We start from the raw sequence: 72,089 nt of genomic DNA, 5'->3' as shown, positions 1-72,089 counted from the left end.
TTAAAGACAAAATTAAGATTTAAACCCAATGCATTCACGTTTTAAATTAACTGACAAGTAGGGCTCTGCTTGTTAAAAGAACTGCTAAACAACTAATTCCCACAACATTGGTCAAACTATTTAGTAAGACTGTATTAATATTATTATTCTCATCTTTCCTATTACCTATCTCCTTTTCCAGTTATGACTATAACTTTGTTGCTTGTATCTTTATATTGTTTTATTTAGTTTCCTAGTACGATTTATGTTGATTCTATCACTAAGTGTTGTATCTTATGATTTACGATGAATGTATTTTTATGATGACTATGATCATGATTTATCATTTATAGCTTTTTTGTACAATGAGAGCTTATGCACCAAAGACAAATTCCGTGTGTGTCCAGTCACACTTGGCCAATAAAGAATTCCATTCCATTCCATTCCATTCCATTCCATTCCATTCCATTCCATTCCATTCTATTCTATAATGCTTAGACTAACAAACTTCAATTGCCAATTGCTTTCTGAAGGAAAACTTCTACAATTAAGGAACTTTGGCGGGGGAGAAAGAAAATCAAGCTGATATGATTGTACATGGAATGGAGTTTGCCTTAACAACCTCATTCCAATTGCTAAACACTTCAGATATCTACCCTGGCTTGCATTTACACTAGCCTAGGAATTTTCCATCCTGCTTTCTAAAAAAAGTTATGTCTCTTTGCAATTATGGAACCTGAAGCCAAAAGCACCAGGTTGAGAAGGTAACGATAGGATTGTGGAGCAGAACCAATAACTATCTTTCGATTGCAGAAGGCAAACATCTCTGTGAAGTCAAGTGCTCTCATAAACTAATTTCCAATTATGAGAGTTATTGTAGAATGACTCTCATAATTGAGTCTCTGCTTCAAGGTGAATCATTTCAGAGAGTTTGTTTCATCCATATTTATTTTGTAAAAGGGGTTCCTATTGATTCTCCCCCCTCCTGCTTCCAAGAGCTTGATTGCCAAATTAATATGTCATGTCCAGCTGCCTAGGCAACACAACAACACACAAGGAAAGCTCGATCTTCTTTTCATTTAAGAAAATACCTAGAAGATGATTGAGTGAGTGGCACTAATTATCTGGATGAAAGCAGTTTTCAAAAATAAGGGGCACTTCTAAACCCCTTCAGAGAGCACGGCCTGTATTAGGATGAGGCTGTATTGCAAAATAGTGTGCAAGTTTTTGAAGACATCAGGAGCTTGTTTAGAACATTTCATCAGGTAATGTAGGAATCAAAGAGGTGTTAAACAGGGAAGAGGAGGACTTCCATAGTTTTGTTTGGGATTCTGGATTGGGCAAAGCATATCTGCTTAGGTCTGGGAGCCCCCAAAAAGTTCACACAAAGGATAACACTCTATCACCTGGTGGACCAGCAGGTCCTCTGACACCTTGATTGCCCTTTGGTCCTTGAGGGCCAGGAGATCCATTTTGTCCAGGATGTCCTTGGGGACCTGTTCAAAGGAAAACAGAGGTGTAATTGTCTAACATTCTTGGGCACGTATTTCGAATTTTGGATATAGAGAACACTGGACTTTTGGTTGATCGGTTCATTATGTTGTAGGTTTCTACAAGATAAAGGTTTCTAAAGATAAATATATCTTTAATAACCCAAACTCTCAAAACCTGGGGTACACGATATCTATAAACCTTATTTTCTTTTATTTATTGATGTAAAACAGCTGTCGAGGCAGAGGTAAGCGTGGCTATGCAGTCCCTCAGGGAAGCGGGGATGGGAAGGGTGCTCATCTCCAAAGCCTCTCATTTCTCTCAGCTTCAATCCATTTCTCTCTGTCTCAATCAGTTTCTCTCCCTCAGCCTCCTACCGCTTCTCAAGGCTTGAGAAGCCTCTAGAACAGCCCTCCATGATGGAGCCCTTCCATGGGAGCAAAGCCTTGGATAATCTGATCTATCGTGAAGGCCTCGTGGAGCTTCAGACTATCCATGCGCCTCTGCCAGCCTGAGTGCCCTGCCCTTCAGATCCCAATGGTGCCAGTGCCCACTGGCGGCAGTGCTCCAGGAGGGTAGGCAGATGTCCCAGGGCTGCATGTGCACACTGCAGTGGAGCAGCAGTCTTGGCCCCAGGGTGGCATCTCCCCTGAGGGTCACCCGGCTTCAGCCTTATCTTCACAGGCAGCTACGTGCTGACCCTGTTGGGATCTGAAGGGCATGGTATTCAGGCCACCAGAGGCTCATGGAAGATCTAGAATGTAAGGCTGAGGCTGGTGGCAGGGGAGGGAGACCCACTGCACTCGGCCAAAGAGCCATCTCAGAGGAACACAGCGAGACTCACAAGGCTCGCTCACCTTTTTGGCTTGGCGCGTTCAGCTTACACGGGGCCTCTGGGTGACTATTGCCTGCTTGCCTTCCCCTCCGCCTCGGGTCCCGTATCCAGCCCATGACAGGGGATGCGCCGCTTCCGAGCCGACCAGCAGGAGGGCAGGCAGCCAGCCCTCAGGGGAGATGCTGCACTGGGGCTGAGACTGCTGTTCCACTGTAGTGCACATGTGCAATCCCAGGACATCCACATGCTGTCCTCAAGTGCTGCCGCTGCTTGCTTTCTGGAGCTTGCCTTCCACCACCACCTTCTGCTGCCTTCCACCACCACCTTCTGCTGCCACTCTGGAGCTTGCCTTCTGCCGTCCAACGTTGCTGCCACCCCTCTGGAGCTTGCCTTTTGCCGCCGCTGCTCTGGAGTTCGCTTTCTTCCTTCTGCCGCCACCGCCACCGCTCTGGAGCTCGCCTTCAGAATGGATCCATTTGTCCCATCCATGCTTTGCTCCCCGGGAAGGGCTCCATCGTGAAGGGCTGTATGCCAAGACCAGGTGTTTTCTCTTGGGCCTCCCACTTTGCATGGGGCGGTGGGAGGAGGAAGTGTGTGGTCGGGAAAGCTGCCTGCAGTTCTTGTAGCCAAAGCCGGGATGTCTGCGAACCCGCAAGTATATATGAGGTCTTCTGCCTTAAGCAGAAGGTTGAACTATAAGACCTCTAAGGTACCTTCTTCTAGCCTATGATTCTAAAGTGTCCAAGACACTTTTGCTTAAATTGAGTGTGAGAGAGGGGGGAAGGGAGGGAGGAGGGAGGGAGGGAGAGAGAGGGGGTGGCTTCTTGGGGGTGCATTTTGAAGAAGTATCAAGAGAAATGCCAAAAGGGCAATCATTTTGGGATTAGATTCCAAATGAAATTGGGTCTTCAGGGTAAGGAGACAAAGAACTTTCAACTGCAGGTTTCTAAAAATCTTATTAAAGTGAATGTCTAGAGGCAGCTCTTTAACTCATTAGTCCAGAGGGAGCAAAAGAGATAGGGTCCCAATGAGGTTCTTAACTATTTAGCTCAGGAATAACAGAATAACAGAGTTGAAAGGGACTTTGGAGGTCTTCTAGTCCAACCCCCTGCTCAGACAGAAAAACTGAGGATGTCAAAATCTAAATAGAGGGCCTGGGAAAGGGGTCAGAATAACAGAATAACACTTAGAAGGGACCTTGAGGGGGAACCCTATTATGAGGATTCCAAGTAACACCCCCAACGAAAGAAAACTCCAAGGCTAGGCATTCCTCAACGTTCCATTTTATTAGAGAAGTCATATTGGCACATCTGGGAAAACCCAAACCTGAAAGTTTCCAGGTTTTCCCCACCCAAAAAAAAATCCAAGTCCTTGCCCAACACCCACGTGTCCATCACATGGTCCAATCAATGCACCGTCCCAACTGGAGATGCTTCCCAGATACACCCCTCCAGGTGCAGGGCAGAGTGGCCTTGACTCCCGGAGAAAGGAATGTTACTATGACTATATATCTCCCCAGCTCCATACAATGCCCCCTCCCAGTTTCCCACATCACTAAATGTGGCAGGCCTAAGATGGCTTCCAAGCCTGACACATATACCATTTAAGAGAAATGGCTGTCCAGTCTTTTCTTAAAAACTTCCAGTGATTGAGCAACTGGAGACAAACAGTTCCACTGTCAGGAAGTTTCTCCTTAATTTTAGGTTGCTTCTCTCTTTGTTCAGTTTCCATCCATTGCTTCTTGTTTTTCCTTCTGCTTCTTTGAAAAATACATTGCCCCTCACTTCTTTGTGGCAGCCCCTTAAAAACCTGTTGCCTATCACACTCTTGGGCAAAGCATGTGAGCCTTTTTCTCCTTTCAATGGTTCATGAAAGTACATCTATAGTATGTAGATAATAAAGTTGGAAAAAGGTGAACAACATTTTTACAGAACTATAGATACGTTGAGGCTGGGAGTGACAAGGAACAGCTGGGAGAGAAGGGGCCAGGTGAGGCACCCCTTGACGTGAGTGATATTGAATTGACCATGCCCACCCAGTCACATGGCCACCCAGCCACACTCACCCAGTCACATGACCACCCGGCCATGCAACCACTTAGCCATGCCCACCCAGTCACTTGACCACCTAGCCATGGCAACCTAGCCATTCCCACCTAGCCACGCCCACAGAACCTGTTGTTAAATTATTTGAATCCCACCACTGGATGGAGGCCTTGATTACCAAATTAAAATGTCAGGGATTTGGCCTACCCCACTTACACTTACAGAAGGGACATGCTTCTGTACACATCCCATCCTATTGGCCAAGGGATTTTGGCTGGCAGGATCAAGGAGAAGAACCTTTTCTGCCATGGTGCTCACTCTCTGGAACATCATCACCCTCAAGAGGAGATCTGACCCACTCCTTGGGCCTTCCCTAAAGGCCTTAATGGCTCTGGCAATTGGCCTGGGAGTGGGGGCAGATACAGCTCTGTCATCTTGGAGATGATTACTGGATTGAAAGATTCCACCTCTATTGTGTACCCATCCCTCTATCTTAGCTATTTCTTTGTTAATGTTTATATATTCATTGTCTTACTATTTTAATCTTTTACAATATCATTTTATCAGATTGAAAGTCACCCAGACAGTGAGATGGGCAGCAAATGAATTGAATAATTGATAAATAAATGCCCAGTTGTCTAGGCAACAAAATACAAGGACAGCTTGGTCTCCTTTTCATTGAAGAAAATACCTAGAAGATGATTGTGTTAATGATGGCACTAATTATTGTCTGGAAGAAACCAGTTTACAAAAAATAGGGGCACTTCATCCCTTCAGAGGGCATGATCTTTATAAAGATGAAGCAGTCTTGCAAAATAGTGTGCAGGTGTTTGAAGGCCTCAGCAGGTTGTTCAGAACATTTCATCATGCAATATTGGAATCAAAGAGATTTTTAAAAAGGGAAGAGGAGGATTCTAATGTGTTTTGTTTGGAATTTTGAATTGGGCAAAGCTAGATGTTGGGATAAGCATATCTGCTCAGGTCTGGGAGCCCAAGGAAAGCCAAAAGGAAGATACTCCATCACCTGATGGACCAGCAGGTCCTCGGATGCCAGGAGTGCCCTTTGCTCCTTGAGGGCCAGGAAGTCCAGTTCTTCCAGGAGGTCCTTGGGGACCTGTTCAAAGGAAAATATATACTCTTTAACGTTCTTGGGCACCAATTTCAAATTTCAGATATAAAAGAGCATTGGAGTTTCATTGTTCTGTTGTAGAAACATAAATATACCCTGAACTTCAATAACTCAAACTCTCAAACTGGTGTATACAATATCTACGATGCTCCTTTCCTTTCCTTTCCTTTCCTTTCCTTTCTTTCCTTTCCTTTCCCTTTCCCTTTCCTTCCTTCCTTTCTTCTTTTCTTTCTTTCTTTTATTTCAAATGTTTAAATTATTTCTGTAATATTCAGTGGAAAAACCTATAAAAGTTTGTGCCAGTCTATTGTCTCCATTGCATTTTATTTTTTTAAAATTGCACTTCTGTTACTGAAGTTTAAAAATGGGAAGATCTTTCTGTCTGACTATCGTCTGTCCATCTGTCTGCCTATTTGCTGCCCATCTAGTAATGAAACAATTCTGGGCAGCAAATATTTGATAAATCAAGAAATAATCTTCCCATTTTTAAACTCAAATCTACGATTATAGATTTCCCCTGAAGAATTCATCAGTAAAATGCAGACATGAGAAACCACACAGAATGTCCTTCTGTTCATTAGCAACAGGATAATCACTAATTATTTACAATTGTATTTTTGATCACTTAATCATTACTGTTGAAGTTTTTGTTATTTCCAAGCTTACCTGGACAATTTATCTGCGCATGAGCTTCTACCAGCAAAGCAGCTGTTATAGCAAGGATCTGAACCAGCTGGGAGGACAGCATCTTTTTCAATCAACTAAATGAAGAAAAATGTTTTCAGCAGATTTCACCTCGCATCAAAATAATCTTTTATTTCCAAAATGGCTCATGACAAATTGGAAGAAAAAAAAAGGTTGAAGCGATTTACACATAAATATAATGAGCAGTTTATTTAAATTAGGGAATGACATGATTATCAATAATATCAGTATGGTGAGTGGTGAAAGGTAAAAGGTAAAACATAGGCTAAGGAGACAATTTTTAAAAATATCAGCCAGAGTTGCAGCATTCCACCCTCCATGCATCAAATAAGGTTTCCTTCATAATCCATACCTCAGTTTTTCACTTTTTTGATGAAACAGCTACTTGTACTTCTGGGAACAATTTGATGCTGCAAAGAGTATTTATGGAAAGTGTTAAGTGCATATTAACACCTATATAGTCTTGATTTTGGCTGGTGAAGATCCATAGCATTGCATTATGGAGCATCTCCATGTCTCAAAAAGTTATATTACTTCACTATGGGAAGATCAGATCTTCTTCAGGTTAAACTCAACTCCTAGTGACTTCAAAAACACATTAATGTAGTCTCTGGGCAAAATCATGGAAGTGGATTCTCTTTGCCTTTTAATTTTTTTTTTAATTAAACTTTTCTGGGCACCAAAGTAGTAGCCACATCTAGTCCATCTTAGGATATCAAAATTAGCCACCCAGCTTATTTCCATATCTTAAGTTCCACCAGTTCGAACTTGTGTCCCACCACAATTGGAACAGGTCAACGCTGTTAGTCCATTCTGCTGATTCAAGCAATATGTGAACATATCTTTAAAAAAAAAAATTATTAGAATTGGGAATACAGAATAAAAACTAATCAGAACTAGTCATTAGAATGGAAAATGAGGGAAAAAACCAGGGAAGAAGAAAAGAGCAAAACCAAAAATGGAGAAACTGAAGAACAGAAACAAAAGGATTATAAAGAAGTAATATCCAATTTTCTTTGATAGCAGCTATAAGTATAAATATAAGCTAATCTCTTACCCTATGTTTACAGCAAAGATTTTGCTTTTCCTATGGTCCATTACTTTTAGTCTAATCCTCAAGACTGTATATAATGACTTCATTTTTCTGTTTTCCACAAAAATCATTTATAAGGGGTGACAATCATCATTAAACTTAGATTATTTCTAATGAAAGCAGTCAATGTGGCCATCCTACCAAACATTAAAATTTCTTCTTGATAGAGAACTTGCATGTTGTGTTCTATTTTACTTAATAATAGACAAAAATTTAATAATTGCAGTCCGCAGCAGTGAAGGAGACCCTTGGAAATAATTTTATTATCTTTTGTTTAGAAAATATTTGATACTTCCTCCCTCTTTAAGCTAGGCATTTTATTTGCATCTCTTTATTCTACTGGTAGTTATGACATTCTCAACAGCATTTTCTTTAAACTGATAAATTAAAAAGATGAAAATATCTAAATGACAACTCAGTGCTACCCTTCTTTATTCCAAAATTATATAAATTACTTTAAAATTGCCCTTCTCCCCCTTTTCAATTTCTGTTCCAATTAAGTCAGCATGACAGACTAAAAATTATTATTATTACTACATTGCGTGATGTGTTAATTTTAAAATTGGCATGCATCTTTATGGAATTCTAAAACGTATCAAGGAATGTAACTACTCAAATAAATAGTTCTGCTAAACTATTAGGACCCTTTTACAATAAACTAGATAGTGGTTGTAGCTTTGAATGAAGGATTTCAACTTACCCTTTCACTTCAGGACAAAATAATGAGGAACAGTGAAAAATTTCAATATATAGTGTACGTGTATACAATTGTTGTCTTGTCTTCATTCTCTACCTGTCCCCTCTGTTTTATTTACATAGCTGTTCTGTTACGGAAAAAGATTTAGCAAAGCTAGAATAGTCGTCTGTCAATACCGATTGTCTTTCAGAAATAAGATATACACAGTATATTTTTAAAAAATCCATGTTCTTGGACAATACAATAGACCAATGGAGAGAGAAAAAATCTTTCTGTTGGAAACTGTTTGCACATATAAAGTTTCTTTACATATAAAGGATATATAAAGGATATATGCCTCATAATTTTTGATGCCTATCCAAACAGAGAGCTACAAACTCTTCTCTAGAAATTTGACAAAAAAAACGCACATTCTTTGTATACATTATCTGTCCACATAGTAACAGTATGTACACAGACAGAGGGAACAAAAACACGATTAGAAATCTGACGTGGTTGACTTGGAACATATACCATGAGGAGGATGTCCTGTTCCAAATTGAAGACATAAAAAAACAATCCACAGAAAGAAAGAATTACTACACAAAATTAGTTATGCAATCCTAGAATCCAACAGTTGGAAGGGTCCTATAAGGTGACAAATACCAACTTTTGCTCAGGGTGTCAAAACAAAGCACCCCAAACAGTTGCTTAGTTAGCCTCCACTCAAAAACTTCCACCAAAGGGGATTCTGCCCTGATAGAAGCCATAATGATATATTAAATTTCATGAATAATTATGGAAATAACACAGATTACTAACTTGCACAAATAGTACAGTCCCAGCGATTCATATAAAGACATTGTCACAACATGTGTAACATTACTCGTCTTTTTGTTCCTAGGTATCACTGTCAAACTATTTTTTTTCTGTTAGGATATTTTCCATAAGATTCCAACAGAATTTTCTTTCCAATGTTTTAAAATCATGATTCCATCTCTGGAAAGTAAGTAGGATACAGGTCTTTAGGCAAGTAATCAAAAATGCTATTATATCTCCTCTCAGTTATCTTTCTCAAGGCTAAACATAGATAACATCCTCAGCTTCTCTTTGCTGGGTTTAGGGTCTAGTCCCTTTGACCATACTTTTTAACATTCTCAGCATCTATTCCACCTTCTCTGGTTTTTACTGAAAATTGTGATGCCCACAACTGATATGGTCTTTAGTAGTAAGCTCTGATCAATCAATTTTTGGACCAGTAACATCTTTTGAAATCCACTTAAGAAATATCACGTAACATTCATAATGCAAGTTGTTCATAAATATCCATTTAGAAGAGATTACCTATTTCTTTCAGTGACAATTTTCATGTATAAATCCAGTGCCATTTGTATACTAAAATCATTTTTATTAAAGAAAAAGCTCCATATAATTACATTTGAATAGGTACTTCTCATCAGGTTTCCTTACCAAAACTGTTTTTTATCCAAAGGGTTCCTTTTTTCAAGTTATACATAGTTGTAAACCTCTTTTATCCTAGGAGATAAATTTATGACCTGAAAAATAACATTATTTTGCAAAGGTCAATAAAATCAGATCACTTTGATGAAATGAAGTGGAGTAAATTTTTAAGGTATCCATAGGGTATTGTTATCTGTCATGATAATGAGAATTACTTCCTTTGGGAATAAAACACACTTTAATATTAGGTGAACTCAAACACAATATCAAATATGTTCATGAGAATTTCTATCTATGGAAATTGAAGAATTATAAAGAGAGGATTACAAGTCTGCTGTCCCTGGTGGCGCAGCAGACTAAAGCAGCAGACTAAAGCACTGTTATTAACATCAGCTGCCTGTAATTACTGCAAGTTCAAATCTCACCAGGCTCAAGGTTGACTCAGCCTTCCATCCTTTCTAAGGTAGGTAAAATGAGGACCCGGATTGTGGGGGCAATAAGCTGACTTTGTATAAAATATACAAAAGTATGAAGGCTATTGCTTAACGCATTGTAAGCCGCCCTGAGTCTCCGGAAAAGGGCAGCATATAAATCAAATAATAAAAAAAAAAGAACCTCAGTCTCTTCTCTTCTCTTCTTCCCTCCCCTCCCCTCCCCCTTCCCCTCTGCTCCTCTCTGCTCCCCCCTCTCTGCTCCCCTTCCCTCCTCTCCTTGTTGAGACTTTGCACAAAGTGCAGAAAAGAGCAACTAAGATGATTAAAGGCCTGGAGACTAAAACATTTGAAGAACGGTTGCAGGATTTGGGTTTGACTAGTCTAGAGAAAAAAAGGACTAAGGGGGACTTGATAGCAGTGTTCTAACATTTGAGGGGCTGCCACAAAGAAGAGGGGAGTCAAATTATTCTCCATAGTACCAGAAGGCAATGCAAGAAGCAATGGATGGAAACTAACCAAGGAGAGAAGCAACCTGGAATTAAGGAGAAACTTCCTAACAGTGAAAACAATTAGTCAGTGCAACAGCTTGCCTCCAGAAGTTGTGGGTGCTCCATCACTGGAAATTTTTAAGACAAGCAGGGGGTTGGACTAGAGACCCCCAAGGTTCCTTCCAGCTCTATTATATTCTAATTCCAATCAGTAAGATGGACTTTATTGCCATTCCAGCTTCTACCATATCTGGGATGCAAAAAAATTGGATGACCACCAGATGTCAGCAAGGAGTCCTTAACCTTATTGCTGCCATCTATAGATCACTTGCATTTTGATAGTCCAGATACGGCAATCTTAACTTTGAGTCATAGGTAAACAAATGATTTCCAGATATAATTCAGCAAATGGGTGATAATGGAAGTCCGCATGGATATGATAAATGGACTGGGTATAGTTCTGTAGGAATCTCTTTATGTCACATCATCCTAATTTCTGAGATCCTATGCAGCAGCAGCCTCTTTGGCTGAAGCAAGACAGCTGTGAATGCCCAAGGGAGCCTCTTCGGCTGAAGCAAGACAGCTGTGAATGCCCAAGGGAGCCTTCACAGAAGCTAGGAGCATAGTGTGAAACATCCATCTGGGAGAGACAAAATTGGTCTCTGTATGTGAGCAGATGATGAAGAAGAAGAAGAAGAAAAAGCCTTCTGTGGCATGGTTGAGGGCAGCAGAAGAAATGGAAGCCTGTTGCAATTATAAGGTCAGAGAAATCATAGATATTCTTGAAATATTTCTGGATATATTTTTTTTCATTGTCACTTATTAAAAAAGAAGATATCACCCAAAGTGGCCCCAACTTGGCTTCTAACATAGTTGAGACAATAGTTGAAACATTGGAATCCTATTTGAAGTCCAATCATTTAAAGGACTTCAGTCAGTGGGAAACCATTTATTATAAGTGAATTCTCCACTCTTAGACCTTTTCACCTTCAAACAGCTTTGTAAACAAAAGCTTGGACTCCATGATGTGGAATTAAACCTTTTACAAATAACACTTTATAATTTCTTTCTTTCGTGCAAGGCAATAGCTGGACAGCTCCCCAAACTCTCTTTAAATGCTTTCACTTCCTTGATGCTCATTGCCCTGGAAATGATTTCTCTTAACAAATATTAGGTGATTGTTTAAATATTACAGGAACAACCAGTAATTAACTTTACACAGTGTTAGTTTTTCTGTAAGATGTTCAGACTGTGTATTTAAGAGTGTGCCCCTACCCTGTTTGTGTACTAATCAAGCTCTATTGAAGGGGTCATCAGAAAGTATCATTTTTAAAAAATATATTTATTCATATTCTTTTTATGAGATTCATTTTCAGTCATTCTTGATCCTGGTTTGAAAAGGACTTTTTGTTCTTTTACTCTGTTCTTGGTACCATTAATACAGTGGTGGGTTTAAAATATTTTTACTACCGGTTCTGTGGGTATGGCTTGGTGGGAATGGCATGGCATGGCTTGGTGGCCGTGGCTTAGTGGGCATGGCAAGGGAAGAATACGGTAAAATCTCCATTCCCACCTCACTCCAGGGGAAGGATACTGTAAAATCTCCATTCCCTCCCCAATCCAAGGGAAGGTTACTGCAAAATCCCCATTTCCTCCCAATCAGCTGGGACTTGGGAGGCAGAGAATAGATGGGGGCGGGGCCAGTCAGAATTTTTACTACCGGTTCTTGGAACTACTCAGAATTTCCACTACCAATTCTCCAGAACTGGTCAGAACCTGCTGAAACCCATCTCTGCATTAAGAGATAAGTCCGATAATGATTAAATTGCACTGAATCCATTCCTTACAAAGGGTTATCAGATTTTTTGGAATATTTAGCATACTGTATTTGGCTATATCTAATGTTTTCATCTCCTATAATCACCCTTGAAATGGTTTGGAATAAGAGGAATTCCAAACCATTGGAATGGCACAAAATCACCCAGATGACTTCATGGCTAAGGGAAAACTAGAACTCTGATTTCTACTCCAGTATCTTAACTACTGCCCCAAATTGTCTCTTTCTCTTGTCAGTGTAAACTGGATTTCCAGGTGATTTTTCCACTCAGATTCTAACCTGGATCAAACGAACTCATGTTTTTGAAGGCAATCAATGTTAACTGCTCTCCTTTCAAAATACTGAAATTATTAGAATTATGATGTGTCCTAAGGAATGAATGAATGAGAAAGAAACAGTCAGAAGTATGTGGGGGTGTGTATCCTTAGTGCTTTCTGGGCTTGCTTGTTTTCTTGCAGATCTTTCAGTACCCAACTAGGTAACATCATCAGTGCCAGTAAGGAATGCTGTTTGCTGTCAGTTTACATTCTAGTGTCTTGCCCTGTCAGTATTGGTGTGGGCAATCTTAAGAGATTCTTTGGTTGGGTTGTTTGCTGCTGTTCGCTCTTTGGCAAAACCCTTGCTTGTGTTTTGTTTACTTGATTGTTGGTCTGATAACCTTGGAGTTAATCTATGCTGATCTGAGTGCTGATTGCTGGTGGAGAGGTGCTTGGGGCCTTTTTGTTCCCTTTTGGGTTGCATGATAGTCTATTTTGCATAGTCTATAGATCAGAGGTGGGTTTCAGCAGGTTTTGACCAGTTCTGGAGAACTGGTAGCAGAAATTTTGAGTAGTTTAGAAAACCGGTAGTAAAAATTCTGACTGGCCCCGCTCACATTTATTTTCTGCCTCCTGAGTCCCAGCTGATTGGGAGAAAATGGGGATTTTGCAGTATCCTTCCCCGGAGTGGGGTGGGAATGGAGATTTTACAGTATCCTTCCCCTGCCACGCCTACCAAGCCACACCCACAGAACCAGTAGTAAAAAATTTTGAAACCCATCACTGCTATAGATGTTGATATCTACTTATCTCTTGATGGCTGATGTGTCTGAGTGCTTCTAGAAATTACCTGGTGTTTTTGGACTTGACTTAGTCTAGGATGGTCACATTTATCAGAATCAGAAGTGCTATACAAACACAGGGTACTGTCTGCTTATTTCCCTCCCCTCTGTCATTAGATTCATATTCAGTCTATTAATATTTGGTTTTGAGAGACTTCTAAACAAATCTCATTGCTAATGAGGAAGCCAATGTCCATAGGCCTCCCAAAGGGCTACTTATTAATTGAGTAATGGAAACATAACAGATGCCCAAGTGGGATGAGGCACACACTACTCTGAGCAAGCAAGCTGAATAACTGGAGGAAGGAGTCTTCGGGAAAATTAGTAGTCAGAAACCTTTGGAATGCTTTTATTGTAGCTCATTAACCAGTTTATTTTAAATGATAAAATAGTTTGTTCTTTCTAACATCACCCCTTGTAAAATTGATCAGAATTGATATTCTTTCCTCTTGGTTAACTTCTCCAATGGTCTCAGTATTGTTTTCAAATTGAATAGATAGATAGATAGATAGACAGACAGACAGACAGATAGCGTAGATAGATATGATAGATATAATTATGACATTCGTGTCCAGATTTACATTAGTTTTTGAAAGACACAAGAATATTCCTGGAGAATTCGGAAAGACACATATAATTTTGACAATATCTGAATATGCCCTTATAAAAACTGCTCTGCTGTTTAGATGGGCATGCTTGAGATAAATTAATTCTAACCCAAAAGAACAATCAAACTCTAATCATCTATAAATCAATATTTTAATTTCTTTTAATTATCCAGAAATTGGAAATGCTTGATTGTACCTACCACATCATCATCAAAACCCTATCCTCACATTTGTTACTGATTTAACTCTCATGCTTCAGAATATTGGGAACTGTAGAAGACTGAAGGCTGATGAAGACTTTACAACAAATATATTCAGAAGACTACAGTTCCCAGAAGCCATGACAATTTCTTTGGTTTAGATGTTAAAACAGGAAATTTTAAAATTCACAAATAATGAGACGATACTGGTTGCATTTTTTGTCATTCCAACTTCCATCAGTTTGCATCTCAACACAATTTTCTGACCCTTTTCCATTTGGCTCATATCGACGCCAGTTGGTATAATTCACAGGAGTTTCATTGAAATACTCGAAGGCTCCTGGAACTGAACTCTCCTTAATTCCCGAGTAGGTGTATTGATTTTGTTCTTTCACAATTTGCAAAATAGCTTCATTCTCCTTTTCATTCATGGGTTTTGCAATGGAACCCCCTGAAAGTTGACATGCTTGGATTATTGCATCAAAGCCAACTGTCTTCCCATTGGTAGTAAATATTTTGTCCTCCACCTTATTTATCAGTCCCCTCAAGGCTAGAACTGCAAAAGAGAAGAAAAAGCATGATTATACATTTTGTCCTACTATTTGGCAATTCCTAAGTGCAAATTATCATTTGTTTTTGCAACAGCCACACCATGACTATGCATTGCATAAACTAAATACATTTGAATTAATCCTGGTCTGATACATGCTACTCTCTCAGATGTCCCTCTATAAATCTGTTCCATTTCCGTAGTAATCAAAAATATCTCTCTAAATGAAAATTCAGATTGAAATGTTTCGGAGTTTACTGGCCAGATACCCTTCCTGACGCCTATGCGGAGTTTGCAGCAGATATTTTCTCTTTGTGTCCAGAGAGAAAAATATCTGCCACTACCTAGGATTGAACTCACAGCCTCCTGATTATGAGGAGAGAGCTCCACCTTTAGGCCACCATGCTGCTCTTTTGAAAGTTTACCATAGAAAATTTAAGATCAAAATTATCAAAATGAATCTAATTTAGATCCTAAAAAATTATCATGTATGTATTCTAATGTGCAAGCTAAATGTTGGAGATGTGACTGTGATGATGCAACTTATTATCATATATGGTGGACTTGTAGAAAAATCAAAGCATTTTGGATAAAGATTTGGTGGGTGATGCAGAATATTCTCAAAAAGAGACTGAAATTTACTCCACAGTTGTTTTTACTGGGTATAACTACGGACTGTACAGTTGCAGAGACTAAATTGATTTTGAACTTGATAACAGCAGCAAGATTGTTGGTAGCACAATACTGGAAGAAGGACTTTTTGCCTACTATTGATGACTGGATATTGAAAGTAACTAATTTAGCTGAAATGGCTAAAATTTCAGCATATCTGAAGGATCATACACAAGAAAGGTACATACAGGACTGGAGAAGATGGATTGATTATATTGAAAATAAGTATCAGACTAAAAAATATCAAATAGCTTATGAATGATTTCTTTTATTTGTATAAGCGTTATATAAGTGACATTAGAAGTATTATGTTTAAGAAATAGGATTTTATATATGGGGGGTTAAGAATTTTTTTTTATAGGGATGTTAGTTTAATGATTGGTTATGCAATTTAGATTATTGTTAAAGATCAATAGAAATACCTTGTGTTCTGCTCTGGGAAGTCGGGGAGGGGGAGGGGGGTTGGGGGGGTTGTGGGGAAAATATGTTTGTTTTTAAAACTTTTTCAATAAAAAAAAAAATTATCAAAATGAACATGGTTTAATTTAATTATTTAATTTAATTTAATTTAATTTAATTATTTAATTAATTTAATATTTAAATTTATATACCGCCCTTCTCCCGAAGGACTCAGGGCTGTGAACAGCCAGAAGTAAAAAACATCAAATACAAAATATAAAAACAGTTTAAAAATGAATTAATCAATTTGGCCCGACAGTTAAAATCCCCCATTAAAAATCCAAATTAAGACTTCCGGGTTGGCTCCGCAGCACCATTGACGGTCTTTTTAGACCGCCGCCCCCGTGATTCCGTTGAGCCGTTCTGACAGCGTTAATCAGCTGTCAAACGGCTTGAAAATCTCCCCTTCGGGAAAAGAAGGGGAGGAGAGCAGGTGGGTGAGGGTAGAGCTCCCTGAAAACCCCTGGATTAATTCCAGGGGTTAGGAGGGTGAGAGCTCCCCGTTCAGCCCACTGAAGCTCCGGATCCGGGGGGACTCTGTTTTTTTTACAGAGCTAGGTGTTGCGTCCAATTTCTGCTGTCAAACAGAAGATTAAATGATTTCAAAAAAGCAGGCGGAACAGAAGCAGGAGGACAAGCTTTTTGCAAGTATAGCACTTAACTCCGGGGATACAATGTTTCTAATTGGATTTTCTGAGCTGGAAGTTAAGATGGCGTTTCTTTGTTGCGATTTTAAAAGGGAAAGTTAGAAAAAGTTTTTGCTAATAGACTCGTGCTCAGAGACTGGCTTTAAGTTGCTGGAATAGATTTTGAAGAGCTGTTTGGGAAAAGATTGTTTATAAAGAAATTGCTGAATGCTGCTCAAAAGGATGGCTCTGACTTTATGATTTTATGGTTGTGGGAAGAAAGAAAATTTCTTTAAAATAAAATGGCTTCTAGGAAAGGAGATCTTGAAAGTGCTGGATGCTATTTGGAGGTGTCAGAAACGAAACAGTTGTCTGATTTACAGAGTTGTAAGGATTTTGATGCAGAACTTACAGAATTTATAAAAGAAGCCATGAATAATCATACTGCAGCTATAAGTAACCAAATAGCAATTCTTAAAGGGATAACAACAGAAATGACTGAGGAAATCAAAACAACTACGGAGCATGATGACAACTCAGGAGATATTGCAGCAGAGAGGGTGGAAGAATTTTCTCAAGAATTTTCGAGCTTACTCTCTGCTCTTTTCGGAAAAATTGATAGAATCCTTCAAAATTATGACTTGGTTTGGAAAAAAGTAGTAAATGACCAGACTTTCGAAGTTTCAGAAGATGAAGGAGATTTGTCAGTGGCATCTATACATTTAATAGAAAAGAAACAATTGAACTTTTCTTCACAAACTCTTGACAAACTTTGGTTTTACAGACGAAGGAATGAACTGATTTATATAAGCATGAAGAGGCGATTTGGGGGCTCTAAATCAGAGGAAACTTTTTTAAAAAGGGGACAATTTTTGCAGTTATATCAACCTCAAATTAAAATGAAAAACCTCCTCAAAATAGAAGTAGGAGGGATGCAGAAAGATTGGAAAAAATATAAAAAGAAAGCAAGAATGGAAGATTAATCTTTTCTTTTGGCTTTGTAGTTGTTCTACTCATGGTTAAAAATGATTATGTTGTAGGTATTATAACTACTGAGGGGGGAAAAAGTATAAAGTTAAATATTGATTTTTAAATATGATGTACTAATGGTTGATTAATCCTTTTTGGTTTTTTAGTTTATGTATTAATGGTTAATTATGTTGTTGATTATCTTTTAAATTTTAAAAATTGGAGGGAGGAATAATGAAGGGGGGAAATTTAGAAATTTAAAAAATGTAGAAATTTAATTAGTGAATATCTAAGGTTTATTTTTTGTTATGAGATTTTAAAATAAGAAACCAAGAATGGAAGATTAATTTTTTTTTTTTTTTGGCTTTGCAGTTGTTCTATTCATGGTTTAAATTGATTATGTTTTAGGTGTTATAACTACTGAGGGGGAAAAAGTATAAAGTTGAATATTGATTTTTAAATATGATGTATTAATGGTTGATTAATCTTTTTTGGTTTTCTAGTTAATGTACTAATGGTTAATTATAAAAATGTAGAAATTTAATTAGTGAATATCTAAGGTTTATTTTTTGTTATGAGATTTCAAAAAATCTGAACTTTGAGAAAAGTAGGAGGGGGAAAAATGTTTTTAGGTTTGAATGTTTAAGATTTGTTAATGGTTTTAAAATTCTTAGAGTTATTGGATTACATGTTACTTTGTGTTTATATAAAGGGAGGTTGATGAAATTGTAAAAGGGGAGTTAAGGGGTCTTGGGAGTTATTAAATCTTGCAGTTAGCTAGTTTATTTTAGCGAATGTTTGGTGAAATCTATGCCCTGTTTTTGTTCTGGGAAGTCGGGGGTGGGGGGTGGTGAGGAGGGGTTGAAGATTGAGTTTACCAAATTGATTTTTTTTTCTTTTTTTCTGATGATAGCATGAATGATTGTTTATATTGTATACTTGTTTGATCAGAAAATAAAAACTTTTTTATTAAAAAAAAAAAATCCAAATTAAAATATACAATTGGAGAGATTAGGCCAGCCCGACTTGATGAAATAAAAAGGTTTTGAGGACCCGACGGAAAGTACGTATGTCTGGAATCGTCCGTATCTCTGGGGGGAGCTCGTTCCAGAGGGCAGGTGCTCCCACAGAGAAAGCTCTCCCCCTGGGGGCCGCCAGTCGGCATTGTTTGGCCGATGGCACCCAGAGGAGCCCCTCTCTGTGGGAGCGTACTGGCCGGTGGGAGGCTCTTGGTGGCAGAAGGCAGACCTGTAAATATCCAGGCCCTAAGCCATGGAGCGCTCTAAAGGTGGTCACTAACACCTTGAATCGCACCCGGAGGACCACCGGGAGCCAGTGCAGCTCATACAGGAGAGGTGTTACATGGGAGTGCCATGGCACTCCCATAATCACCCGCGCGGCCGCATTCTGGACCAGTTGGAGCCTCCAGGTGCTATTCAAGGGGAGCCCCATGTAGAGAGCACTGCAGTAGTCCAGGCGGGAAGTGACGAGGGCATGAGTGACCATGCGTAAGGAGTCCCGATCCAGAAAGGGACGCAACTGGCGAATCAGGCGAACCTGATAAAAAGCCCCCCTGGCCACAGCCGTCACATGCTCTTCTAAAGACAGCCGTGCATCCAGAAGGACACGCAAGTTGCGAGCCCTCTCAGTGGGGGCTGTACAGCCTCCAGACAATGGGACATCACATCAAGGGCATCATTGGGGTGGTCCGGGGTGGAGATTTAAAGCTGAGTGTCAGCGTACTGATGGTACTTCACCCTGAAACCACGGATGATCTCACCCAGCGGCTTCACATAAATGTTGAACAGAAGGGGCAAGAGGACCGACCCCTGCGGCACCCCACATACAAGGCACCTCGGGGTCGACCTCAGGCCCCCCCGTCAACACAAACTGCGACCGGTCAGAGAGATAGGAGGAGAACCACCGCAACACGGTGACCCCCACCCCAACCCCTCCAACCGGCGCAGCATGATACCATAGTCGATGGTATCAAAAGCCACTGAGAGATCTAACAGGACCAGGACAGATGAACAGCCTCAGTCCCGAGCCCTCCAGAGATCATCAACCAATGCGACCAATGCCGTTTCCATGCTGTGCCTAGGCCTGAAGCCTGACTGGAACGGATCAAAATAGACTGCTTCATCCAGGTATTGGGGGAACTGTCGCGCCACCACACTCTCAACAACCTTCGCCACAAAGCGAAGGTTGGAGACTGGATGATAATTTGCTAAAACAGCTGGGTCCAAGGAGGGCTTCTTGAGGAGAGGCCTCACCACCGCCTCTTTCAAGGCGGTGGGAAAGTAGCCCTCTCTCAAAGAAGCGTTAACAACCCCTTGGAGCCAGCCTCGTGTAACCTCCCAGGAAGCCAGCACCAACCAGGAGGGACACAGGTCCAATAAATATGTGGCCGCGCTAAGTCTACCCAGAATCCTGTCCATGTCTTCAGGGGTCACTGGGTCAAATTCTTCCCAGATAATGCTCTCAAGACCTGTCTCCATCACCCCACCTGTATCTACCCAGTCAGAGTCCAGGCCTTCCCGAATTTGAGCGACTTTGTCATGCAGATACTGCACAAGATCCTCAGCCCTGTCCTCCAAGGGGTCTTCTTGCGCTCCCGGATGGAGCAAGGAGCAGGTCACTCTGAACAGGGCTGCTGGGCGGTTATCTGCAGACACGATAAGCACGGAAAAATAATTAAACTTTGCCGTTTTTATCGCCACTAGGTAGGTCTTAATATGAGACCTTACCAGTGTTCAGTCGGATTCGGAAAGGCTAGTCCTCCAACTGCTCTCTAGGCGTCTTTTCTGGCGCTTCATCTCCCTCAGCTCCTTGGAGAACCAGGGAGCTAAGTGAGATCGGCGGCAGGTCAGAGGCCGCAAAGGCACGACATGGTCCAAAGCTCCAGTGGCCGCCCTATCCCAGGCAGCCACCAGGTCTTCAGCCGGGTCGTGAGCCAGAGCCTCAGGAAATGGCCCAAGCTCCGTCTGGAACCTATCACGATCCATCAGGCGTCTGAGGGGGAACCACCTAGTCGGTTCTGCCACACTGAGGCGGGGTGTAGAGGTTTGAAGGTCAAATTGAAGGAGAGAATGGTCAGACCATGACAAGGGTTTAAAACAAAAAACAGGACAGTCCAATCAAAAAGCTTCCCAGAACACTCAATCTCCAAACATTTATTCAGATATTTTTGAATGCTAGAACTTTAATTATTTAATTTGATTTGGAAAATGGTTACACCTCTGATTTCCAAATAGGAAAATGAATATTTCTCTTATTTTTACGTTTGAAAATATACGTGCAAAGCTTCCTTCTCAAAAAGCAATGGAGAGTCCAAATAAATGCAAGATTTTAGAGGAAATGAAGCCTATCTCACCATCCCTTTTCAAAAAATATTTTTTGCCTCTCATGAAAGCTACTCCTGGTAGCAGGTATTTGTTTTACAGTTTTGGTCTCCATAATTCTAGAATAGGAAAAGCAAGCAGCACACCTCCTTCAAGTCTTAGGATCCTGTCTCCCAGATTTCTGAGCACTTTCTGCATGTCTGGATCGAGAAAAGCTGCACGGCCTGGAAATAAATAGAAAAGCGATCCATTTAGCTTCGAGGAGCAGAGCAAATCCATTTCTTTGCTCTGAATTTTGTCTCTGGAGAATACTGAATTTTCCTGTGGCCTGTCAAGTATTCCACATGGAATACTACATCCAGTTATGATCACCAGAATACAAAAAAGATGTTGAGTGTCAGCCTCCGCCTTTACTGCTTTGGCTGCCATAGTAACGGGAGGGGGGAGAGCTAGATAGCATGGGGGGGGAAGCGTGCTGGAGGAAACGAAACTGATAGTTAAGCCACCAGATTGTATCTTTGAAGCTGCCATCGGGCCAACGGTCGTGGCATTCCTGATTGATGAATCTGCCAGACATGTGCTTCCACCTGACCGCTGGGAGACCTTTGGATTGGATGATTTATGGTGGACAGTGGGAGGAGATGCTTTCTATATGCAATTTTCGCGCGCATTGCCTTAGATTCTGCTTTCCTTTGGTTGCATTCACTTCATTTTCTAGTAAAAGTACCTTTCTCTATAAACAATGGAGTTTGGGTCATTCTTTCCTGGACTTTGAAGGAAGCACACCTGACATTAAGCAGAATCTCACCTCCAGCCATCCCGGATAAACACCGAGGGGGCTGAACCCAAGATATGTCTGACCAAGAGAGTGAAGGAGATCAGATGTGAGCTTCTGGCTCTACTATAATTTCACTTCAAGTGGAGAAGGAAGCTGAAGAATGGATGGAAAAAATTCAGCTGAGAGAGGAGCCAGAGGAAGCTAGATGGTCGAGGGAAGGTTGCCGGACTTGGGGAGGACCCCCCAAGGAGTAAGCAGCTCCAGACCTCGTAAGGGAGAGGCGGTGTGGCTGCAAGAGCAAAAGGAGAGCCTCATGATTGCTCAAGTGATGAAACTCCTCCCCGATGCCAAGGAAAACCGGAAAAAACATTGAGTCTTATGTATTCCCTGTGGGGAAGGGAGACTACCCCAGACTGGATCCAGAAGAGACAGCCTGTGGGGGAGAGGAAGAGGAAGCTGGGGAAGAAACATCAGGCTTCTGGGGCTCAAGCGAGGGATGCAGCAGCCCAGGGACCCCCAGCCTTACAGGCCCCACCCCGCAGGTGCAAAAAGCCAAAAATTCCCCCCTAACTGGAAAATATGATGGGAACCCGAAGACCTTGGGGCTTTTCTTGACCCAAGTGTGGAACCACATGCAGGACTGGGGGGAGGATTACTTATCAGATGCGGCATGAGTGAGATGCGTCACGAATGTCTTAGAGGGAGTAGCAGCTGAATGGATAGTGGTCCTCCACAATAATAACTCTCCCTTGCTGAGGAATTACAACCTGTTCATGGAGGCGGTTTGAAGACCACCTAGCCGAGCGGAAAGCGAGACTCAGAATGAAGGGTATCCAGCAGGGCCGGAGATCGGTGGCAGAATACACCCAAGAATTTCACGAACTGGAACCCTACATGACAGGGTGGTCAGAAGCGGCCCTACTGGAGAGTTTCAAGGACGGACTGAATGAAGACATATACAAAGACTGTAGAGCACGGGGGGTCCCCGAAGACTTGCAGAGTTGGTACGTAGTAGCTGAGGATGTGGAAATCGAGCTGGCCCGAAGCCGACTCCGAGGGGGCCGTGCAGGGGACCCGTCATCCCCCTTCTACCGCAAAGGAGCCCCAAAGACGGGCGCGGGGAGAGTGCAATTCAAACCAAAATTGAAGCCCTTCACATGTTTCAAATGTGGAAAGGAAGGCCATCGGGCTGCCGAATGTTTCTCCAAGCCAGTGCCAAAATCTACCGGCTCGGGACCAAAGAAGGCTGATAAAGCACCCGCAAAAGCTCGTGAAACCGCCCTGAAAGGAGAAGTCATTGAGTTCATTCCCCAAAACCAGGATGAGTTGGGAACTCCGACCACCGCGGATGACAGCGGGACGGACTCCGACTCCGACGATCTGGTGAGTCACACTGAGGGCCCCATGCTCATCCCCATAGAAATAAGGGTGCCGTCCACAGGGGCACATGCGCAGATGTTAGCCCTATTAGACTCTGGGTGCACCAGGTGCATAATCAGCCCGAAAATGGTGGAGAAAATGGGCCTGAGGCTAAAAATGTTAAAAAGGCCCATTGCGTTCTGTCAGTTGATCAATTGCAGGAGGGGGCCCAGCCAGCTTTGTGACCGAACCCATTGAAATGCAATTGGGGGATCACATAGAGACCCTCAGGTTTATTGTGGCCCCTGGCATGGAACGACCCCTCATACTTGGACTGCCCTGGCTCCATAGATGGAACCCATGTGTTAACTGGAAAATGGGGTTTTTTCACATTCACACCGGAAAACCGAGACTAGAGAGGGAAGAAAACCCCCTGGAGTGTTATGAAATGGGGGTGAGGGGTACCCCAGACCGTGAACCAGCTCATGAGTAAACACACTGAGACTGAAATAATTCTGACAGAGGCGTCTTGTGTAAAAATATAATTTATTTTAAAACATTTAAAAAGCACTATGTCTTTAAGAAAGCACGTTAAAAACAAAGTCTTATCTGGGTATGTGAAGCAAGGCTATCTCCCTAGATCCCTCTCCACAATACCGAAACAGTTCACAAGAGAATAAAGCCAGCATGAAGGTAAGCAGCTTCGGTGTCGATACATCATCAAGGCAATCCAAGTGGGGGCAGCACAAACTTCACAGCTAAAAGTCACCTGAAGTAAAAACAGTTCAAACAGAAAACATTGCTTGAAGCTTGTGGGAGGAAAAAGGTCCAGCAGAAGTCCCGATGATAGCTTGCGTGCTTCAAAACAGCAAAAGGCAAGCATCCGTGGGAGTTTCTCTGCAACAGCGTCTGGAGTCCTTATCTGCATTCTTCTCCCATTTGCGGCGTTGCACTAAGCTTCCTGCAGGAGCTGTGCATTTAGGCCTAAACCAGGAGTCTAGGCCCGAGTAGCAAGCGAAAAGGTCCTTGCTTATATGGGGAGTTAACCTGCAATTAACTAGGGCGGGGAAGGCTTGCAGGTAATTACAAACAGGAGATGGCTTGATTGAGACCATACTGTTTGTGAGTAGGCAAGTAGCCACAGCAATCCTGGAAATACTTGTGACATGGAGGACGGAGTAGAACACGAAAGGGCGGAAGTGGCAATAGGCCACATCGAAGGGGAGGAAAAGATTCCAAAGGAGTATTGGGATCTCCGAGAAGTTTTTAGTGAAAAGGCCTCGGATGTGCTACCCCCCCCCCCCCCCACACACACACAGAGCTACGGACTGTACCATTGAAATACTCCCTGGGGTGAAGCTCCCTAAGCCAAAGATCTACCCCATGACCCGAGAACTAGGGGAATTGCAAAACTTCATTGATAAAAACCTAGAACGGGGTTTTATCCAACTAGCCAGACCAAGGGTGGTGGCACCTGTAATGTTCCGAGAAAAGAAAGATGGCTCCTTTCGTTTGGTAGTTGATATTTGCGTGGAAAACGTTTACCCCCTGCCGCTCATGAAGGACATGCTAGCACATTTAGGAAAGGGGAAAATTTTCACCAAACTGGACTTACGAGAAGCATACTACAGAGTGAGAATCAAGGAGGGGGATGAATGGAAAACCGCGTTTAACTGCCCACTGGGATGTTTCCAGTTTCGAGTGCTCCCTTTTGGACTACAAGGAGCCCCTGCTGTGTTCATGCAATTGATTAACAAAGTACTGCATGAGCACCTGTATAAGGGGGTGCTGGTTTACCTGGATGACATTCTTATCTACTCTGAGAGCATGGACGACCATGTGAAATTGGTGCGAACTGTCCTGAAAAAACTCAGGGCTGCTGAACTATATACCAAACTCTCTAAATGCAAGTTCCACCAAAGCAAAATTGACTATCTTGGATATCGCATATCGCATGAGGGAATAGAATTGACTATCTTGGATATCGCATATCGCATGAGGGAACTGGAAAAGTTTGGGCAGTATTAGAATGGGCCATGCCACGCACCCGCAAACAACTACAGAGTTTCCTCGGATTTGCTAACTTCTATAGACAGTTTATCCCCTCGTTCGCCAAAATCATGCTGCCAATAACAAATCTTCTGAAAACAAAAGGTGAAGTAAGACCAAAGTCCTCACAAGCCCTTGAATGGACTATGGACTGTCAGGGAGCATTCGAAAAGTTGAAACGGTTGTTTGCTGCTGAACCAGTCCTCAAACATCCGGACATGGAAGACCCTTTTATAGTACAGGCTGACGTGAGTGATGTGGCAGAATGCAGAAGGGAAATTACAACCCTGTGCCTATACGTCCCGCAAATTGTCAGAGACCAAAAGGAGATGGGCCATATGGGAGAAGGAAGCTTTTGCAGTGCGATGGGCATTGTTAACGTGGAGACAATTTCTTGAAGGAGCTAAGCATCCTTTTGAAGTTTGGACTGACCATAAAAACTTGGAAGCTTTGAAAACACCGCGTAAGCTGTCACCAAAGCAAGCTCGCTGGACTCAACATTTCAACCGTTTTAATTTCACTTTACATTACCTTCCTGGTGGAAAGAACTTCATGGCGGATGCACTTTCCAGATGCAATACAATACAATACAACAGTACCAAGGAGGAAGTGGTTCGGCCTATCATACCTGTGACACAACTAGCAGTGCCAGTAACTACCAGAGTGTCAGCATTTCGCTGGCATAGAGATAGATAGATAGAAAGATAGAGAGAGAGAGAGAGAGAGAGAGAGAGAGAGAGAGAGAGAGAGAGAGAGAGAGAGAGAGAGAAGCTCTGAACTTCTGCCTGCTAAATCCCTTTGATGTCCGGTTGTCATGGAAATGAAGGGGGGAGACATTCCTGGGAAATGATGTGACAAGAAGTCTGAAGAATGACTTGGAAGATAGCCAATGAGAAGCAGATATTTGGGGATCGGAAAGGGAGGGATTGGGGGGCAAAAGGTCAGTCTTGTCCGCATCGAGTCATGATCCGGTGGCTGTGCTCAATTAAAGAAAAGATTTCCTTAAAAATTGGCAGTTTGGAAATTCATTTATTTTGAGATAGCATCGAAGTCTGACAGACGGACAAGACTCAACTTTCCAAGCCAAACTGGCAAACCTCCAGCCCTCCAGCTCCCTACCAGATGTTTGGACAAATTGGAGGCAAGGTTCTGAAGCCATGGCAGCAAGCCAGCTCTCTACTGAAAGTCTACTTCAAACGGCTGTGAACCAGCCACCCCTCCCTACTCCAGCCAGCTTGGATGCAACGGGGCCACCCCCTCTCCCAGCAAAGCTGCAACCCCCCCTTCCCCCCCACTGCCACAGAATTATCAAGGACAGATGATTGTGCTCCAGCCCAAGAGAAGAAAAAATGATGAACCTTGGTGGACTTTGCCAAAATCTGCAGAAGCTGAATTCCCCTTTCCAGACGCTAAAGGTAAGGGGAAGCCCCTGAGTGAACTGGGAAGGGCGGATTGGTTATGGGATTGGCAGAAGGCCAGACAGAAAGAAATTTCAACCCTGCCACTCGAAAGCCCCATGAAGGAGTTAAAGCAAAATTTTGAACGTGCTGTCAGCCTGGAAGACGGTCCATCCTGCAGGCCCAAAGATAGAAGGAGGCCAGCTGACCCTGTTGAACTAAGTCACCATAGAAGGGGGCCCAGCCCTTCCCCCTCCCACACCAGAAGGAAGGAAAGTCCCAGTTTGCATCCATGGGTTCCTCCTCTGCCCAGCAAACATACCAGCCTACGCAAGGCATCACCCCCCCGCCCCCGAATGAGAGATGAGGAAGAAGCCCAACAATACCCCAGACAGGCACACAGAGCCCAGCCATGAGAGGACGGGCCACCGAGGGCAGAGCCACCCCGGTTCAGAGGGAAATTTGATGGGGATCCAGACCAGGTGGCGCAGTTCGACGCAGCTGAGGTCTATATCGAGAGCTATGGGCACCTTTACCCATTCCCCAGAGCCCTGGTCAATGCCATTTCAGAAGGGCTGGAGGGAGAAGCAAAGACTTGGTCATCAGCCCTCTACAAGAAGAGCCCCCCAACTGCAAGATGCAGATGATTTCTTGCAACTACTGCGGGCGAGGTATGAGGAAGTAGGGGAGGACCCATATGTGGAAGACGAACTCAGAAGCCTAGTCCAGAGAGGGAAGCCCATCAAGGAACACATTCGTGAATTCCGAAGAGTTGTGGGCACCTTGCCTCCCCTACCTGAGCGACTGCTAGTGTATTTTTTCAGAACGAGCCTAGATAAGCGGATCGCTCAAGTGACCGCTTATCGGGACATCCCAAACCGACTCTCTGAATGGTTCCGCGTGGCGATGCAAGTTGAAAGGGGACTGCGCGCCAACGACATGCTAAAGCAACCAGAGGCCAGGGAGAGATACCAATCGGACCCGAGGCCACAAACCAGACGAGGAACCATGGCACCATGGCCTACCCAAAGGCCTTTCGTTCCACGGAGCCCAATGAGATGCTACAGATGTGGAGGAATAGGCCATCTAGCAGCAGCCTGTGGAACCCCGGGCCCGAGGCCAAACCCTCAGCCAAAGGCATGACGAGAATGGGTCCCCAAGTGAGCCACTGATGCGCCACGAAGTCTCCTCCCCGGCACAGAGGTCTTCGCCCACCTGACCAAGACAAAGGGAATCCCGGATGATGGAGACCAATTCCCCGACTTGTATGACAGCGAGGACGAGGGTGAAGACGACCCAATGGTGAGTGGACCCATCCACCCTTTCCTTTTCCCCATACGCCTAACAGCCCCAAAGACAGGTACCCAAGAGACTTTCCAAGCCCTGATAGACTCGGGCTGCACTAGGTGCCTGATTAATCTACCCACAGTCCTAAAATTGGGGATCCAAGCTAAGAAGCTCAACCACCCAATTCGATTTGAGCAAGTTGATGGGACCCTAGTAGGTGGAATTTGAGCCACACACCTGACCGAACCAGTGAAGCTAGAACTAGGGGATCACTGAGAGATGATACGGTTCATAATAGCCCCCAAGATGGCCGATCCAGTCATACTGGGACTTTCCTGGCTAGACAAGTGGGGTCCAGTTATCTGGTGGCAAGAGGGGACCTGCAGATTGAGGATAGCCAAAGGGCCCCAACCTCTGCTGTTCCAACCAGAACAAACACCCCACACACTCGGGCCCCAATGTCTCCCGGCTGAACAAAAGAAAATGGCACCGACGCAAGGGCCCCTCCCAGAGGGCACCACAAAGCAGCTGGGGCCCACATCCAACAGCACCCATGAAACAGAGCAGATCCCAAAAGACTACCAAGACCTAGCACAGGTATTTAGCGAGACCGAGTGCGACGTCCTACCTTCCCACTGCGATTCCGACTGTGCCATCGAAATCATCCCTGGGGCGAAACTTCCTAAACCTAAATTGTATGCCATGACGCCCTGTGAAATGCAAGAGATGCATACACAAAAACCTATGAAGGGGTTTCATCGAGCCAGTCAAACCGTGGGTCGCAGCAGCGGTCCTCTTCAAAGAGAAGAAAGACGGCTCTATGCATCTGGTAGTTGACTTTCGGGACTTCAATGCGGTCTGCGTACACAACTTATACCCCCTCCTCCTCATGAAGGACATGCTAGCCCACCTGGCCAAGGGGAAGATTTTCATCAAACTAGACCTCCGCGAAGCCTACTACCGAATGCGCATCAGGGAAGGAGACGAGTGGAAGACAGCGTTCAACTGCCCCCTGGGAAGTTACCAATTCAAGGTGATGCCATTTGGGCTACAGGGAGCCCCAGCCGTGTTCATGCAATTGATAAACGAAGTTCTGCATGACCACCTGTACAAAGGGGTCCTCGTCTACCTAGATGACATTCTCATTTACACGGAGACCATAGTCGAACACATACCCCTCATACGCAAAGTGCTGGAAAAACTGCTGAAAGTGAACCTCTATGTCAAACTGTCAAAATGCGAGTTCCACCGATCGCGTCTGGACTATTTAGGTTACCGAGTGTCAAACGAGGGTATAGAGATGGACCCGGCTAAAGTACAATCAGTCCTAGATTGGTGACCCCCGCGCACCCGCAGGCAACTACAAAGCTTCCTGGGTTTCGCGAATTTCTACAGGCAATTCATCCCCTCCTTTGCAAGAATTGCCAAACCTCTGACGGGCCTCCTAGAGACAGGAAGTCCGACAACGAAACCCCACCTGGGACAGCCTCTACAATGGGACTCGGCCTGCCAACAGGCATTCGAGACACTAAAACAAATGTTTGCAAAAGAACCGGTCTTGAAGCATCCTGACCCCGAACAACCCTTCGTCATCCAAGCAGATGCCAGCGATGTAGCAGTAGGGGCAGTCCTACTCCAAAAGAACAGCCAGGGGGACCTGCAACCTTGTGCCTACACATCCCGCAAACTTACCGATGCAGAGAGACGATGGGCAGCGTGGGAAAAAGAAACGTTCACGGTGAGATGGGCGCTGCTAACCTGGCGACACCTGCTAGAAGGAGGCCAGACCCCGTTCGAGGTTTGGACTGACCATAAAAACCTGGAAGCCCTCAAGACCCCATGGAAGTTATCGCCCAGGCAAGTCCGGTGGGCCCAATACTTCAATCGTTTCAACTTCGAGCTGAAGCACATCCCAGGGGGGAAGAACTTTCTGGCTGATGCCCTCTCCCGAATGCCTCAATATAACAGTGAACATGAGCAGATAGTGAATGCCATCATCCCCTCTGCCCAAGGAGTGGGCCAAGTAACCACCAGACGGCAGCATCGAGACCAGCAGGGGCAACCAGCAAGTGACCTAATGACAAGGCTCAAGGCAGAAATGTTGGTGGATCCCTGGTTCCAAGACAATCAACATCTCCTAACAAAGAGAGATGGCCTAGCATGGAGAGGGATGAAACTTTATGTCCCAGAGACCTTACGCACCTTGGTCCTCAAGAGGAGTCACGACGTCAAACCAGTGGGACATTTTGGTTTCCTAAAGACTCTTTATTTAGCACGGAGACAGTTCTGGTGGCCCCACATAAGAAAAGACGTAGACAGCTATGTAAAAAGTTGTATCACCTGTGCCACAATGAAAACCCGACCAGGGAGGCCCCCGGGGCTGCTACAGCCAGTAGCTGAACCGTCAAGGCCATGGGAGGAGATTGCTATAGACTTCATAGTCGAACTGCCGAGGAACAGCGGAAACACAGTAATCTGGACTGTAATAGACTTATTCTCCAAACAGGCACATTTCATACCCTGCAGCGGACTACCCTCAGCCCGCCAATTGGCCAAACTGTTCATAAAACACATCTACCGCCTGCACGGAGTACCCAGAAGAATCATCTCCAATCGAGGCGTCCAGTTTACTGCGAAGTTCTGGAGGGAATTCCTTCGATCCATAGGATCATCCCAAGGCCTCAGCTCAGCGTTTCACCCGAGCACCAATTGGGGGGGGGGAGGCGGAGCGATTGAATGCCATGATAGAGCAGTATCTGAGGTGCTACATGGACTACCAACAATCGAACTGGGCGGACCTCTTATCGTTTGCTGAGGTCGCATATAACAATGCTGTCCACAGTAGTACAGGACTAACCCCATTTAAGATAGTGAGCGGCATCGATTTCGTCTCCATGCCAGAGTACCCGAGGGAGCCTCCTTCCTCAGTTACCTTGACCGAATGGATGGCAATGCTAAGAGAAACCTGGGAGAACGTCAAGAGGGCGTTAGACAAGGCAGCACGGTCTTATAAGACACAAGCAGATAAGGGGCTTCCGGTCTGGCTTCTGCTGCCGCCAGATGGTCCTTTGAGACCGCCATCCCCGATGCCTGTAAAGAGCCGCCTTTACACTTGAAAAACTCCATTTCCTGATGGAAATGTGAGTCAGAGCAGGCGAGGGCAGGTAGAGCCCTCTGCGAAGTCCCCAGAGTTTTTTTTTAACTCTTGGGGACGAGCAGGTTGTGGCTCCCTATTCCCGCTCGCCGCTGCTCCGGACTTCGGGAGAACTCTGCCTTTTTGCAGAGCTAGGCGCTGGAACCAGATCAATCAACGAAGCTAACAGATGGATTAATTAAAAAAGATGAGACTTGGACTTGGGACCCTAAATCGCAAGTATCCTTAATGATTTTACAAGCATTTTAGAGTGAAGGAGAAAAAAACTTTAAAATGGCGACTGCTGAGGCTTGGGAAGTAGAAGAAAGCCGAAAGTGAGAGTCCTTCCGTAACAAGCTACAAAGTAGCGGAATAAATAGTCCTGGTTAGAATCTGGAAGAAAAATATCTATTTTAAGTTCCTTTTTTCTTGGAGATTTGTACTTGATCTTGTTTGGGGAAAAGTTTTCTTTTCTTAAAAAAGAGTTTGTGTGGCAAGATGGCATTAAAACTAATAAAGCCTGACAAACAAGCAGTTGGGGGGGGTGTTTCCCCATTTGCAATTATGTGAACAAGCTCTGAGCTTACAGACTCAGCAGAATGGCTTTAATTTAAAAGAATTTCTCCAGGAGGAAATGGCTAGATATCACGAGACTGTGAACCAGAAACTTGAAAAATTTAGGCAAGAAATTAAAGAAATGATACAACTAAAGTATGATAATTTGCAACGAAAGATTGTAACAGTGACTAATGCTTTTTCAGAAATTGTTATAAAAAAGGATACAAATATCAAGTTATTAGAGTCTAAAATGGAGGAAGTTGATAACAAGATTTATACTTTGGACAATAAAATACAAATAATTGAAAATGATTTGATAAATATTCAAGACAAAAGTTTAGAAGTAAAGTTTAAAAAGGAAGCTGGTCATGAGACCTACAATGCAGAAGATATAAAGCAAGGAATTGAAAAAGAAATTACAATGATGTAATACAGGCTCACAGAATTTGCGGTCAGAATGAGAGGGTTACAGGAAAATAATAGAGATGATTTAAGAAAAATATCTGCTCAAGTTCTGGCCGGGATTTTAAAGGTTCATCCTGAGGAGGTATCTTGCAAGATCGACAAGGCTTATAGAGTAAATTCTTGGATTGCAAAGCAAAGGCAATTGCCTAGAGATGTGGTGATTTATTTTACAGATAAAGAAATAAGAAATGATATTGTGCAAAAATCTTTCAATTCTACTCTACAACTGTACGGAAGAAAGATCTGGATATATAAAGAGTTGCCGCCTAAGATTCTAAAAGATAGAAAGAAATTTGAATTTTTGGTGACTGAGCTAAAGAAACAAAATATTTCATTTAGGTGGGACGTTCCAGTGGTATAATATTGAGATATCAAGGATAAAGATATCAGCTAAATACTGTTGAAAAAGCGGAAGAATTTTACTACAAGGTTCTCCAAAAGCAAAACCAACAAGAGATAGAAATTCAAGATAAGCAAAAGGAGGTGGAAGTAATGGAAAAACAACAAGTTACAGAGGTTCTTGTAGATGAGCCGCTTTCGGATTTTTCTTTAGAGATCTCAGCTGGATCATTTATAAATACAAGAGAGGCGGCTCTGGATTCTAAAGTGATGACTTACCAAGTTACAGACCAGCATGGAAATCAATCAGTGGATATAAAACTCACAGAACCAGAATGGAGATTTAAACCACAAAAGCAAACCAACAAGATCAAGTTATAGATCAGCATGAAAACCAAATAGTTGATATACAAATTACAGAAATGAAATCAGGATGGAGATCCAACCCACAAAAAGTCAAGAAAAGAAGAAGCAGGTCTCACAAAAACAAAAACTTTTAAACTAAACAACAGTGTAATGCTAGTTATTTAAGAGATGATTGAATATATGAAAAGATAATCAAAGTATTGGTTTATATTATCCTGAGGAGAGTGACAGATCTCTGCAGTGCTGTACTTTTGGGATGTGAAAAGGGCCTTAAATTGAATGGATTGGAACTATCTTTTTTTGGATTCTTTGATAAATATACTACGTTTATGCTGAGCCACAAGGCAAGAGTGTTATGAGATTGGGGCACGCAGATGATCTGGCTGTTACCCAATTACGGTGGTTGGAATTAATAATTTGGATAAAAGACACCTCTACAGACACTATATGGAATACAAATATAAAGTCACTTGGGTGGTTGTTGTTTTTTTGTTTTTTTTATGAAGATTTTTGTTATTGATGGGGGTAGATGGTAATTGAAGATACCGAACATACTGTTGGAATTAGGATGTGATGTTACCCTAACATGGGTGATGGAGTTTACAATCCAGCTGAAAGACATTACAGAAGATATTATATGGATTACAAGCCTAAAGTCTTTTTAAGTGGATTTTATTTACATAAGGGAATATTTTTTAGTGTTGTGGGCAGAAGAATAAAGATACTAAGAATTATTAAGTATGGTAGTCTTGTAGGAAAGTGGGTGGAGACAGGTTAGTTTATTGATTGTTTAGTCTAAGAAAAGGGATATTATGTTTAGATATGAATATATGTAAAAGATTTGAGTTAAGAGTTATAACGATGGGGGTGAAGGAAATGGGTAGACTATGAACTGAATAATTGTTAAATTAGGATTTATTATATAGTTTTATAGCGGAAGGTTGCTTTGAAATGTTATATTAATATATATAAAAGATTTGACTTAAGAGATATACGTATGGGGGGTAGAAAAGGATAGATTATGAGCAGAAATCGCTAAACTGGGAGATATAATATTATTATGCTAAATTAGGAGTTATTATATAATGTTATAGTAGAATGTCATTTTGAAATGTATAGTATAAGGGGGATATGATAATCTTATTAGAAAGAAAGGGTCAGCATATGGGATGGAGTAAGGGGATGGTAAAGTATTATATAATCTGTTATGAATTTGGGTTTTACTATGAAGAAGTCACAGGGGGGAGGGGATGGCGAGGGGGGGTTAGGGAGGAGGGGGGGAAAAGGGGAGAAAAAAGTTGTATTTGAAAAACTTTTTCAATTAAAAAAAAAAAAAAAGACACAAGCAGATAAGCACCGAGCCCCCCAGAGACCGTTCCAAGTGGGGGAAAAGGTCTACCTCTCCACCAAGTACTTGAGACTCAGACTCCCGATCAAAAAACTGGGGCCGAAATTCATAGGGCCATTTCCAATAGTAAAAGTAATCAACCCGGTTACAGTACAATTGCAGTTGCCCTGGTTACTAGGGAGGATACACCCCGTTTTTCACAGTAGACTCCTGAAGCCTGTAGTAGGTTCAACTTTAAGGCCGGTGCCACGGGATCCCCCAGGGCCCTTAATTGTTGGAGGCCAGACCCACTATGAAGTACAGCAAGTTCTTGATTCGAGGTGGCACAGAGGGCGCCTCCAGTACTTAATTAAGTGGAAGGGCTACCCTTTGTCAGAAGCTTCCTGGGTGAAGAACACAAACATCCAAGCTGACCGCCTCATAGCTAAATTCCATGCAGATCACCTGGACAAGCCGGGAGGGGGTGGGGTACCCCCTCGGAGGGGGTGAGGTACTAAACTTGTTGTTTATCTTATGCAGGCCCCGCTGGGAGAGTGAAGGGAGAGGGGCCGGATGTCAGCGTTTCGCTGGCATAGAGATAGAGAGAGAGAGAGAGAGAGAGAGAGATAAGCGCTGAACTTCTGCCTGCTAAATCCCTTTGATGTCCGGTTGTCATGGAAATGAAGGGGGGAGACATTCCTGGGAAATGATGTGACAAGAAGAATGACTTGGAAGATAGCCAATGAGAAGCAGATATTTGGGGATCAGAAAGGGAGGGATTGGGGGGCAAAAGGTCAGTCTTGTCCGCATCGAGTCATGATCCGGTGGCTGTGCTCAATTAAAGAAAAGATTTCCTTAAAGATTGGCAGTTTGGAAATTCATTTATTTTGAGATAGCATTGAAGTCTGACACAGAGCACAGACGAGGGCCGACCCAGCCCTCTCGGGCAATTTGCTTCAGAAATTAGAAGAAGCTCTAAAGACTGACAAGTGGTTTCGAACCCACTCGAATGAATGTACACTCCATGATGGACTAGCTTGGATTGGGGCCAAATTGTATGTTCCGGCCAGTTTAAGAGTACCGGTGTTGCAGCATGCTCATGACGCCAAGACGGCGGGACACTTTGGATTTGTTAAAACTCTACATCTCGTTAAAAGACAATTCTGGTGGCCTGCACTCAAAAAGGACATAGAGGCATATGTAGCTAGCTGTCTGGTGTGTGCCTCAACTAAGAGACCTCCGAGGAAGCCACCTGGTTTACTTCAGAGTGTGGCAAGGCCAAATGCTCCTTGGAAAGAGATATCCATGGATTTTATTGTAGACCTGCCGGAGAGTGGGGGATGCACAGTCATTTGGGCAGTAACGGATTTGTTTTCCAAACAAGAGCATTTCATCCCTTGTTTTAAAATCCCTTCAGCTAAAACCCTTGCAAAATGTTTTATTCAACATGTTTATCGATTACATGGGGCTCCAAAATGTATAATCTCGGACAGGGGTGTGCAATTTACCTCCAACTTTTGGAAGGAGTTTTTAGGGTTAATAGGCTCGGCCCAGGGGTTAAGCTCCGCCCACCACCCCCAGACAAATGGGGCTTGTGAAAGAACCAATGCAGTGTTAGAACAGTACCTGAGATGTTACATAAATTACCAGCAAGATAATTGGGTGGACTTATTGCCATTTACGGAGGTGGCGTATAGTAACTCTATACATAGCAGCACTGGTTTCCATTTAAGGTGGCCTCTGGCCAAGAGTTTGTGCCAATCCCAGAGCTACCACAGGATAACCCACAGAACCCCTCTTTAATTGAGTGGATTGAACAACTATAGGGTACTTGGGCAGTAACTCGAAAAGCTTTAGATGACGCACACTGAGCACATAAAGCCCAAGCTGACAAAAAGAGGTGCCCGGCACACATTTACAAAGTGGGTGATATGGTTTATCTTTCCACTAAATATTTACAGACCTCCCAGAAATCAAAAAAGCTCGGAGCAAAGTATGTGGGAACTTTCCCAATCACTAGACTCATCAACCCAGTCACAGTTGAATTAGAATTGCCAAAAAATTTGAGACAAATCCACCCTATGTTTCATGTTAGCTTACTGAAACCGGAACATTCGTCCCCTTTGCGTCCAAACCAGGACTCTCCTCCGGTCCCCATACTGATAGAAGGGGAACAACATTTTGAAGTTAAGGAAATCTTGGATTCTAGGAAGCATCACGGTAAAGTGCAGTATTTGGTGGCCTGGAAGCATTTCCCATTATCTCAAGCTGAATGGGTGAATAAACGTGATGTTGTTTCACACCAAATATCCTGATAAACCCTAATTTCTGTGTTGTGTTGTTTTCTCTTTCCCTATTTAGGACTAACATCTCTTCTGCAGAGGGGCTGAATGTCAGCCTCCGCCTTTACTGCTTTGGCTGCCATAGTAACGGGAGGGGGGAGAGCTAGGTAGCATGGGGGGGAAGCGTGCTGGAGGAAACGAAACTTATAGTTAAGCCACCGGACTGTATCTTTGAAGCTGCCATCAGGCCAATGGTAGTGGCATTCCTGATTGATGACGCTGCCAGACATGTGCTTCCACCTGACCCCTGGGAGACCTTTAGATTGGATGATTTACGGTGGACAGTGGGAGGGGATGCTTTCTATATGCAATTTTTGCGCTTATTGCCTTAGATTCTGCTTTCCTTTGGTTGCGTTCACTTCATTTTCTAGTAAAAGTACCTTTCTCTATAAACAATGGAGTTTGGGTCATTCTTTCCTGGACTTTGAAGGAAGCACATCTGACACTGAGATTCTAGAAAAAGAGTGACTTCCGGTCAGCACCGCAGGCTTCGTGGACGGTCTCCTTAGACCGCCAGCCCCATGACTTCCTAAAAGCAGCTTGGACAGCGCAAATCAGCTGTCTGGCGGCTGAAAAACCTCCCCTTCGGGAAAAGAAGGAGAGGAGAGCCGGTGGGCGAGAGTAGAGCTCCCCAAAAGTCCTCTGGAATAATTCCAGAGGCTTGGAGAGTGAGAGCTCCCCAGTCAGCCCGCCAAGAAGCTCCGAATCCGGGACAACTCTGTGTAAGCAGAGCTAGAAGTCGCGTCCGGTCCTGCTGTCAAAAAGTGAGTCTGACTGATTACAAGCGCAGGCAGAGCGGAAACAGGAGAACAAGCCTTAAAAGTAACAAAGCTTAACTCCAGATTTACTTTGTTTCAAACTGAATTTCTTTGAGCTGGAGGCTGAAGATGGCGTCTTTGTTATGGTTTTGAAAGTGAAAGTCAGAAACGAAAGTGCTTATTGAGAACTTTGCATTGTAAGAGTGGATTAAAGCTGCTGGGAAGTGAGAACTTGTGGAGAAAACACTATTTTGCTTGATAAATTAGAGACTCTAAATTACAAGCATTTTAAAGTTGTTCAAGGGACTTTGTGGCTTTGAAAAAAAAAAGATCTTTTTAAAAAGGAAAAAAAAAGATAGCTTCTAAACAAGTTAAGCCAGGAGTTGTTAAAGGAGGGGGAGGTTCTCCAGTTGTGTCAATGGTGACACAGAAAGCACAACTACCAAGGCACAAAGAGCCTTGGTAGTACAGTGGTCTAAAGCACCCTGTTATTAAGAACAGCTGCCTGCAATTACTGCAGGTTCGAATCTCGCCAAGGCTCAAGGTTGACTCAGCCTTCCATCCTTTCTAAGGTAGATAAATTGAGGACCCAGTTGTGGGGGCAATAAGGTGATTCTGTATAAATATACAAAAGAATGAAGGCTATTGCTTAGCGCATTGTAAGCCGCCCTGAGTCTCCGGAGAAGGGCGGCATATAAATCAAATTAAAAAAAAAAAAAAAAACTTCCGGCTGATTCACAGAGTCAGGAGGCTGCTCTTAATGATTTCAAAGAATTTATGAAAGAAGCCATGAATAATCAAGCAACAGCAATGAAAGAAGCCATGAATAATCAAGCCACAGCAATGAATAACTTAACAGTACTTGTGGAAGGGATATTAAAGAAAGTTGAGGAGGATATAAAATCAATTAAAGAAGTGGTTGCAATAAAGCACGATGAAATAAGAGATGATATTGTTTATGCAGTATCAGGATTGTCAAAACTTGTTATTCAGTTGGATGAGAAAGTGGAAGAAATTAATGAAGCCAATTTAAATTTGGAAAGCAAAATGGGAGATGTCATGACCAAAACAGAGAAAGTGGATGATGAATTGGTAATGTTACAATACAGGTCCATGGAATTTGCTTTGAGATTGAGAGGCCTGAAAGAGAACAGCAAAGAAAATTTAAAGGATATTTGTGCTGATGCTATTGCAGAGATAATTAAAGAAAGACCAGAAGATGTGGCAAACTGAATTGATAAAATCTACAGGGTTAACTCCTGGCTGGCAAGACAAAGACAGCTGCCAAGAGGTGTGGTGATTTATTTTACAACCAGGAGGATCAGAAATGATATTTTACAAGCTTCCTACAAGAATAAGGTTCAGGTGGCTGGGCAAGAAGTGGTGGTTTTGAAAGAGATCCCTCCAAAGATGTTGAGAAGTAGAAAGGACTTTGGCTTTTTGGTAAATGAGCTGAGAAATCAACAAGTGGCATACTAGCCTAATAGTGACTTATAGTGGAGAAAGATACCGGTTAAACACAGTCTGGAAGGCAAAAGATTTCTATGTCAACGTTTTAAAGGCTGGATACCCACCCTCACCCGGGGAGACAGAAAGAAAATGGAGATGATACAACAAGAAAAAGATGGAAAGCAGATACAAACTTATGCTGAAGTTGCAGCTGGAAGAATCATCATGGAAGAAGATCTGGATCTTGGGGGCTTACCCGCAACTCTGGAACCATCTAAGAAGGGAGAACCAAAAGTACAACGACTGACCCAATCAACTTATAAACTTCAAGAACAACAGTTAAAAATGCAACAATCTCAAGATCGATCTCAAGAAGTTCAGAAAACAGAAGCAGTGGGGGGGGCTAGGGCGAAGAGTAAGGTGGAGGAGGATCTTCAGCTGATGCTCATGTGGCTTTGAAAAGCTAAAGATGGCAACTAAATATCTATCTTGGAATGTTAACGGCCTAAATTCACCACAAAAAAGAAAGAAAGTATTTCATTACTCGAAACAATTTAACAATGATGTTATTTGTCTGCAAGAAACACATATTAGGTTATTAGACCAAAAATATTTGATAAATTCAAGATTAGGTACACACTTTGTGGCATCAGCGCCAGAGAAGAAAAATGGGTTAGTTATATATGTAAAGAAAGGATTATCAACTAATTTAATCGAGGCAGATGATCAAGGAATATATATTGCAATTGAATTATTAACACAGACTGGAAAAATGCTTTTAATTGGAATATATGGCCCTAATCAGCAACAAGACAAGTTTTATAAATTTTTACACATTAAAATAATACAATGGGATTATAAATATTTTATATTAATGGGTGACTGGAATGGAGTAATAGACACACAGAAAGATAAAAAAAGCTTATCAAAGATTTCAACATGTGCAAAATTATCTAAATCTTTTTTTGATATGATGGAAGATATAGAACTGAGAGATATTTGGAGAGAACGCAATGTGGAGGAAAGAGACTTCACTTTCTTTTCTGATAGACATCAATCCTTCTCCAGGATTGATTTTATACTAACCACAAATGATTTTATTTCTAGGGTGAAGAAGACGAAGATATGTCCAAGAATTTTAACTGATCATAGTCTGGTTTGGGTGGAATTTGAACAGGAGAGGGGAGAAAGGAGGTCTTGGAGGTTAAATGAAAATTTATTTAGATATGAAGAAAATGTGAAAGATTTTAAAAAACAAATGAAAGAATTTTTTGCTATTAATATGAACAAGGGTACCTCTATGGAAATGGTTTGGGATGCTAGTAAGGCTTATATGAGGGGTATGTTAATACATATGAATAATAAACATAGACTAAAACAAAAGAAGCAGAAAGAGATAGAGGAAGAAATAAAAAAGAAAGAACAATTACTTATACTTAATCCAGGAGATAAGAAGGTAAAAGAAACAATAAATATATTACGAGCGCAATTTAATATGTTAATGGCTGATCAGATGGCAACTAGCTTACAATATGCTAAACATAATACATTTTGTAATGCCAATAAACCTGGTAGGTGGTTGGCGTACATGCTGAGGAAAAAACAGAAATCACGAGTCATTGGTAAGAGAGAATTTAGAGGTAAAGAAGTTTACCAACAGAATATGATCAAAAAGGCTTTTTTAGAATTTTATACAAAGTTATATGGTAGTGACTCAATACAAGGTATAGATATAGATAGATACTTAAAGGAAGGGAATATTCTGGAATTAACGTTGGAACAGAGGGAAGAATTGAATCAACCAATAACTTCTGAGGAGATCATTGCTGCAATTAAGCAGTTAAAAACAGGGAAAGCTCCGGGAACAGATGGATTAACAGTTGTTTATTATAAGAATTTACAGGTCGACTTCCGGTGGCTCCGCAGATCGTCGAGGACGGTCTCTATAGACCGCCAGCCACCCGATCTGTTAAAACCGCCCTGACAGCGCTAAACAGCTGTCCGGCGGTTTGAAAAAACTCTCCTTCGGGCAAAGAAGGAGAGGAGAGCCGGAGGGGGTGGGTAGAGCTCCCCGAAAGTCACTGGATTAATTCCAGGGACTCGGAGGGTGAGAGCTCCCCAGTTCACCCCTCCCATCGCTCCGGATCGCTGGTGCCTCTGTCTTCAGAGCAAGACGTCTGCGTCCAATTCTGCCGGCAAACAGTGAGTTTTAATGATTTCCAGCAAGGCAGACAGAGCGGAAGCAAGAGTGCAAGCTTTTTAAGAGAAACAGAACTTAACTCTGTGAATACATTGTTGCAAACGGAGCTCTCTGGAGCTGGAGGCTGGGAGGAAGCCTTTGTTATGGGCGGAAGGGAAAGTGAAAGTTAAAAGGAAACTGCTTGTTAATAGCCCTCTGCCTGAAGAGAAAATTACTGGGTTTTGAGTATAGTTTGAAGAGAGGATTGTTTATTTTGGAAAAACTTCGGAATATACTTTTTAAGACTGTTTACAAGATTTTTTGGCTGTAAAAGGAAAACTTTTCTTTAAATAAAATGGCTGCTAAACAACTAAAGCCACCAACTTCTAAAGGGGGAGGAGGTTCCCCTGTAGTGACTCAAAAACAACAACTTCCGGCTGATACACAGTCACAAGACCTTAAAGAATTTATAATGGATGCCCTGAATAATCAGACAGAAATGATGAAAGGATTTTCAGAGGAGTTAAAGAAACTTACAAGTGTGGTGGAGGAGAAACATGATGAAATAAGAGATGACATTGTTTATGCAGTTTCAGGATTGGCTACTCACATGTTAAAGATTGAGGAGAGAGTGCGGGAAATTGATGATGCTAACTTGGAGATTGCAACTAAGTTGGGAGAGGTTATGATACAGACAGAGAAAGTGGATGACGAGATGGTTATGTTACAGTACAGGTCAATGGAATTTGCCCTGAGGCTGAGAGGTTTGAAAGAAAAGAGTGGTGAAAATTTAAAAGATGTTTGCTCCAATGCTTTAGCAGAGCTGATTCCAGAAAGGCCAGAAGACGTGGCAATTCAAATGGACAAAATTTACAGGGTCAATTCCTGGCTGGCAAAACAAAAGCAGTTACCAAGAGATGTGGTGATCTATTTTACAACAAGGAGAGTTAGAAATGACATTTTGCAAGCGTCTTATAGAAATAAGATTAAAGTGGAAGGACAAGAGCTGGTGGTCCTGAAAGAGCTTCCTCCTAAAATGTTAAGAGATAGAAAGCAATTTGGCTTTTTGGTGAATGAACTAAGAAACCAGCAAATTCAGTACAGATGGGATGTCCCATTTGGGATAATAGTGCCATACGCTGGGCAAAGACATCGTTTAAACACAGTTGGAAAAGCAAAAGATTTTTATGCCAACGTTTTAAAGGTTGGAAGGCCACCCTCACCAGGGGGTGCTAGAAAGCAATTGGAAATTACTCAACAAGAGAAAGATGGAGGGCAACCACAAACCTATGCTCAAGTGTTAGCTGGAGGAGCTATTCTGGAAGAAGATCCATTACTGACTGGGGGTCCACCACCAACCTTGGAGTCATTAACGATGATTCAGCTGCCAAAAGATCAACGACTGACAAGGGCTACCTATAAACAACATATGGCACAACAGCCTCAAGATTCAACTCAACAAGTCCAAAAAACGCAAGCAGTGGGAGGAGCTAGGCCGAAGTCTAAAATGGCGGAGGAGGTTCAGCTGATGCTCTCGAAGCTTGGAACGCCCAGAGATGGCAAATAAATTTCTATCTTGGAATGTTAACGGTTTAAATTCTCCACAAAAAAGAAAGAAAATATTTCATTATTTGAAGCAATTTCAGAACGATGTTATTTGTTTGCAAGAAACGCATATTAGATCTTCTGATCAAAAGTACTTGATAAATTCAAAATTAGGTACACACTTTGTGGCATCAGCACCAGAAAAGAAAAACGGCCTAGTAATATATGTTAAAAGAGGCTTAGTGGCCAATTTAATTGAGGCTGATACTCAAGGTAGATATATTGCAATTGAACTAACAACACAGAGTGGGAAGCTGCTTGTAATTGGGGTATATGCACCTAATCAACAACAAGATAAATTTTACAAACTTTTACATACCAAAATACTACAATGGGATTATAGATCCTTATTTTTAATGGGTGATTGGAATGGGGTATTAGATACTCAGAAAGATAAGAAAAGTCTTTCCAAGATCTCAATGCGTGCTAAGTTGCCTAAATCTTTTTTTGATATTTTGGAGGATATGGAGCTTAGAGACATTTGGAGAGAAAGGAACGTATTGGAGAGCGATTTTACTTTTTTCTCAGATAGGCACCAATCTTTTTCGAGGATTGATTTTATATTAACTACAAATGATCTTTTTTCTAGGGTGAAGAGTACGAAGATATGTCCAAGAACTTTAACTGATCACAGCCCGGTTTGGGTGGAACTAGAGCAGGAGAGAGGGGAAAGGAGGTCTTGGAGGCTAAATGAGAATTTATTTAGATATGAAGACAATTTGTGTGAGCTTAAAAAACAAATGAAAGAATTTTTTATTAATAATATGAACAAAGGAACTTCGATGGAGATGGTATGGGATGCGTGTAAGGCTTATATGAGAGGAACATTAATTTTTTTGAATAATAAACATAGATTAAAACAACAAAATAGACGGAAAGAGATAGAGGAGGAAATTAAAAAGAAGGAACAATTGCTTATAATCAATCCGGGAGATAAAAAGGCAAAAGATATGATTAATATTTTAAGAGAGCAATTTAATATGTTAATGGCGGGGCAAGTCGCAACTAGTATACAATATGCCAGACATAATACATTTTGTAATGCTAATAAACCTGGGAGATGGTTGGCTTACACGATGAGGAAAAAACAGAAATCACGTATTATAGATAAAATAGAATTTAGAGGTAAAGAGATTTATCAACAGAATTTAATAAAAAAGGCTTTTTTGGAGTTTTATACAAAATTATATGCTAAAGATGCAATTCAAGATGTCGATATTGATAGATATCTAAAGATGGAGATTCCTGAATTAACGTTGGAACAGAGAGATAGATTGAATCAACCTATAACTTCTGAGGAAATTGTTGGAGCAATTAAACAATTAAAAATAGGTAAGGCTCCGGGAACAGATGGACTAACAGCTGTTTATTATAAACATTTACAATCCGAAATGTTAGAACCATTAAAAATTTTATTTAATAAAATACAATTAGGAGGAGGAGTACCACCTTCTTGGAAAACAGCCTTTGTTTCACTAATTCCAAAGGAGGACCGAAATTCCATTAAACCGGAGAATTTTAGGCCAATTTCACTTTTGAATACTGACTATAAGATTTTTGCTAAAATATTAGCTAATAGACTAATGCCAGTTATGCAACAAATAATTCACAATGATCAATCTGGGTTTATAAAAGGTAGACAAATGAGATATAATGTTAGACAAATTGTAAACTTATTGGAATATTTGGAAAAAAATAATCAAGTCCCTGCAGCGTTTATATTTTTGGATGCAGAGAAGGCATTTGATCGTTTGAACTGGCAATTTTTGTTTAAAATAATAGAAAAAATGCACTTTGGGGAATATTTTACACAATCAATTAGAGCGATATACCAGCAGCAATCAGCACAAATCATAGTTAATGGAGGTTTAACAGAGGCTTTTAAAATTGAGAAAGGAACAAGACAGGGGTGTCCTCTGTCCCCACTATTATTTATTTTGACTTTGGAGGTATTACTGAATAAGATACGTGATTCACAAAAATTGAAGGGTATTGTAATTAGACAACAAGATTACAGATTAAGAGCCTTTGCAGATGATTTGGTTATTACCTTATCTCAACCTATAGAGTCGGCTCCATACATATTGGATATAATTAATCAATACGGGAAAGTATCAGGATTTAAAGTTAATTCACATAAGACAAAGATGATAGTTAAAAATATGACTACATTTGAAAGAGACAAATTAGCAAGATTAACAGATTTTGAAATAGTTAAAAAAGTTAAATATCTAGGGGTATACATAGCAGCTTCAAATACAAAATTATACAAAAACAATTATGAGGTACTCTGGCAGAAGGTACAGAAGGATATGGAAAATTGGAAAAAATTACAGTTGTCCTTATTGGGAAGAATTGCAGCAATTAAAATGAATGTTTTACCTAGATTTTTATTTTTGTTCCAAATGATACCTGTGCTTAAGAAAGATGAAAATCTGAGAGAATGGCAGAAAGGTGTTAATACTTTTATTTGGGCTGGGAAAAAACCTAGAATAAAAATGAAAATTATACAAGATACACGTGAAAGAGGGGGTCTTAAAATGCCTAATTTAAGATTATATTATGAAGCAGCGGTTTTATCACAAATCAGTGATTGGTTTAATTTAACTGAGGGGAGAATTTTGAATTTAGAAGGTTATGATTTGTTATATGGATGGCATGCCTATTTGTTATATGACAAAAAAGTGGATAAAGTATTTAAGGTTCATATATTAAGAAATGCTTTGTTAAGGGTTTGGAAAAAATATCAATATAAGTTAAATTATAAGATACCTTTATGGGCAAATCCTAGACATGCAATAGAAAATATAAGTATAGAACAAAAACAGGAGGTGATTACCTATAAAGAGCTTCTTATTATGGAAAGGGGGGTAATGTATTTGAAATCTTTAGATATACTGAGAGAAGAAGGTATAATTTATACATGGTTTCAGTATGGTCAACTTCAAGCTAGATGGAAGGAAGATCAAAAAATTGGCTTTGTGCAAAATGAGGAGAATTTGGTAAAACAAATTAGAGATCAAAAACAAATGCATATTAAAAGGTTGTATAATGCTTTATTGGAAATAGATTCTGAGACGGAATTGGTTAAAGACTGTATGATTAAATGGGCACAAAATTTTCAAGAGCCAGTAATGATGGAAACTTGGGAAAAGATTTGGATTAGAAATGTGAAATTTACACAAGCACAAAATTTAAGAGAAAATTTTTATAAAATGTTTTATAGATGGCATTTAGATCCTAAAAAATTATCATGTATGTATTCTAATGTGCAAGCTAAATGTTGGAGATGTGACTGTGATGATGCAACTTATTATCATATATGGTGGACTTGTAGAAAAATCAAAGCATTTTGGATAAAGATTTGGTGGGTGATGCAGAATATTCTTAAAAAGAGACTGAAATTTACTCCACAGTTGTTTTTACTGGGTATAACTACGGATTGTACAGTTGCAGAGACTAAATTGATTTTGAACTTGATAACAGCAGCAAGATTGTTGGTAGCACAATACTGGAAGAAGGACTTTTTGCCTACCATTGATGACTGGATATTGAAAGTAACTAATTTAGCTGAAATGGCTAAAATTTCAGCATATCTGAAGGATCATACACAAGAAAGGTATATACAGGACTGGAGAAGATGGATTGATTATATACAAAATAAGTATCAGACCAAAAAATATCAAATAGCTTATGAATGATTCCTTTTATTTGTATAAAGCGTTATATAAGTGACATTAGAAGTATTATGTTTAAGAAATAGGATTTTATATATGGGGGGTTAAGAATTTTTTTTTAGGGATGTTAGTTTAATGATTGGTTATGCAATTTAGATTATTGTTAAAGATCAATAGAAATACCTTGTGTTCTGCTCTGGGAAGTCGGGGAGGGGGAGGGGGGTTGGGGGGGGGTTGGGGGGAAAATATGTTTGTTTTTAAAACTTTTTCAATAAAAAAAAAAAAAAAGAATTTACAGGTTGAAATGGTAGAACCGCTTAAAGCTTTATTTTGTAAAATTCAATTAGGGGGAGGAGTTCCACCCTCCTGGGGAACAGCTTTTGTTTCACTGATTCCGAAGGAAGATCAAAATTGTATCAAACCTGAAAATTTTAGGCCAATTTCACTTTTGAACACTGATTATAAAATGTTTGCTAAGATATTAGCGAACAGATTAATGCCAGTTATGCAACAAACAATTCATAATGACCAATCAGGTTTTATAAAAGGGAGGCAAATGAAATATAATGTTAGACAAATTGTAAATTTATTGGAATATCTGGAAAAAAACAACCACGTCCCTGCAGCGTTCATATTTTTGGATGCAGAGAAGGCATTTGATCGATTGAATTGGCAATTTTTGTTTTAAGATAATAGAAAAAATGCATTTTGGAGAGCATTTTATACAATCAATTAGAGCAATATATCAGGAACAAACAGCACAAATAATAGTTAATGGAGGCTTAACAGATGCTTTTAAAATTGAGAAAGGTACAAGGCAGGGCTGTCCTTTGTCTCCATTGTTGTTTATTTTAACTTTAGAAGTTTTGTTGAATAAGATACGTGACTCTGATAAAATAAAAGGAATTGTAATTACACAGCAAGATTATAGATTAAGAGCGTTTGCAGATGACTTGGTTGTTACTTTATCTCAACCTACAGAATCGGCTCCACATATGTTGGACATAATAGGTCGATATGGTAAGGTATCTGGATTTAAAGTAAATCAACATAAGACAAAGATGATAACTAAAAATATGTCCATATCTCAAAGAGAAAATTTAGGGAGAATAACGGGGCTTGAAATAGTTAAATTTAAGAGTATATATTGCAGCCTCAAACACGAAATTGTTTAAAAATAATTATGAAGTTCTTTGACAAAAAGTACAGAAAGAAATGGAAAATTGGAAAAAGCTACAACTATCATTACTGGGAAGGATAGTAGCAATAAAAATGAATGTTTTACCTAGGTTCTTATTTTTGTTTCAAATGATACCAGTGCTTAAGAAAGACGGAAATTTGATGGAATGGCAGAAAGGGGTTAATGCTTTTATCTGGGGTGGGAAGAAACCAAGAGTGATACTGAAAATTATACAGGATATACGTGAGAGAGGAGGTCTTAAAATGCCTAATTTAAGATTGTACTATGAAGCGGCTGTTTTATCACAAATTAGCGACTGGTTTAACTTAACTGAAGAAAGAATGTTAAACATAGAAGGTTATGATTTGTTATATGGATGGCATGCTTATTTGTTATATGAAAAAAAGTGGATAAAGTGTTTAAGGGTCATATACTTAGAAATGCGTTGTTGAGGGTTTGGAAAAAGTATCAATATAAGCTAAACTATAAGATACCCATATGGGCAAATCCCAGACATGCAATAGAAAATATAAGTATAGAGCAAAAAACAGAGGTGATTACTTATAAAGAGCTTCTTCTTTTGGAAAGGGGTAAACTGCAATTGAAATCTTTAGATGTATTGAGACTTCCGGTTGGCACCGCAGGCTCATTCATGACCACCAGCCCTGCGTCCCGTAAAAGCCGTTTTGACAGCGCAAATCAGCTGTCAAATGGCTGAAAAAACTCTCCTTCGGGAAAAGAAGGAGAGGAGAACCGGTGGGCGAGAGGAGAGCCCCCCCCGAAAGCCCTCTGGATCATTTCCAGAGGCTTGGAGGGTGTGAGCTCCTCAGGCAGCCCGCCAAGAAGCTCCGGAGCCAGGACGTCCCTGCAAAAGCAGGGCGAGAAGCTGCGATCCGATCCTGCTTTTAAAACGTGATTTTGACTGATCCCAAGCGCAGGCAGAGCGGAAAACAAGAGAACAAGCCTTAAAAATACAGAGCTTAACTCCAAAGTTACTTTGTTTCGATCTGAATCTTGAGCTGAAGGCGGAAGATGGCGTCTTTGTCAGGGCTTTGAAAGTGACAGCCTGAAATGAAAGTGCTTGAGAACTTTGCGCTGGGAGAGTGGATTAGCTGCCTATTAACTGCTGGGAACGGAGAGTGCGGAGGGAAGAGAACAAGGAGGAAAAAAAACTACTTTGTCTGGCAACTCAGAGACTTTAATTTAACATCTTTAAAGACTTTGTCGCTTTTAAAGAAAAGGGGGGGGAGGAAAAAAATGGCTTCTAAGCAAGTGAAACCAGGAGTTGCTAAAGGAGGGGGAGGCGGTGACACAGAAAGCACAACTTCCGGCTGGTTCACAGAGCCAGACCCAGAGTCAAGACACAGCACTTAATGATTTTAAGGAAGCTATGAAAGAAGCCATGAATAATCAAGCAATAGCAATGAGAGAAGCAATGAACAATTTAACTTTACTTGTTGAAGGGAAATTTAAGAAAATAGAGGAAGATATAGGTTCGATCAAGGGAGCAGTTGCAAAAGAGCATGATAAAATAAGAGATGATATTGTTTTTGCTGTATCAGGACTCTCAAATCTTGTTATCCAGCTTGATGGGAAAGTTGAAGAAATTAATGAAGCCAATTTAAATCTGGAGAGTAAAATGTGTGATGTCATGACTAGAACAGAGAAAGTGGATGATGAATTGGTAATGTTACAATACAGATCTATGGAGTTTGCTCTGAGACTGAGAGGCCTGAAGGAAAATAGCAAAGAAAATTTAAAAGACATTTGTGCTGATGCTATGGCTGAGATAATTAAAGAAAAACCAGAAGATGTGGCAATCCAAATTGACAAAATTTACAGGGTTAATTCCTGGTTGGCAAAACAAAGACAGCTGCCACGAGATGTGGTGATTTATTTCACAACTAGGAGGATCAGAAATGAAATTTTACAAGCTTCTTACAATAATAAAGTTCAGATGGCTGGGCAGGAGGTGGTGGTTTTGAAAGAGATTCCTCCAAAGATGTTGAGGAGCAGGAAAGACTTTGGCTTTTTGGTAAATGAGCTGAGAAATCAACAAGTGGCATACAGATGGGACGTTCCAACTAGCCTAATAGTGACTTATAAAGGAGAAAGATACCGATTAAACACAGTTTGGAAGGCAAAAGATTTTTATGTAAACGTGTTACAGGCTGGATAACCACCCTAATCGGGGGTGGGGGAAGGAAGAAAATGGAGATGATACAACAAGGAAAAGATGGAAAACAGATACAAACCTACGCTGCAGCTGCAGCTGGAGGAAGTATTATGGAAGAAGATTTGGATCTTGGGGGTTTACCCCCAACTTTGGAACCACCTAAGAATGGAGAGCCGAAAACACTACGACTGACCTGAGCAACTTATAAATTGCAACAACAACAACCAAAAGGGCAACAATCTCAAGATTCATCTCTAGTAGTACAAAAAACAGAAGCAGTGGGGGGAGCTAGGCCGAAGAGTAAGGTGGAGGAGGAGCTTCAGCTGATGCTTACAAAGCTTCGAAAGGCTAAAGATGGCAACTAAATTCCTATCTTGGAATGTTAATGGCCTAAACTCTCCACAAAAAAGAAAGAAAGTATTTCACTACTTGAAACAATTTAACAACGATGTTATTTACTTACAAGAAACACATATTAGATTATCAGACCAAAAATATTTGATAAATTCAAGATTAGGTACAAACTTTGTGGCATCAGCGCCAGAGAAGAAAAATGGATTAGTCATATATGTAAGGAAAGGACTATCAGCTAATTTAATTGAGGCGGATGATCAAGGAAGATATATTGCAATTGAGTTATTGACACAGTCTGGAAAAATGCTTCTTATCGGAATATATGCCCCTAACCAGCAACAAGACAAGTTTTATAAATTTTTACATACTAAAATAATACAGTGGGATTATAAATCTTTTATACTAATGGGTGACTGGAATGGAGTAATTGATACGCAGAAAGATAAAAAAAGCTTATCAAAGACTTCAGCATGTGCAAAACTACCTAAATCTTTTCTTGATATGATGGAAAATATAGAATTGAGAGATATCTGGAGAGAACGTAACCTGGAGGAAAAAGATTTTTTTTTTAATTGCAAAAGTTTTACAATTACATTTTCACCCCTTTCCCCCCCCCCTCAACCCACCCCAACCTCCCTAACCCTCCCTAACCCTCCCCTCCCCCCGGACTTCCACACAGTATACTCATATCAAATAACCCCCCCCCTTTATATAAAACTTATATAAAACTTGAACCCCTCCCTCCCCCTTAATTTTCTTTTTTATCTTCATTACATTAACATATTTCTATCTTAATATATCATTTTCAAATAAAAGCTATTTGATACTTCCTAGTTTGGTATTTGTTCTGAACATAATCTATCCACTTTCTCCATTCCCATTCATAAGTCTCTTGTGAACAGTCTTTTAGATATGCTGAAATCTTCACCATCTCTGCAAAAGTGGCCATCTTCATAGTCCATTCCTCGATAGTGGGCAAAACTTCATTTTTCCAGTATTTACCTATCAATAATCTTGCTGCTGTTATCATATACAATATCAACTTTGTTTCACCCAATGTAAAACCCTTAACTATACCCAGTAAAAACAGTTGTGGAGAAAAATGAATTTTTTTCTTAAACACATTCTGCATAACCCACCAAATTTTTATCCAGAAAGCCTTAACTTTCCTACAAGTCCACCAAACATGATAATATGTAGCATATGTAGATTTTTTTCTGATAGACATCAATCCTTCTCCAGGATTGATTTTATACTAATCACAAATGATTTTATTTCCAGGGTGAAGAAGACGAAGATATGTCCAAGAACTTTAACTGATCATAGTCCAGTCTGGATTGAATTTGAACAGGAGAGGGGAGAAAGGAGGTCTTGGAGGTTGAATGAAAACTTATTTAGATATGGACTTCCGGTTTGCTTGCCTTCGGCGACGACGGTGCCTTTTGAAGGACCGCCAGCCCCGCCGCCTGTAGAGCCGCTTCATGATCGAGAAGCGGCTTGAAAACTTCAAAATCCTAAGGATTGTTGGAGGAGAGATAGCAGGGCACAGGTCGAGCCCCTGTAACCCCCCAGGGAATTGATTCTGGGGAGGAAACAGGCGCGGCTCCCTCCCAACCTGCTGAGACTCCGGGCGGCGTGGGACGATTCTGCCTTTGCAGAACAAGCCGGCAGCAGTAAACATTTAAAGCGAAAGGAACCAACCTGTACAAGCAGCGGAAATATACTTGAACCCTGAAACTCGGAATCGCAAGTATTAGCGCTTTGTTGACTTTTTAAGAAAAAATGCGAATGAGTGAAAGTGACTTGAAAAAATATGGCGCTCAGCATTAGAATTAACGAGTCAGCGAATGTGAATTGGTGAAGTCATCTTGCTTTGTTACAAAGTTACCAAGTTGCTACAAAGTTGCTTCGCTTGTAACAAGAGAAACAAGAGAAAAATTTCTCCCCTTTTAATACTTGACTTTGTTTTACTCCAGTTCCTATTTGATTAAATCTGGGGGACTTTTTTAGAAGTCTCTGTGGAGGTGGGAAAGGAAAACGGACTTCCCTCTTCAGAAAAACTAGCTTACGTGGCAGGATGGCCTCAAAGAAGCAGGAAGGGAAAGCAGCAGGGGGGGGGATCCCCCACACACAAACATGAAATGCAGCTTTTCCCTCTGCTCAACAGTTACAGACTCAGAAAAAAGATTTTGATGTGGGAGATTTAAAAGAATTTATTTCTAAAGCTTTGGATGATAAATTTCAAAAATCCCAACAGGAAATAGATGATAAACTTCAAAAGTCTCAACAGGAAATTATGCAGGAAATTAATGAAGTTAAAGATATGGTGAAACAGAATCAAAACAAGGTGACTAAAAAAATATCAGAGGTGGCGTCTGGCCTTGCAGAATTTATTATTAAAGTTGATTCTAAAGTGGAAGAATTTAAATCAGAAGTCAATGTTAAGATGAAAGACAATGATTATAAAATTTCTGATGTTGATGACAAAATGCAGAGTCGAAAATGAAATTGTTATGATGCAATTCAGGGCAATGGAATTTGCAATAAGGCTTCGAGGAATCAGAGAAGATGACAGACAGGATTTGAGACAGGTTTGTGCTGAAGCTCTGGCTGTGATTTTAAAAATTAATCCTGATGTGGTTTTTTACAAAATAGATAAAATTTACAGAGTGAATTCTTGGGTGGCCAGACAAAGACAACTGCCTAGAGATGTGGTCATATATTTTACGGATAGAGCAATAAGAAATGATATCCTGCAAAAATCTTTTCATACTTCTGTGCAAGTGGGGGGCTCACAAATTGGAATTTACAAAGAACTACCACCTAAAATGCTGAAAACCAGAAAAGATTTTGGCTTTCTTATTAAAGAATTGCAAAATCAACAGATACCATTTCGGTGGGATGCCCCAACTGGTATAATTTTGAGATACAAGGGAGAAAGACATCGTTTGAACACTGTGGAGAAGGCGGAGCATTTTTACACTGTTATTTTTAAAGAAAGAACACCATCTCCACGTACATCCACAGTTTTGGAGATTAAGGAGAGTGATAAGAAGCAACTTCAACAAGAACCGCAAGGACAGTCTAAGCAGGAACCAGAGGAAACGCAGGGCGCTGAAGGAGGTTTTCTGGATGAGCCTTTGTTGGAATCTTCTCCAATCTTGGACCCGGTTCGGATGGTTGAAGTTAAGGATCAGCGTATAACTCGAGCAAAATCTAAGCAACTTAAAGAAAAGCAGCAACAGGAAAGACAAGATAAAAAGGGAGCTAAGAGTACTACACAAGAGACTGGAGCCATGGGGGGAGCAAGACCGAAGATTCCAGAAGACATTCGGTTATTCTGCTCTTTGCTCCAGAAAGATAAAGATGATGATTAAGTGTTTATCTTGGAATGTGAATGGGTTGAATTCAGCACAGAAAAGGAAGAAACTATTTGCATATTTGAAACAATTTAATAATGATATAATTTGTTTACAAGAAACGCATATCACAACTCAAGACCAAAAATATTTGATAAATTCCAAATTAGGAACACATTTTATATCTTCAACTTTGCAAAAAAAGAATGGTGTGGTTATTTATGTAAATAAAAAATTAACAGCTAAAGTTATAGAAGCAGATGAAGATGGTAGGTTTATAGCAATTGAATTGCTTACAGCAAATGGCCAAATTCTTCTGATTGGAATTTATGTTCCCAATCAACAACAGGACCATTTCTATAAAATGTTACATACTAAAATACTACAATGGGACTACAGATCTATTTTAATTATGGGAGATTGGAATGGAATAATTGATTCTAAATTAGATAAAAAGAACTTGGCGAAGTCTAGGATCAGATTACCACAGACTTTTTTTGATATGAAAGAAGACTTGGAACTAAAAGATATTTGGAGAATACATAATCCAAAAGAACTGGACTATACTTTTTTTTCTGACAGACACAGATCCTTCTCTAGGATTGACTTCATTTTGTTGTCAGATGATTTACTTGTCAAGACAAAAAGAACAAAGATTTTTCCAAGAACTTTGACTGACCATAGCCCAGTATGGATAGAAATTGAGATAGGCAAGACTGAGAGACGCTCTTGGAGACTAAATGAAAACCTGTTCAGATATGAAAAAAATATAATAGAACTTAAAAAGCACTTGAAAGAATTTTTTGAAATAAATTTGAATAAAGGTACCCCAATTGAAATTGTGTGGGATGCAAGCAAAGCTTACATGAGAAGGGTGCTTATTTATATGAACTCTAAACATAGACTGATTCGACAAAAGAAAAGATCTGAATTGGAAGCAGAAATAAAGAATAAAGAACAGCTACTTATTAAAAACCCAACAGATGAAAGAATACGTGGTGCTATAAAACTTTTGAAAGACCAATTTCAAATGCTTATGGCGGAACAAGTTGCAACAAACTTACAATATGCGAAGCATAATACATTTTGTAATGCCAATAAACCGGGCAGATGGTTGGCCTATACATTGAGGAAAAAACAGAGTATATGGACTATTGATAGTATTGATATTGGAGGGAAAGAAATTTTTCAACAAAAATTAATCAAAGAAGCTTTTGTGGATTATTACACTAAACTATATGCTAAAGAGGATGTGCAGAATGGACTTATAGAAAAATATTTAAATGATAAAAGAGTTACAAAAATTACTGATCAACAAAAGGAAAGAATGAATTATCCTATAACAGAGGAGGAGATAATAGTAGCAATTAAACAATTAAAAACAGCCAAAGCTCCTGGAACGGATGGTTTGACTGCAGTGTATTATAAAACTTTGCAAGCAGAAATGCTGGAACAACTTAGAGATCTATTTTGTAATATTCAACAAGGGGGTAAAATACCCCCATCATGGACAACAGCTTATATATCTTTGATACCAAAAGAGCAAGCAGGTCCTAAAAGACCGGAGAATTACAGACCAATATCTCTTCTGAATACTGATTATAAAATTTATGCAAAAGTATTAGCCAACAGGTTGATGCCAGTAATCCAAAAGGTGATTCATGATGATCAAGCGGGATTTATCGAGGGTAGATACATGAAGGATAACGTAAGGCAAGTAATAGATTTATTGGAATATCTTGAGAAGAATAAACAGATTCCTGCAGTGCTGGTTTTCTTGGATGCAGAGAAGGCCTTTGATAGAGTGGACTGGAATTTTCTACTAAAAACTTTTAAAAAGATGGATTTTGGGGATCAATTTATACAGGCGATCTCAGCAATTTATCAAGAGCAAAAGGCACAGATTATTATTAATGGAAGTTTGACAACAGAGTTTAAAATTGAAAAAGGAACAAGACAGGGATGTCCGCTGTCCCCACTTTTATTTATTTTAACACTAGAAGTTTTGTTAAATACGATACGGGACTCTAATATCTTGAAAGGTATAATGATAAGGCAAGAGGATTACAGAATAAAAGCATTTGCAGATGATCTGGTTGTTACCCTAACACAGCCAATGGAATCAATAATCCTGATGAAGGACATTATACAAGACTATGGTAAAGTTTCAGGTTTTAGATTGAATCAAAAAAAACCTAAGATGATAGTTAAAAATATGACACAAGATCGTAAACACAAGCTTGAGAGGTGGCAGGTTTTGAGATTGTACCAAAGGTAAAATATCTAGGAGTTCAGGTTGCAGAATCAAACACAAAATTGTTTCAAAATAATTATGAGGTGTTGTGGCGAGAGTTGCAGAAAGATATGGAGACTTGGAAAAAACTGCAGCTGTCCCTACTTGGAAGAATAGCAGCAGTTAAGATGAACATTTTGCCAAGATTTCTTTTTTTGTTTCAAATGATTCCGGTGCTTAAAAGTGATAAACAACTGAAAGTGTGGCAAACTGGAGTGAATAAGTTTGTCTGGAACGAGAAAAAACCGAGAGTGAAATTGAAAATTATGCAAGACGTTCCAGAAAGGGGAGGTCTTAAACTTCCAAACCTACAGTTATATTATGATGCAGCAGCTTTGACTTTAACAAGTGATTGGTTTGGAAGGAAAAAGACTGGAATATTGAATATAGAAAGTTTTGATCTTGAATTTGGATGGCATGCTTACTTATTTTATGATAACAAAGTGGATAAAGTATTTAAAAGCCATATACTAAGAGACTCTTTGATGAGAGTTTGGAAGAAGCACCGACTCAAATGGGATTATAAATTACCGCTATGGCTGGATCTTGGTCATACTTTGTGGAATACAAATATAATGTCACTCGGGGGGGTTTTATACAAAGAGGTTCTTTTTACAGATGCGGGCAGATGGCAGCTGAAAACACTACAGACACTGTTGGCTGAAGGGATTAATTTAACTTGGCTACAATATAATCAATTACAATTGAGATGGAAAGAGGACCAAAAAACTGGTATTATGTTGCATGAGGAAGAATTGGTTAGACATATAAAAGAGAAAGGTCCAATGCATATTAAAAGGCTTTATAATGTTTTGTTAGAAAGGGATTCAGAAACTGAATTAGTTAAAGATTGTATGATTAAGTGGGCACAAAATTTTGAAGAACCAGTGATGTTGGAAACATGGGAAAAAATTTGGGTTCAGAATGTAAAATTTACACAGTCGCAGAATCTGAGGGAAAACTTTTATAAAATGTTTTATAGATGGCACTTAGACCCCAAAAAATTGTCGTGTATGTACCCTAATGTTCAGCCAAAATGTTGGAGATGTGACTGTTTAGATGCTACATATTATCATGTTTGGTGGACTTGTAGGAAAGTTAAGGCTTTTTGGATAAAAATTTGGTGGGTCATGCAGAATGTTTTAAAGAAAAAAATTCAATTCTCTCCACAACTATTTTTATTGGGTATAGTTAAGGGTTTCACATTGGGTGAAACAAAGTTGATATTGTATATGACAACAGCAGCAAGATTATTGATAGGTAAATACTGGAAAAATGAAGCTTTGCCCACCATCGAGGAATGGACTATGAAGATGGCCAGTTTTGCAGAGATGGCGAAGATTTCAGCATATCTAAAAGATTGTTCACAAGAGACTTATGAATGGGAATTGAAAAAGTGGATAGATTATGTTCAGAACAAATACCAAACTAGGAAGTATCAAATAGCTTTCATTTGAAAATGATATATCAAGATAGAAATATGTTAATGTAATGAAGATAAAAAAGAAAATTATAAGGGGGAGGGAGGGGTTCAAGTTTTATATAAATTTTATACAAAGGGTTTTTTTTTTTACTTGATATGAGTATACTGTGTGGAAGTCCAGGGGGAGGGGAGGGCTAGGGAGGGTTAGGGAGGTTGGGAAGGTTGGGGTGGGTTGGGGGGGGGGAAAGGGGTGAAAATGTAATTGTAAAACTTTTGCAATAGAAAAAAACTTATTTAGATATGAAGAAAATGTAAAGGAGCTTAAAAAACAGATGAGAGAATTTTTTGTTATTAACATGAATAAGGGTATTCCTATGGAAATGGTTTGGGATGCTAGTAAGGCTTATATGAGGGGTATCTTAATACATATGAATAATAAATATAGATCAAAACAACAGAAGAAGCGTAAAGAGTTAGAGGAAGAAATAAAAAAGAAAGAACAATTACTTATATCTAATCCAGGCGATAAGAAAGTAAAAGAAACAATAAGCATACTACGAGGGCAATTTTTGTTTAAAATAGTAGAAAAAATGCACTTTGGGGAGTATTTTATACATTCAATTAGAGCAATATATCAGGAACAAACAGCACAAATAATAATCAATGGAGGTTTAACAGATGTGTTTAAAATTGAGAAAGGTACGAGGCAGGGTTGTCCATTGTCGCCATTGTTGTTTATTTTAACTTTAGAAGTCTTGCTGAATAAGATACGTGATTCTGACAAAATAAAAGGAATTGTAATTAGACAGCAGGATTATAGATTAAGAGCGTTTGCAGATGACCTGGTTCTTACTTTATCTCAACCTATAGAAGTGGCTCCCTATATGTTGGATATGGTAGCTGAATATGGTAAAGTATCTGGATTCAAAGTAAATTTACACAAGACAAAGATGATAACTAAGAATTTATCTATAACTCAAAGAGAAGAGTTAGGGAGGATAACGGGGTTTGAAGTAGTTAAAAAGGTTAAGTATTTAGGAGTATATATTGCAGCCTCAAATACGAAATTGTATAAAAACAATTATGAAATTCTTTGGCAAAAAGTACAGAAAGAAATGGCAAAATGGAAAAAGTTACCACTATCACTACTGGGAAGGATAGCAGCAATAAAAATGAATGTATTACCTAGGTTTTTATTTTTGTTTCAAATGATACCAGTGCTTAAAAAAGATGGAAATCTGATGGAATGGCAGAAAGGGGTTAATACTTTTTTTTGGGCTGGGAAGAAACCAAGAGTGAAACTGAAAATTATACAGGATATACGTGAGAGAGGAGGTCTTAAAATGCCTAATTTAAGATTGTATTATGAAGCTGCAGCTTTATCACAAATTAGTTGTCACAAGTAAATGCCTTATTCTCTAATAGAGGAATTGTATATATACGGGGTATCAGGGGTTAATTTATTCTTCCTCCCTTAATATATTCATATGTAACCACTCCCATCCTTTACTCCGCCTTGTTAATATAAAAGGAGATGTATGTACCTCCTCCTTGCTTCTATCTACAATCATTCAGAGAATATAGAATGCCTACTGTAAATAAATAGTGTTATGTTTGAATACTTCATTCTTGAATCATTTATTGAGTCTGATCCTTAAAATTACGCAACAATCTGGTAGCAGAGGATGGTTGAATTGACTCAATAAAAATCAGATATGCCTAAGAGAGAAAACTCCAGAAACAGAAGAGAAAGACCCAACACCAGGGCACATAATAAAGAGATGGAAACGGATCAAGAAATGATCGATGAATCCACAACTATAATAACAAAAGAATCTGAAGACTGCACTACAGACGAGGAGATAATTGATGAAACTGATGACCAAGAAGAGAACGAGATAGAAAACAACGAACTCAGATCAGAGATACTGAGACTTTTGAAAAGCCAAAAGGATGACGAAAATCTCATCGCGAACCTCCAAGACATCATAAAAAACAGCGGAGCAGCGAGAGAAAAACACATCGTAACAGATGAATCTAAAGAACTAAAAATGGTGAGCGAATTGCCTGTAGATAAGAATATAACAAAAAAGAAGACTAACGGTCCCGCACAAAATTTTGAATGGCAGCCATCTTGGTTTCAACAGACCACTAAGATGAGCGAAGCAGAGCCAATCAGAAAACAGAATTCAAAATGTCTGGCGTGAAAAGCCCTACATAATGCAAAAAGCAAAAAAGAAAAAATTTACTCTTCAGAAGAATCTGACACAGACATCGAAGAAACTTCAATCGAAACGCAAATAGAATCAGCAATGAAAACTCTTTTTGCAACATTCGGTCCAAAATTAAGAATTACAAAAGAATCAACGAAAGCTAGCAATCAAGGAATAAAGAAAAGGCAAGCAAGCAAGCAAACATCTCAGAATCTACCCGCTTCTATCCAAACGACGAGAGCACCGACGCCTGAACCCAGAGAACCCTGCAAATACTCCCCCACGCCACAGATGATTCCAGGAACCAGAGATCTCAACAAGAACTATTTCAGCGAAAAGAAACAAGCGCCAGTCGTCACCTGGACACCCAAGATCGAACCGGAGACCGAGTCATCGGAAGAAGAACACTACGAGGGAGCTGCAGCAGCGAGAACGTCTTCCGACAGCTTCAGAAGCGAAATGAGCAACGCGCATGCGCAAACATACGCAGACAACTACGGAGGACATGAAGAGCAGAGAGAGCCATTCAGACTCATTGCAAGCATACCCACACCATTCTGCAACTATCAACATTTGCAAGATCACGGACTACCTCCAGTTGTAAGTAATGGAACAAATAATATTGGGAACTTGCCCAATGATTTCCCAAAACTGAGAATAGATGGTATTAATTTGCAGGAATGGTGTCAACAACTTCAGGTTGTTTTTCTAAAAGAGAACTTATTATTCTTTATAACTAACCCCCCCCAAAAGACCTTGGACTCTAAAATTGGACTGCCTGCACCACAGAGCATTCTACTTATTAATATCTAGTATATCTCCTGCTATGTACCATAGTATTAAGCATAACTTGACTGTCTCAGAAATTATTCAATGCATGTTTAAATTGTTTCATAGTGAAAGTGTAGCAACTACTACAAGAATGTCTAAAGATTTCTTCTCAGCTAGGATAAAACCTGGGGTTACTATAAGTGAACATTTGATATCTCTAAACAAAATCAGAGCAGAGCTACATTTAAGGGGAGAGATAATTTCAGATCAAACAATGAAAAGTGTTATCATTAATTCATTAGACCCATCGTGGGATAACTATATATCACATTTAGACACAATTAATTTAGGATACTTATCCATAGAAAATTTATCAAATAAGCTAATAGCTGAAGATAATTCAAGAAGGAGTCGCTGTAATAATCACATAGAACATAGACAAAGTAAGAGAGTAGTATTTCAAGAGAAATATCGAGAATCAATTGAATGTCACAATTGTGGATCCAAAGAACATTGTAGAAGAGATTGTCCTAAATTCCTTAGAGAAAGGCAAAAACATGACTATAGAAGTAGATACCATAACAGACAATCATCCATTGATAGACATAGATATAGAAGCTCACCTAATTACAGAGAACATAGAGGGGGGAGGGATAATTCGAGAGATAGAAAATCAGGATCACTAAATGGATTAAATAAACATAATACAACTAACATACAACATTCAGGGGATAATGATTGGCTCATTGATTCTGGGGCAACTAATCACAAAACACATAACAAAAATATATTATCTTCATTTATAGAAGACAAATTTGTAATTAAGGTAGCCAATCAAGAAAAAGTCCAAGTTATTGGTAGAGGAAATGTAAACTTACCCGGTCTAGGAAAAATAGAGGGGGTATTATTAATACCAGAAATACCTCGTAACATACTTAGTGCAATAAAACTAAGTAGAGATTCTGACATAAATATAGTATTCTCAAAAGGAAAAGCAACACTGGAGAAAAACAAAACAAGCTTGGGTAGTGTGATTATCAAAGGAGGTCTACCATATTTGGTTATAAAAGAAAAATGGTTACACAATATTGATTCTAACATGGAAGATGACAATAACATAGAAAATGAAGACAATAGCAATAGTGATAATGAGGAACATGAAACAATTCATAACCACAAAGACACATCTATTAATGACACATCCAATAACAAAAAACCTACAATTGGAAAGCCAATCCACGATGAATGTGCACATATTTTACATAGAAAATTGGGACATGCTAGTTTTCCTGTAGTACAAAAAATGATTGAACATGCTGAAGGTGTTAAAATAAAAAATTGTAAAAATTATTTGTAATGCTCAGTATGTAAGTCCACAAAACTCAGAACTAATCCCAAACCAAGAAAGGCAACAAGATCAACTAATCAAATTTTTGATTTGGTACATATGGATCTGGTTGGTCCATTAACACCATCAATCACATATAGAAAATGATACTTTCTGACTATTGTAGATGACTATAGTCGTTACGGATTTGTCTACACTTTAAAACACAAAGATGAAACATTTCAAAAATTTAAAGAGTTTTACAAACGTGTAGAAACACAACATAATATTAAAATAAAACAAATCATGACAGATAGGGGATCTGAATTCATGTCAAAAGAATTCTCCCAATGGCTAAAAAACAAAGGGATGCTACAATTCACGTCTAGCCCTTTCTCTGCATTTCAAAATGGAGTGGTAGAGAGAAAGAACTCGACACTACAAACCATGATTAGGTGCACATTAGAAGATGCTGGCTTAGGAAAACAATTCTGGTCAGAAGCGTTACAATATTCCAATTATACACAAAATAGAACTTGGTCCAGCATTATAAACAAGACACCATACGAATTAATGTACAATAGAAAACCCAAAATAACACACATGCACATATTTGGAGTCACAGCGGATGTACACATACCAAAACAATTGAGGCGTAAAGGAGAGAACGTATCCAGAAGACTTAGATTCATGGGATACGAAACAGGCACAAAAGGGTACAGATTTATTGATAATAACAACAAATTTATAATTTCTAGAACAGCTGTATTTCATGAACAGGCCAATTGGTCTAAAATACATCTTAATGAAATATTCCCAACCACAAATTTAGACACTGAGCATCAAAATATAATAAGTAGAGAAGAACTCAATCACAACACACATAGAAACAAAAATAAAACATGGACAAATAGTCAACACAGAATAAAAACAGATTCATTAACAAAAAAAGAGGCAAGATACCTACACGATAACGATAGCAAACCAGAAAAAACAATCAGATGTAACAGAAATCAAGTGCCAAGCAAATACAAGGATTACATAATGTACATGAATAGTGAAGCATCAACGCCAAACACATACGAAGAAGTATTAAAGCTCCCCATTGAAGAAAGAAAAAAATGGGAACTAGCCATGGCCAAAGAGATGGACAGTTTACGAGAATTAAGTGTATTTACACCTACCCCTGCACCTAAGGACAAAACTATTATAGGCACCAGGTGGATATTTAAAATTAAAAATCTGGAAGAAGGCAACACATTATATAAAGCTAGATTAGTTGCACAAGGTTATGCTCAAAAATATCCTGAGGATTACACAGACACATACTCTCCCACAGTAAGGACTGAGAGTGTTAAGACAGCTTTAGTTATAGCATCTGCACTTAACCTTGATGTATTTCAATATGACATACAGACTGCGTATCTACACGCAAAACTTGATAAAGAGATATATGTAAGAGCACCTCATAGTCAATACACAAACAAAAATGAAACTTGGTTAGTGAATAAAAGTTTGTACGGATTAAAACAATCTGGCAAACGTTGGTATGAATGTTTAGTCAAAGTACTCAAAACTATGAATTTCAATGCCACCACTGCAGACAACTGTTTCTTTGTCAAAAAAGAGGGTGATTCTCTAGAATTTGGGTTAATTTATGTGGATGATATTTTATATATCGGTAAACATAAAGAAAAAAGAGATACATTTGTAACAAAACTAAATGAACATTTTTCTTTAAAATCATTGGGAAAGGTAAATAAATATCTTGGAGTTCAAATCAGTAAAACCAAAAAAGGATTTAAACTTTCCCAGAAAGATAAAATTATAGAACTCCTAAACAAATGTAATTTGAATGATGCTAAGACTTGTGACACTCCTATGAAAACAGATTTCTTAAGAAACATGGATGAATCATCCCCTGAATTTAAGGATAATACGCTTTACAGATCAGTCATTGGTTCCCTTTTGTATATCTCTAATTGGACTAGACCTGATATTGCTTTGCCCCTCAATCTGTTATCCAGGTATGTTAGCAAACCCTTAATGTATCATTGGGAAGCCGTTAAAAGAATATTAAGATATTTAAAGCACAGCTTAGACTTCTGTTTACTACTGGAACCTAATAATGTTAAAGAGCCCATCCTCACTTGTTACGCTGATACGGATTGGGCAGGTGATACCATATGTAGAAAACGCACATCAGGTTATATATTTTTTCTTAACGATTGTCCAGTCTACTGGTATACTGGAAAACAGGATTTAGTAGCTACATCAACAACCGAGGCAGAATATGTTTGTTTGTCTAAAGCCTCCAACAATCTTGTATGGTTTAATGATTTATTATCAAATATTTGGAAAAATCCTTCATTACCATTTATCATACATGAAGATAACAAAGCTGCTATTGAGATATCTAGATCTGATGCTATTGGTCAAAGATCCAGACATATAGATATCAAATTCAAACACGTAAGACAATTATCTCAAGATGGATTTATTAAAGCAGTTCACTGTGAAACATCAGAACAAATAGCTGACATATTGACTAAGCCTTTGCCATCTAAACAACACAAATATTTAACTTCTAAATTACAAGTTTTGTATTGTTCTGAATCTGAATGTAATTATTGCTGTATATCGAATCGGCATTTAGAGGGGGATTTGTCACAAGTAAATGCCTTATTCTCTAATAGAGGAATTGTATATACACGGGGTATCAGGGGTTAATTTATTCTTCCTCCCTTAATATATTCATATGTAACCACTCCCATCCTTTACTCCGCCTTGTTAATACAAAAGGAGATGTATGCACCTCCTCCTTGCTTCTATCTACAATCATTCAGAGAATATAGAATGCCTACTGTAAATAAATAGTGTTATGTTTGAATACTTCATTCTTGAATCATTTATTGAGTCTGATCCTTAAAATTACGCAACATTAGTGACTGGTTTAACTTAACTGAAGAAAGAATGTTAAATATAGAAGATTATGATTTGTTATATGGATGGCATGCTTATTTGTTGTATGAAAAAAAAGTGGATAAAGTGTTTAAGGGTCATATACTTAGAAATGCATTGCTGAGGGTTTGGAAAAAGTACCAATATAAGCTTTGAGCCTTGGTAGGACAGTGGTCTAAGGCACCCTGTTATTAAGAACAGCTGTCTGCAATTACTGCAGGTTCGAATCTCGCTAAGGCTCAAGGTTGACTCAGCCTTCCATCCTTTCTAAGGTAGGTAAATTGAGGACCCAGTTGTGGGGGCAATAAGCTGACTTTGTATAAATATACAAAAGGATAAAGGCTATTGCTGAGCACATTGTAAGCCACCCTGAGTCTCCGGAGAAGGGCAGCATATAAATCAAATTAAAAAAAAAAAAAAGCTGAACTACAAGATACCTATATGGGCAAACCCCAAACATGTAATAGAAAATATAAGTACAGAGCAAAAAATAGAGGTGATTACTCATAAAGAGCTTCTTCTTTTGGAAAGGGGCAAGTTGCAATTGAAATCTCTAGATGAATTAAAAGAAGAAGGGATAATTTTTACTTGGTTTCAGTATGGTCAGCTCCAAGCTAGATGGAGGGAGGATCAAAAAATTGGGGTTATGCAAAATGAGGAAAATTTGGTGAAACAGATTAGAGATCAAAGTCAGATGCATATTAAAAGGTTGTATAATGCATAACTGGAAATAGACTCAGAAACTGAATTGGTTAAAGATTGTATGATTAAATGGGCACAAAACTTTCAGGAACCAGTGCTGATGGAAACGTGGGAAAAGATTTGGGTCAGAAATGTTAAATTTACGCAAGCACAAAATTTGAGAGAGAATTTTTATAAAATGTTTTATAGATGGTACTTAGATCCTAAGAAATTATGTATGTACTCGAATTTGCAAGCTAAATGTTGGAGATGTGAATGTAATGATGCAACCTATTATATATGGTGGACTTGCAAGAAAATCAAGGCTTTTTGGATAAAAATTTGGTGGGTGATGCAGAACATTTTGAAAAGAAGGTTGAAATTTACCCCTCAATTGTTTCTATTGGGTATAACTACAGACTGTACAGTTTCAGAGACTAAATTGATTTTGAACTTAATATCAGCAGCTAGGCTGCTGGTAGCTCAATATTGGAAGAAGGACTCTTTGCCTACTATTGAAGAGTGGATATTGAAAGTAACAAACCTAGCAGAAATGGCGAAAATCTCGGCGTACTTGAAGGACCACACGCAAGAAAGATACGTATCGGAATGGAGAAGATGGATTGATTATATTCAAAATAAGTACCAGACAAGAAAATATCAAATAGCTTATGAATGACTGTTAGTATTAGAAGTATTTGGTTATCGGTAGTGGAGTTAAGGTTTCAGTGGGGGAGGTAGTACTTTGAGGATAAGTAGATTAATCTAGTTTATATTTGACTAAATGAAATACCTTGTATTTTGCTCTGGGAAGTCGGGGGGGGGGGAGGGGGGGATGAAGGGGGGCAAAGGGTGGGTGGAACGGGGGGGGGGAATTTTTTCTTTTTTGTAAAACTTTTCAATAGAAAAAAAAAATCTTTAGATGTATTAAAAGAAGAAAGGATAATTTATACTTGGTTTCAGTATGGTCAGCTTCAAGCTAGATGGAGGGAAGATAAAAAAATTGGTGTAATGCAAAATGAGGAAAATTTGGTGAAACAGATTAGAGATCAAAGTCAGATGCATATTAAAAGGTTGTATAATGCTTTATTGGAAATAGATTCAGAAACGGAATTGGTTAAGGATTGTATGATAAAATGGGCACAAAACTTTCAGGAACCAGTGATGATGGAAACATGGGAAAAGATTTGGGTCAGAAATGTTAAATTTACGCAAACACAAAATTTGAGAATTTTTATAAAATGTTTTATAGATGGCACTTAGATCCTAAAAAATTATCATGCATGTACTCGAATTTGCAAGCTAAATGTTGGAGATGTGAATGTGATGATGCAACCTATTATCATATATGGTGGACCTGTAAGAAAATCAAGGCATTTTGGATAAAAATTTGGTGGGTGATGCAGAACATTCTGAAAAAAAGGTTGAAATTTACTCCTCAATTGTTTTTACTGGGTATAACAACGGATTGTACAGTATTAGAGACTAAGTTGATTTTGAACTTAATATCAGCAGCAAGGCTGTCGGTAGCGCAATACTGGAAGAAGGACTTTTTGCCTACTATTGAAGAGTGTATACTGAAAGTAACGAACTTAGCAGAAATGGCGAAAATCTCAGCGTATTTGAAGGACTATACACGAGAATCGGAATGGAGAAGATGGATTGATTATATTCAAAATAAGTATCAGACAAGAAAATACCAAATAGCTTATGAATGAACGTTAAGTATTAGAAGTATTATGTTATCTATAGTGGAGTTAAGGTTTCAGGGGGGGATTTAGTAGTCTTGAGGATAGATAGGTTAATTTAACTTATGATTGTTAATTGAAATACCTTGTATTTTGCTCTGGGAAGTCTGAGGGGGAGGGGAGGGAAAGGGTGGGGGGAATATTGGGGGGGGAAATTCTTTTTTCTGTAAAACTTTTTAATAAAAAAAAAAGATTCTAGAAAAAGAGCAACGAAGATGATTAAGGAGCTGAAGGCTAAAATATATGGCAAACAGTTGCAGGAATTGGCTATGTCAAGTTTAATGAAGGAATAGGAATGACATGATAGTAGTCTTCCAATATGCGAGGGGTTGTCACAAAGAAGAGGGGGTCGACCTACTCCCAAAAGCCCCTGAAGGCAGGATAAGAAGAAATGAATGGAAGCTTATCATGTAGAGAAGCAACCTAGAACTAAGGAGAAATTTCCTACCAGTGAGAACAATTAATCAGTGGAATGACTTACCTCCAGAACAGGGGTGGGTTCCAAATTTTTTTACTACCGGTTCTGTGGGTGTGGCTTGTTTGGTGACCATGACTTGGTGGTCAAGTGACCATGGAAGTGGCTTGGTGGTCATGTGACTGAGTGGACATGGCAAGGTGGGGCAGCACCTTGCTTTGAGTGACATCAAGTTGGCCACGCCCACTCAGTCACATGACCAATGCTGCAGAGACAGGGTGATTTCCCACATACCTCCCCCTCCCCTTGGGCTGACAAAATAAAAGCCTATCTGCCAAGCAGCCCGGACTGGAAAACGCATGGCTGGGGCAGAGGAACATTTAACAACCTCCAAACTGTTGCTGCAAACCTGGGTTTTGTTTTGGCTTTTTTTTTTTTGTTTTTTGCCAGAAGCCCCTCAGAGATGCACTATTTTTTTACCGAACAATTTCTGCACCACCAAATCTTACTGTACCTCATTGTTGTGGCGCTGCTTGTTGCTGCTTTGGTCGTCAGGGCTGCCCAAGTAAAGAATTGCACTGTCTCAGTTTAGGGCGACTGTGAGGAGCAAGAAGGGAAGCCAAGGCGCTCACCCCACAGCGGCCAACTTCGCACGCTCTTGCTCCCGTGCATGCTTTCCTGCTCTGATCCGGCGTACACAAAGAGTGTGAAGGGAGGCAGACACCGCGCCGAGAATCCAAGAGCAAAAGTAGCAGCAGCAAGGGTCCTTCCACAGTCCCCTCCCAGGTGACAGCCAGGGCTTTGCTGCCTCGTCTTTTCCTCAGAGACGTGGAGTCCTTGCGGAGGGACACACACCCCTGTCTCCCCCACTACTTTTGCTCTCGGCTTCTGCCAAACTCATTGTTGGGAGCGTCAGGCTAGCCCCTGAATGTACAAGAAGTCTTGGGCAAAGTTCTTAAAAAGTTCAGCCAAGTCTTCTCCTCCTTCTCGGCCTTAATGTGTGTGAGCAAACACACACACCATGAGGTGTGTGCTACTCTGCGTGTTTGCTCTGTGATATGAGGCGAAGAAGGAGAAAACTTGGCCGCACTTTGAAAGAGTCTTTGCCCAAGACTTCTCGTATATTCAGGGGCTAGCCTGACGCTCCCAACAATTAATTTGGTGGTGATCTAAGGAAATGTCTTCCAGCTCTTCAAGATAAACTTTTAAGTGTGTGTGTGTGTGTGTGTGTGTCCCTCCACAAAGACTTGGAGGCAGACACCGCACCTCTGAGGAAAAGAGGAGGCAACGAAACCCTGGCAGTCACCCGGGATGGGACCACACACACACACACACACACACACATATGCCCCTGTCACCCTTGCTGCTGCTACTTTTGCTCTCGGCTTCTCGGCGCGATGTCTGCCTCCCTTCACACTCCTTGCACACACCGGAGTGGAGCAGGAAAGCATGCATGGGAGCAAGAGCGTATGAAGTTGGCCGCTGTGGGGTGAGCACCTTGGCTTCCCCTCTTGCTCCTCACAGTCGCCCTGAGCTGAGCTGGAAAAAGCTGCTTCCATCATCCCCATGTTCTTTGCACATGCGCACCCCATTGGACTTGCAAGGCAATGGGATGCGCATGCGCGAAGAACATGGCGGCAACGAACATGGTAGCCGGGGCAAGCGAATGGTGACCGGGGGACTATTTCAGGGGTGTGGCCAGCCGGCCATTGCTACCAGTTTGGCGACCTTCACCAAATTTCCGCCAATGGTACGCACAAACCAGTGCAAACCAGTAACAACCCACCACTGCTCCAGAACTTGTGGATGCTCAATCATTGGAGGTTTTGAAGAAGAATAGCCGTTTGTCCAGAATAGCATAGGGTCTCCTGCTTCAGCAGAGATTGGACAATATTCTGACTTAGTATCCCAGGAGGTGCCTTATTTGAGCTGAGAAGCTGGGTCAGACCTAGTTAATCCTTGGATAGGAGCTACCTAATAATTTTCCTGGAGAAGAAAGCAAAACTAAAACCCACATATTCGAAGAAGGCAGTGGCAAATTGTCACAGAAAACTACATACAGTAGATATGTATGTCATGCCATCAAGAGTTGATCCTGACTTGAAAGATCACATTCATGGTTAGTATTGGATACTTAATTATTATATAGGCTTAGTTTCACACAAAGTGTTTTCCACTACCTAATGTTTTTCTTTAGGGAACTAGTTTTTTCAACAGACAGAATTCAGAGTGTTGGAGGAAATAACCCTTTGTTTTGAATTGGTCAGCATAGGAAGCATAGCTGTAGCGCAGAATTCCCTTCTTCTGTTCTGTCCCTGCTTGACTTGAGTGTGTCTTTCTTTGGTCCTACATTTCTCAATTACTGAAAAATCATTTTGAGACTTCTTTTTGCACTGTCCCATAGGCATTCTTATTAAGAACAGTTCTCCTACCCATTAAAGCAGTCTGACTTTCCCCCAAATTTCTGCATGAGTTTGAAAATGTGTTGCCACAACTGTGGCCATTAGAACAATTTTTACCAGTGGTCTCCTTAAAGCAGCCATCCCCTTTTTTTCCCTTCTCAAAAGTTGGTCTCCTTTAGTGAGTATCAGAGGTGCTGTATCTGCATGAACTCCTAATCACTTTTCTGAATTATTTTTCACTTATTCAAAACCATGGTATCAAAGTACAGCTTTAGTAACACACTCAATAGAACTATCACTGTAGTTCAAGGTTGAACTATGGAGACCATGATACGGTCTGAGCTTGGTTGATTTCTTGCAGATTTGCTAGCAGGAGGTGGGGTTTGTGGACTGGAGGAGGGAGAGGAGGAGGAAGAGAAGGAGGGGGAACAACTGTGGGGTCCTCAGTGCTCTCTATGCTTACTTCCGCTTGCAAAAGTTTCATTAGCTGATTACATCATAAATGTTTGCAAGCAAACAGCCAAGTTTAGAGAACACCAAGGATGCCATAATGATATACTCCCAGCCAGGTATAATGATATTGTTGTGGAATGGAAGGACTAAAAAACATTCCCAGGCCAGTCAGAGACAGTTTATTGCGCAAGGTTCAGAGCCAGATTTGTACCTGAAGCTTTGAACAAAGAAAGAACTCTGATACAATGGTTTTTATACATTTCTAAGACAAAGGATTCAGTGAGATCATACATTTTCCATATATGATTAATCATGAGATCATACATCCGATTTTCCTTCTATGGTTACATATACTTGTTAATAAGTTCATCTAATTACTTAAAGCATTAATCTTAGTTTATAAGTTTATTTTAGCCACACAACTTTTCTTAAGTGCTCAGAGTCGCTAATGGGAGAGTTACTACTGTCCTTGGGTAAATTCATTAGATTAAGTAACTCTTAGTAACATATAGGTCTTTGTGTCATTCACAGTCAGGTCACTCAGATGTTTTTCTATATAGCAGTCCTTTCCTTGACATCTAGGTATCAGAAGATATATTACCACTTAAAAGGGTTTAACTGTTTGTTAATGTAATTTCCAACAAGCACTTTCCTCTCTTATAATAATGTGAATAGATAGGGTCTCTCAGAGTTCATGTATCCAAGCACATCTTCCCCTTATAATAATGTGAATAGAGAGGGTCCCCCAGAGCCAATATATCTGACTCTGTATGATTCCTATTTTATTCACATTATTTCTTTTATCTACATTATTCTTTATTTGCTCTTTACCTCAATATTAGTGACATAATATTAGGGGGAGATCAATTAATTGGTGGGGCCTTGAAATCACAACAAAAGCAATAATTCTCCAACTACCTTCTGGCCCAGGGGGTCCATGGTCTCCTTTCTCTCCTGTTTCACCTTTCAGCCCTCTTGATCCTGGAAGCCCATCTCTTCCAAGAGCACCTGGCAAACCATTGGGGGGTCCCATGGGGCCTGGGAAGAAACAAGGAATTGCAAGCTGAAAGTAGAGTGTATTCATTTTTTTATTATTGTAAAGAAACAGATTAAGACATTATTTTAAATAAATAAATAAGAAGCATTGACAGCAATTAAAATAAAGAATAAATTCAAGGCTGCGAATAACTTTCAAGAAACAAACACTTCAGAACTGAATGGTCTCTCTCTCTCTTTGTATTTATCATCTATCTATCTATCTATCTATCTATCTATCTATCTATCTATCAATCATCTATCTCAGAGAGAGAGAGAGAGAGAGAATGATCTTGGAAGGATTAGAAATCCACAGTTCAGATATTCTAGATATAACAATAACAGAGTTGGAAAGGACCTTGGAAGTCATCTAGTCCAATCCCCTGCTCACGCAGGAGACCTTCTTTCTTTATTTCTTCATAATATAAATATGTGCAGTTGTGGGATTTCACCACAGAGAAACATCTCTCCTTTAGTTGCAATAATGTATTCATCCATGCTCAGACTGTAGAGGGAAGAAGCCATCAATCCCAGTGGGCATACTCTGATTTTACTGTCATTTTAGCAAAATGATGGCACAAGATTTCTACAGTCATAGCCAACTGAGCCAATCTCATCACTTAAGGAAGCTTCACTACTACCATCCATTGCTGTTCTCTACAATTTGAGTAATGTGAATCAGTTGCAGACCCGTTCTCTATTCTTAAGAGTAGAACATATATACAATACCTGGTGGTCCTGGATCCCCTTTCATGCCATCCCGTCCATCTCTTCCAGGTATCCCATTAGCCCCTGGGGTCCCTGGGATTCCTGGAGCCCCTGAACATTTCCCCTCCTGCCCATGACATGGTGGGAAAAAAATAGCCAGTACTGATGCCACATAAAGCAACATCAATGATGTCATTTTTGCTTAGCTGGAAACAAAGAAAAAGAATGTGCATTAACATTTTGTAGCATTGCTGGACAAGAGATGCCCATCGTATTACCCATTCCAAACCCTAATTATAACATTTCAAATGGTACGTTCACCTACTCACAGCTGCTTGTTCCCATTACGTTTATCTGACCCAGTAACAGAAAGTTGCGGTAGGGAAAGTGCACCACAGAATTCAGCAGAACAAAGTAAAATAAATATTGCCATGCAAAATGTAATAGGTTATCTCCCAAACCAAAAAGAACAAGGTTAGCCCTTAAGACTGGCAGTTACGTGCCAGTTGAAATTACTATGATTTCCCAGGTCAACTTACCATTCTTTGCCACAGTAATGAAGTTTTGAAAGCAGTTTTGAAAGCATCTGATTTATACTTGTATTTATGATTGGGAAACAGCAAACTTAAGTGGACATGTGGTATGTGCTTGTAAAATACAATAGAAGCTAGGGGTGGGTGAAGTTGATTTACTTGGCAAATACCTGAAATGGGGTGAAAACTCCATGATGGGGACAAAAAACATATTGTGAAAGTGCAGATCAAATTTCTTCTCCAAGTGGATTATTCTCTACTATATAGTGGCACCTTGATACTCAATATTAGT

The 72,089-nt window shown here is 40.0% G+C and overlaps 2 protein-coding genes across 2 annotated transcripts in view; both read right to left on the bottom strand.

The window, feature by feature from the left end:
• The window catches only part of LOC139318610 (pulmonary surfactant-associated protein A-like), an 18,365-nt gene extending 11,770 nt beyond the window's left edge, over window positions 1-6,595 (bottom strand). The window contains exons 1-4 of the mRNA XM_070946129.1: window positions 6,537-6,595; window positions 6,146-6,240; window positions 5,375-5,464; window positions 1,386-1,475 (exon numbers count right to left, since the gene is read on the bottom strand). Coding sequence (XP_070802230.1) covers window positions 1,386-1,475; window positions 5,375-5,464; window positions 6,146-6,227 — 262 coding nt within the window. The 5' untranslated portion in view covers window positions 6,228-6,240; window positions 6,537-6,595. The remainder of the gene's footprint in view (window positions 1-1,385; window positions 1,476-5,374; window positions 5,465-6,145; window positions 6,241-6,536) is intronic.
• A 7,664-nt stretch (window positions 6,596-14,259) lies between these two features.
• Window positions 14,260-71,460, bottom strand: LOC139318139 (pulmonary surfactant-associated protein A-like). Its single transcript, XM_070945428.1, has 4 exons — window positions 71,286-71,460; window positions 70,440-70,559; window positions 20,844-20,921; window positions 14,260-14,636 (listed from the first exon to the last, which is right to left on the bottom strand). The coding sequence occupies exons 1-4, from the start codon at window positions 71,458-71,460 to the stop codon at window positions 14,260-14,262; spliced, it is 750 nt and encodes a 249-aa protein (XP_070801529.1).
• Between the last annotated feature and the right edge of the window lie 629 nt (window positions 71,461-72,089).

Source organism: Pituophis catenifer, unplaced genomic scaffold, assembly GCF_029215685.1.
Source record: "Pituophis catenifer annectens isolate HBS135680 unplaced genomic scaffold, rPitCat1.0.hap2 SCAF_6, whole genome shotgun sequence".
In the NCBI taxonomy this organism is placed as follows: Eukaryota; Metazoa; Chordata; class Lepidosauria; order Squamata; family Colubridae; genus Pituophis; species Pituophis catenifer.
The sequence above is the reverse complement of the archived record's forward strand: the minus strand, read 5'-3'. Positions and strand labels throughout refer to the sequence as shown.

Excerpts from the sequence above, each read along its gene's own strand:
- LOC139318139 (XM_070945428.1), bottom strand. The coding sequence starts at position 71,460 with ATGACATCATTGATGTTGCTTTATGTGGCATCAGTACTGGCTATTTTT. Across the intron at positions 70,560-71,285 it reads AGGGGATCCAGGACCACCAG|GCCCCATGGGACCCCCCAAT; the intron begins GTATTGTATATA and ends GTTTCTTCCCAG. Across the intron at positions 20,922-70,439 it reads TGGACCCCCTGGGCCAGAAG|GCCGTGCAGCTTTTCTCGAT; the intron begins GTAGTTGGAGAA and ends ATTTATTTCCAG.